This window comes from Primulina tabacum, chromosome 17 (assembly GCF_025594145.1).
Source record: "Primulina tabacum isolate GXHZ01 chromosome 17, ASM2559414v2, whole genome shotgun sequence".
NCBI classification, from domain to species: Eukaryota; Viridiplantae; Streptophyta; class Magnoliopsida; order Lamiales; family Gesneriaceae; genus Primulina; species Primulina tabacum.
The window spans coordinates 2,297,195-2,369,283 of record NC_134566.1 but is presented as its reverse complement, the minus strand read 5'-3'; the positions used below and the strand labels follow the sequence as shown (position 1 = coordinate 2,369,283).

The following is a 72,089-nucleotide window of genomic DNA, read 5'->3' as shown; positions in this document are numbered from 1 at the left end:
TGGATCTACCATGATATCATATGAAATCTTAATGGGAAGAAAACCAAACCTTTAATACTTTCATATCTTTGGATGTGTTTGCTATGCTTTAAATGATCGTGATCATCTTGCAAAATTTGATTCCAAAAATGATCAATGCATATTTCTCGGATATTCAATGAATAGTCGAACTTATCGTGTGTTTAATTTGAGAACTAGGACAACTATTGAATCAATTAATGTTATATTCGATGATTTTGCAGATCTAACAGGAAAAACTAAGGAAAAAGGTACTGAAGAACTACTGGATGCAAGTGAGGCACCGACCAGTATAGGTGTTGAGATTGGTGTTGAGTCCAGTGGGGCAACACCGAGTGAAACATCGCCTCCGAACCAAACAGAAGGAATAGAAAATGAAGATGTTGATGATGATGATGTGATAATCAATGATGGAAAAGATATTCCTAGCAAAATTCAGAAGAATCACCCATCATCACAAATTATTGGTGAAGTACATGAAGACGTGCAAATGAGGAAAAAGGAGAAGGTCAACTACCGAAAGATGATTGGGTTGGTGTGAATGAGTTCCACATTTTCCCAAGTAAGTCTCTCATGTTTTGTGTCTCTAATTGAACCCAAGAATATTAATAATGCACTAAAAGATGAATTTTGGTTCAATGCAATGCATGAAGAACTTGAACAATTTGTGCGCTATGATGTTTGGGATTTAGTTCATAGACCTTCGAATACCAATGTTATTGGAACAAAATGGATTTTCAAAAATAAAATAGATGCATCTGGTAACATTATTTGAAATAAAGCTCGGTTGGTAGCTCAAGGGTATACGCAGGTTGATGGGGTAGATTTTGTTGAAACCTTTGCTCCTGTAGCCCGAATTTAGTCTGTGCGACTGCTTGCCATAGCTTGTCATATGCACATCAAGTTGTATCAAATGGACGTAAATAGTGCTTTTTTAAATGGAATTTTGAATGAGGAAGCATATGTAAGTCAACCTAAATGATTTGAAGATCCACATCACATGGACCATGTCTACAAGCTGAAGAAGGCTCTATATGGACTGAAACAGGCTCCACGAGCATGGTATGGTAGGTTGGCTGATTACTTTATCAACTCGGGCTTTAAACGAGGTGAGGTTGATAAACCCTTTTTATTCAAAAATTGAAGCATGATATTTTGATTTGCCAAGTCTGTGTAGATGACATTATCTTCGGCGGTTCATCACAAAAGCTTGTTGATAACTTTGTTAAATGCATGTCATCACAATTTGAAATGAGCATGGTAGGAGAGTTGAATTTCTTCTTTGGATTACAAGTTAAACAACTGCATGACGGTATATTTCTGTGTCAATCCAAGTATGCTAAGAATCTGGTTAAAAAGTTCTTGAATGAAAATCCTAAGCATATGAAAACTCCCATGGGGTCAAGTGAAAAACTGTCTAAGGATGATGTTACAGACGGTGTTGACAACATCGTGTACCGCAACATCATTGATATTATTTTGTATTTAACTGCTACTCGCCCCGATATCATGTTCAGTGTGTGTTTGTGTGCTAGGTACCAAGCAAATCCAAAGACATCACACCTAAAAGCGGTGAAACGTATACTTAGATACATTGTAGGTACACTAGAGTTAGGATTGTGGTACACACAAGAGACAAACACAAACTTGGTAGGATTTCTTGATGTTGACTGGGCCGGAGACCTAGATGATAGGAAGATCACATCGGGTGGGTGTTTCTACCTAGGAAATAATCTTGTGTCTTGGTGCAGTAAAAAGCAAAATTTTGTGTCCATGTCCACAGCTAAGTCTGAGTATGTAGCAGCTGCTAGTTGCTGTTCACAACTTGTTTGGATGAATCAAATGATTGAGAATTATGGTTTTCACAGTGACATCATGTTGGTATATTGTCATAACTCCAGTGCTATAGACATTTCTAAGAATCATGTTGAACACTCTAGAACAAAACACATAGACATAAGACATCACTTTATTCGAGATTTTGTTGAAAAAAGCATAATTCAACTGGAATTTGTTAGGACTGAGAATTAACTGGCTGATATAATCACGAAACCTTTGGACTTTGAGAGATTTTCCAATCTTCGGAAGTCTCTCAGTATGTGCGTACAATAATCACACACACATGTTGTCATTGGTGTTGCCAACACCGGTGACAACACCATTTTTGCATGTCTATTTATAGGATGCTAGGCATACTGCATAATCATAATCATCCTATTTATTTGTGTAAAGTTTGAACAGTAAAGGAAATTTCTGAAAGGTACCCTCTGAGTGTTCATATTTTCAATCAAATGTTGAGGAGTCAATTATGATCAATCCAAGGCATCGAATAGTTGAGGATGATCACGAAAATCATGATCGTGTCCAATGTGAAAAAGTGACTTGGAAAATGTGAGGAGAAAGAGAAAAACAGAAAAGAGGAAAATAAAGAGTTTGTTTAGAAGAAAATGGAAAAAACTACCTAGAAGAGTCCTTTGAATACTGTTCTTCTAGTGTGAGAGCTACCACTTCTAAAGTTAAAATAGTAATGGAAAAAGCTACCTAGGGGAGTCCTTTGAAGACCGCTCTTCTAGTGTGGGAGCTACCATTTCTGAATCTATAGAAATTTTTTACTCAGTAGTGTTGCCAAGAGGTATTGCCAACACCAAGTTCAGACTCAACACAAATTCATACACTGCCTGACATCTTGTTCAAACTCTTCATACCCGAGGAATAATAAGGACATGCATTTTTTTTTGTTTCGTGAACCCGTTAAAGACAGGGAGTCATCAATATCTAAAATCTAACAGTTGATAATATCTTGATTATCCATTTGTTGAAGAATAAGTGACTTCTTATGTCTGTGGGTTACAATCGACGGGGTTTTACATTTCTTTGGAAATAATGTAACACGTTTTTGAATCCCATCTACCGTTTGAATCAAGGGAAAAACAGTGATTATATAATTGGGTAAATTCAGGATTGTTACTGTTGGGCCTAGAAGAGTCTGTTACGCGTTTGTTTATTTTTTTACCGTTACAGCAAGATTTTTTATACTCAGTTGTATGAATTATACTTGTGTTAATTACATTTCCTTCTTCTCTCTGATTCCCCGAAATTTTTTCTTGCTCTCACTCTCTCTTTCGCTTTGAATTTTTCGAATTCCCTTGTAACACTCTACTTCTTGAAAATGGTAGATAATCAATTTGATCCGCTGGATATACGGAGTGAAATGGCCGCGAGTCGCGCTGTTTCACACCAGGAGGCAACACCACCAACAACACCTCCGTCCGAGACTTCCATCGAGAATCCTTTACAGATAGTACCTGTCGCTCTAGAGCCCATCCTGCTGGAGGAAATTGCTCCAGGAGAACCAGGAAATCCTTGGGATCCCGACAATCTTCCTGATCGTGAAGCTTATCGGCGGGCCTTTCCTCCACAACCTCCAATTTTTCGAATCCGATCAAAGCGACAGGCAGAGTATAGCCCTGATTTTTCCGCTCCGAAGAAACCGCGCATTGCCACTTACTTCACGCTTGATCCAGACTTCTCATCGGGGGACGACTCCAATGATGATAACTATGAGTTGGTTGCTCGAAAGCGGGCTGCACAAACTAAGAAGACATCTGCTTCTTCATCTTCCTCTGTTGCTCCACCTGAGGAATCTACTGAGCCCCCTCCAGAGGTATGTTTCTCCTCTGAGGACGAACAATCCCTAGCTGATTTTCTTAACAGCCTATGAGAAACAAAAGCTAGACAGGAATTAGTGCTTGAAGTGGGTGAAGCCCTATCTGAATCATCCGAAATGATTTTATCGGAATCTGAGTCTTTGTTTGAAATAGAAAAGTCTGATAATAGCTTTGATCGAGCCGCTGAGTCTGAGGAAGCTGCTGAAGGTGTTGAGACCGGTGTCGAGCTGGGTGTTGACAACACCGACTATGAGGACTACAATCTAGCCTCCTCATTTTCTACTAAGTTTTACTCTGAATCTGCTGTAGGTCAATGGTTTCTCTATGCAGATAGAGATTTCACAGAGGAACGCAATATTGACTTTGAGGCATACGGGAAATACAACTTGACCACATTTCTACAGACTCGAAGGCTAAATGCGACTGTCAATTCTGTACTGCCTTATGCACGGACACCGATCCTTAAATTTTACTGCAATTTGGTCTCCGGAGTTGGTAATGGGAAATCTGCAAAGTTCGGACGAGTATTCGTAAGGGACACTAACTATGATTTCTCCCCCTACACCATCAATGAGTTCTACAACACTCCAGCTGAAGATGATGCGGATGATCTTCCGCATATTGACTACATTACTTTTGTTCTAACGGTGACTTATCACTCAATTTCCACACCGCCCCCAGCGACTTGCAGCAGCAAATTTGACATCCTTTTACTCTATTATCCACAAAACAGCCATTCGCAACTGGACTCCATCGTCAAACACAACTGTGGTTACCCGGCCACAAGTTGTCACCCTGTTTACCATTGGCACGGGTCGCAACTTTAATTTTGGACAGTTGGTGTTCACCACTGTCCTGCAATTTGCTTAATGAAGAATGAAATCAACGAAACTCCCATTTCCATCCCTGATTTTTGGAATCCTGGAATCACAGGGATTTGTCAAAGAGGCTGATGAACAGTTGATAGATATTGGGGAATCTTTGAAAATTTCCCAGGCATATTTCAAAGGGAATCGGATCTTGGATCTTCCCTGGTCTGTCACCAGTGTTGCGCAAAATGTTGGGACCTCTGCTCTCTCGCCTGATACTGGTGCAGCCCCTGATGTAGACAACTCTGCTGCTCCCTCATCTACTGCTGGTGTTGCCCCGGATGTTGGCAACACCACCCCCTCTTCTTCATCCACGCATGAAGGATTTATCTTGTTAACCACTTCCGAGATCCAGGCACAAATTGCTTTTGGATTCCGGCAGATTCAACATGCACAGGACACCATTACCTTTGCACTACAGTAGATTAGCCAGGCCAAGGTCACCATTGCTTATCATGAAAATCAGATCGCCGACTATCGACTGCTTCTTGAAGTTGGCGTGCATTCTGGCCACAAAGGAGGAGAGCCAAAAAGTGATGAAGATAAAGCTGCGGGTACTGCTGCTGCTGACACTAGTGATGAAGCTGCGGATACTGTTGCTGATGTAGATCGTTTTTATCGTTTTTTTTTTGTTTTGTATTCAGCTTCCTTCTTGGTTTTGTTTCATGTTCTCTAAATGTCTATGTTTACTGTATAAAGAGAAGTATCTCTTGTCTCCAACTTCCTTGCTATTCGTTGTTGTGAGTCACTGTTGCCAACACTGTCCACAACACTATTGAACTGACATGTCAAACTCAGTGGGAGTTGCACTTTAAAAACTCAGGGGGAGCTACAAACGGTTCAATCATCATTTTTGGAAGTTTTGTCCAGAAATGCAAAAAGGGAGAGATTGAAAGGAATCTTGGTTTCCAAATTAATTAATATTTTATTTTGTATTTCTAGACTAATTTAATGATTTATTTCCCTAGATATACTTAATCGTATTTTTGAGAATTATTCAATATAATTTGAGAAATTATCCATAAGATATAATATACCAATCTTGTGTAGAGTTTGATTCTAATTAAACTCTTGTTTCCTTGTTTATAGGTATTGAGTATCTATGAAGATCTAAGTCAAGAAGTGATATAAATATGATGATCGAATATTGAAAAAAGGTGAAAAAAAAGAATAACTACGTTGCTGCTGAATTTTGGAATTAAAGATTTCCGCATGAAGAGTTTAAGTCATCGACTCACATAATCACGTGTTGTTGTTTGGTGTTGACAACACTCGAAGAACAACACTGACGCAGAGTGTTGATCGTCGAGTGGTTCTGTTTGGTTTTAAGCATTACGTGTTTTAGTTTATGCATCTCGGTTTTAGTTGTAATTTATTTTGATGATATTTAATTCCTTGGTGTGTCAAAGAATTTAGTTTTGATATTTTCACTAGCATTGTTGAGTGTAAACAGATCACATATTTTCTAGTGAATTTTTGCCATGAGGCATCGCCCAAGTATTCGTACTTGTGCATTATATATGTCTGCTTTATGTTTATTCAATAAAATTATTCATGTGTGTTCATATTTAATTTCCGCTCCACTGTTGTGTACTGGTGTTGACAACATCTGAGCACAACGCCAAATTCTGATACATTAGTTATTAAATATTTCATATACGTTTATGAGCTACAACCGTTACAAACTTGATCCCTCTCTATCATATATTGAGTATCCGGTTTGCATTTTAGACCGTATAGGTAAAGTTCTTCGTAACAAATTTATACTTCTTGTTCGAGTTTAGTGGTCGAGACATGAGGTGGAAGAATCAACTTGGGAGACAGGGGAGGAAATGAGAAAATCTTCTCCATATTTGTTTGATTCTTAGTATTAAGTTATTGTAATTCTATCGTGTATAAGATGTATGTGTACAAACAGAAATTTCGAGTACGAAATTTTTTTAAGGGGTGGAGAAATGTAAGGCATGCTAAAATAATTATCCGGTAATTTGACATAATTAGAACAATTATTTAATTGTTTAATTTAAATAATTAATTATGCCAAATAAATTCAAGAAGTGTGTTTAAAATATTTATTTTAAATATCGGAGATTTAATATGATATAAAATACATTGTGAAGTTTTAATTACATACGAGAGCAAAATATATACAAATCGGGATAGATGGGCTTGTGTTACTATTTTTAATAACCAATTAATATTAAAATGCATATGTATATATATATACAATACACACACACTTACCATTTATAGATAAATGAAGGAGAAAAAAAGAAGAAAAGAAAACAATCCAAGCTCTTTCCATGTTCTCTTCACCATCTTGTGCAGCCATCATAGATCAGGCATAACTTCTCTGTCTGATGCCAAAATTTCAAATTTCTTGAAGAGTTTTGTTCCTCACATCCTAGGCTTCGATTCTAGCTATAAACCATAATTTTAAAGCAAATATTTAGCCAAATCGAAGCTGTTGAACTCGAGCCATGTTTTTTCTATTTTCTGGTGATGTATTGTCGTGAACTCCATTAGCTTTTTGGGTGCGTTTTCTTCATTTTCATACCTTTTTTTAGCTGTAATTGAACTCTAGTTTGTAGCTCTAACTCAAACTTGTTATTCTAGGCTGCATTCAGCTCTTTTCCCTTCGGAACAGCTCAATCAAAGCCTTTCTGGAGATTCAATTAGGTGAGTTGTTATTCATGTTGTTGCGATTTTTACAATGAGAATATGTAGTTATGATCTAAATAGAACTTTTATTGCTATGTGTTGATTTCTTTGGTCATTAGAATAATCAAATTTCAATCAGTTATAGATTTGATATGAATTTTTTACCAAAATCTGTCTAAACCATATTCTGTATTTGAGTTGGGATGAAAATATATGGTATTTCGGGAATATGAGCTGTGTGCACTAGGATTCCGGAATTTTGGCTACAATGAAAGTTATAGATCTATGAGTTATCTTTGAAATGAAAATAAAATCTTTAATTTAATTAAGAATCGAGATAATTATACATGTTTTTTCTTGAACTGCTCTGTTACATAATTATGTATGCGATTTGGGTTGTTGCAGTGTGTTATAATAAATTCTTGGCACAAATAATTGAGAGTTTGAATATATTTTCAACTAGACAAACTTAAATATCTGCGTTTTCTTTAATTTTCAATTGCCGAATATTGGTTTGTGTCAATAATGAGTTAGATATGAATTTTATGCTATTAAGTGCCGAATCTATAAACTGTGACAGAACCAACTGCACTTGGTTAAATGATCGAATATCAACTTGATATTTTATGTAGAGATATGAGAATTTGAGTTAGGATTTTAGCCATTTATGACAAAAATATTTTGGATAAGTATTTGGTTGAGTTAGATTATGATGAGTCTTTTCACCTTCTATAAATAAGACCTCCCACATTTCATTAATTGCACAAAATTCTCTTCTTCTCATTTCTCTCTAATTTAGTTCTATATGCGAATTTTTAAGCATTAGCGCTTAAAGTTCAAATTTTCAAGATATAAAATCTTGAGTTTGGATTTTCTAAGCTTATACGCTTAAATTCGAAATTTGGAATTAAATTCAAGAGTTGTCTTCTAGTTTTGAGTTTTTTAAGCATTTGCGCTTAAATCCAAGTTTTGCAATATATAAACTCTTGGAATTGGATTTTTAAGTTTAACCTTAGAATTCGAAATTACAAAGTTTGCATACCATATCGATAGTGTGGCTTTGAAATTTGTAGTGCTACTATTTTAAAGCCGTAGTTGTTGTATCTTGGGAAACAAATTGCCAACATCCATGAGCACCGGGGCGGGGCAATATCGTTTGAAGGAAAAAAGAGTCAAACTCTTGCCTCAACTATTTTTTCATAGCCATTTGGTTCACCAATTTCTATCCTGAGATTTCCCAATACAAAAAAAAATACCATATCAACAATCTTAAAACGATATTCGAACCAAAATGGCCTCAACAAGTACAACAACTCCAATTTTCCATCATGGAGAAAAACCTGAAAAGTTCCATGGTACTGATTTCAAGCAGTGGCAACAAAAAATTCTCTTCTACTTGACCACCTCAGCTTTGGCGAAATTCCTCAAAGAAGATCCGCCTATTGTTGATGAAGGAGAAAAAGATACTCAAAAGAGGACGGTCATTGATGCATGGAATCATAGCGACTTTCTATGCAAAATGACAAAAGAATTATGGGAGTCACTTATTAAAAAGTATAGATCTGAGGATGCCGTCTTGAAGAAATTCATTGTCGGACAATTCTTGGATTTTAAGATGATTGATTCCAAATCAATTATGGCCCAAGTGCAAGAGTTACAAGTAATTCTGCAAGAAATTCATTCGGAAGGAATGATCCTTAGTGATCCATTCCAAGTGGCGACTATGATAGAAAAGTTGCCTCCTATGTGGAAAGATTTTAAGAATTATCTCAAGCATAAATGCAAAGAAATGAACTTGAAGACTTGATTGTGCGCCTAAGAATTGAGGAGGAGGACAGGGCATCCGAAAGGAAGGCGGAAAGAGAAACTTTGAAGCAAGAGCAAATTTGGTGGAACAAAACACTAGCAAAAAGAGAAAGCACCAAGAAAATGGTCCAAATAAAGGAAATACCAAAAAGTTTAAAGGCAATTGTTATAATTGAGGCAAACCTAACCATTTGCACGAGATTGCCGAGAAAAGAAAGGTAATCAAAAGAAGTCAAGGACCAAGTGAACATCACCGAAGATGAGAAATTGTCAAATGACATGACGGATCTCATGCTTTCTATTGTTGTGTTTGAATACAATATAGTGGACAATCCAAAATAATGGTCCATCGACACAGGAGCAACAAGGCACGTTTGCGCCAAAAAGGAAATGTTCTCTACCTATACCCCGATTAGTGGACGACAAATCTTCATGGGTAACTCTACTACGTCAAAAATCGTAGGACTTGGAAAGGTGGTGCTCAAGATGACATCCGGCAAGGAACTAACTCTTATAGATGTGCTACATGTTCCGGACATTCGAAAGAATATTGTGTCGGGATCAGCACTTGTCAAGGCTGGATTTAGACTAGTGTTTCATTCTAGCAAATTTGTACTATCTAAGAATGATATGTTTGTAGGAAAAAGGCTACCTAGAAAAGATCATTTTCAAATTAAATGCGATGAATGTACTTCGTAACATTGAAAGCAATAAAAGTACCAATTTTATTTACTTGGTTGAGTCGTGTGATTTATGGCATGATCGTTTGGGTCATGTAAGTTATAATTCATTATGTAAGCTAGTAAATTTAAATTTATTACCTTCAATTGACGTAAACAAAAAACACAAATGTGAGATTTGTGTAGAGGCAAAATTTACAAAGGCCTCGTTTCCATCCGTGGAAAGAAATACAACTCCTCTAGAGTTAATTCACACTGATTTATGTGATTTGAAATTTGTGCAAACTAGAGGATAAAAAAGTATTTCATTACTTTCATTGATGATTGCATAAGGTTTTGTTATGTCTATTTGCTACATAGCAAAGATGAGGCTTTTGAAGTGTTTAAACACTATAAGAAAGAGGTTGAAAATCAATTGACCAAACGAATAAAAATTATTCATAGTGATAGAAGTGGAGAATATGGAGCACCATTTGACGGATTTTGTTGCGAAAATGGCATTATTCATCAAACTACTGCACTATATTCACCACAATAAAATGGTAATGCTGAAAGGAAAAATCACACTCTCAAAGAAATGATGAACACAATGTTATTGAGTTCAGGATTACCCCAAAACTTGTGGGGGAAGCAATCCTTTCAGCCAACTACATTCTTAATAAAATATCACACAAAGTCAAGGACGAAACTCCTTACGAAATATGGAAATGCCACAAGACTTCCTACAAATATTTTAAAGTGTGGGGGTGTTTGGAAAAGTTGAAGTGCCAAAACCAAAACAAGTAAAAATTGGGCCTAAGACAATAGATTGTATATTTATTGAATATGTAAATAATAGTAGTGCATATCGATTTTTGGTACATAAATCTGAAATAAGCGATGTGCACGAAGGAACGATTATTGAATCAAGGAATGCTGTTTTCTTTGAAACAACATTTCCTTATATAGGAAATAAAGAAATAAGTTCTCGAAAAAGGACTTATGAAACTACGAGCGGTAGAGTTCAAGAAGAACAACAAGAACCAAGACGTAGTAAGAGGGCTAAAGCAGCAATGACCTGCACTCGTCCAGATATTGCTCATGAAATGCACTCGAAGATCATAGACAGTCTGATGTATCTCATGAACTGCATTCGTCCAGATATTGCTTATGCTGTCAACAAACTCACCAGATTTACAAGTAATCCTGGTAATGATCATTGGAAGGCATTAATAAGGGTACTTAAATATTTAAGATACATCTTAAATTATGGATTACAATATATGAGATATCCCACGGTCCTACAAGGTTATAGCGACGCAAATTGGATATCTGATACAAATGATTGAAAATCCATAAGTGGTTATGTATTTATCATTGGTGGTGGGGCTATATCATGGAAGTCTTCTAAGAAAATTTGCATTGCTCGATCCACAATGGAATCGGAATTTTTAGCTTTAGACAAAGCTAGAGAAGAAGCCGAGTGGCTTCGAAATTTCTTAGAAGAAATCCCTTACTGGAATAAGCAGTGTCCTCAATAATAATTCATTGTCATAGTCAATCAGGAATTGGAAGGGCACAAAACACTATATATAATGGTAAGTCTCGACACATCCGTCGTAGACATAATACCATACGATAATTGATCTCTAATGGCATTATCTCCATTAATTATGTAAAATCAAAGGAGAATCTCGCGGATCCACTTACAAAAGGTATACCGAGATATCAAACGAATTGCCTATCAAGAGGAATGAGATTAAAACCCCAAAATTAAATCTTGTAGTGGATATCCAACCTAGTTGACTGGAGATCCCAATATCTAGGTTCAAAAGGGACAACTAAATTATGAGATTGGTATAAACACCTTGGAAAAATCTCATACTTATTCCTATGATAAAAGGTGTTGCCCACAAAGGGGTATGAGGCTAGGTTTTACCTTTAATGATTCCTAAGATACACTGACACATATGTTGGAGTATAGTGGGATACTCTCCTAGGAGATCACCGACGTAAGTGCGAAGTGTGGCCGCTTCAAATATGAAAAGCACTCGCGAAACCAAGCGGTGTCCATGGCCGAAATGGACCCAACAATGAGAACATAATGAAATGTTAGAAATGTTATTGTGTGAATATAATTATCTTGATTTACACAAAACGGCGAATAGTTCAAGGCATCACGTCCACTAATTGCCAAGTAAATCCGATTATATCTTACTAAGGAAGGTTCAAAACCAAAAGCTACCTATCCTGGTGCAATAATATTTCACTAGAATGATATTCGTAGAGTCAACTTAGTCACATGCATTAATTTTCATTCATGTGGGGGATTGCTAGAAAAAATGAGTTTTATACTCATTTAAAATCGATAAAATAATTCGAACGAGCTACGTAGCAAACTAAATTATTTCTCGATTACTAATTATCGCGAATAAAAAATTAATTGAGTTCGAATTTTATAAAGTGAAAAGATTGAATTAAAAATATTATGTATATATATTATAATATATATTATATTATAAAAAATAGAAATCACACGGCCAATACGTCGTGTGATTTCTCAGCCAAAAGGTCAAATCTATTTTTTTTAAAATTAAAGAGTGTCTCTTTTTTGATGAAACGGTGCACCACTTCTTTCAAGTCTTTTCAACTTCTATAAATAGGACCTCCCACATTTCATTAATTGCACCAAATTCTCTTCTTCTTCTTTCTCTCTAATTTAGTTCTATATGCGAATTTTTAAGCATTAGCGCTTAAAATTCAAATTTTCAAGATATAAAATCTTGAGTTTGGATTTTCTAAGCTTATACACTTAAATTCGAACTTTGAAATTAAATTCAAGAGTTGTCTTCTAGTTTTGAGTTTTTTAAGCATTTGCGCTTAAATCCAAGTTTTGAAAGATATAAACTCTTGGAATTGGATTTTTAAGTTTAACGCTTAGAATTCGAAATTATAAAGTTTGCATACCATATTGTTAGTGTTCTAAACATTTCAAGTTCATGTGACTTTGAAATTTGTTGTGCTACTATTTTAAAACCGTAGTCGTTGTATCTTGGGAAACGAATTGCCAACAACCGTGAGCACCGAGGCTGGGCAATATCGTTTTAAAGAAAAAGAGTCAAACTCTTGCCTTGACTATTTTCTCATAGCCATTTGGTTCACCCATTTCTATCCCGAGATTTCCTAAGACAAAACAAACGAATACCATACCTTGGCATTTAGTTTAGAGCGTGCTATTATTACATTCATGTTGAGCTCTATCATTCTTGTGACATGTTCCTCTTGTTATATTGTATTCTTGATACACATGGTTATTTCAGAATCAGCTGGTGTCTTACGAGTCGAGTTGTCTCTGATACCGAAATTATGATTGTGTGTTTATTGATGCTTTTTCTGTGTGATATGCACTTGAAATATCGACATCTAACGTTGTTCGTTATTGCATCTTGATGTTGTATTGTTATCGTATCAGTTGTATGGAGCCGAGTTGTGGGTGTTTATTAGGCACAACATGGCATACCTCACATACTTGGCAGGGCGGTTTAGCTGGATGAGGATGTAACCCATCTGTGTATTATTACTCGAGCATTACTCCTATTGTTATTGTACCGTTTATTGGCTCTTATTCTTCAATTGTTATTGAGTTATGTTCATATATTGTATATTTCATTCTATTATATGTTTATGCATGATTTTTATGTTTAGTGTTGTTATTGTTAAATTGTTTCTTACAAGAATCTTAACCTCAGTATTTTATACTGGGGGCTACTATGGTTGTTATTGGGCACTATGGTAGGTCATCCGAGTAGTTTTGCAACATCAAGCGGAGGTTCTGGCCGTGGAGCTTATGAATGAGATATGATATCACGGTGGTAAGATTTGAAGTCTCTCAGTTAGTCCATTTATATTATACGGAGACGTGTTACTTTTATGTTAGAATCTGTTGACCGGTGAGATGTCCCATGTATTTGTTTGGTGTTCTTTAGTTGTTATGGTGGATTGAGAGTTATTTTATGTTGTTGTGAGCCTTTCCGGCTATATTTGAAATGCTGCCTATGATTGTTGAATTGTGGTTGGTCGATACTTGCGTGTGATTGTTTATGAACACTGTAACATCGTCCTTAAGTTGTTTTCTCTTTGTAGATATTTTAAATTTTTGTTATGTCCTATTTACGTGGGGAGGGGAGGGATCATACTATTTTTTTTTCCAGGTCATAAAGTCCATCTTTAAATATTTTAAACCCTTTTTCTACTTAAGATTTAAAGTAAATAAATATTATTTGATCATTAATTGTAATTTTAATAACTGAGCCTCACACATTGCATATCATATATCTTTGTATAGATGCATGTTGTATTTATTATGGTTGTTCCATACCGAACATTTGTATGTGGACAATAACAAGTGAGTTGAGGTTGGGTAGTCTATCCCAGTATATATATGTATCTATATACCGAAAAATGTCTATTGGATATGAGTTGTTTGTATGTAGTTGATTTCAGTCATTTGTGGGCTTGTTTATACTGAGATGTGTTAGACGAGACTTTCTTATATGCTATTTTTAATATTATAATCACAGTCGACATATTTTAGAATCATTGTAAAGAAAAATTTTATTCGTTTTTCTCTGTAATTAATTAAATCTAATCAAATTACATTTCAATAATGATTAGGAGTTAAGGACCCTCACAACAATACTAAATATTGATATTTTTCTGCATAATCATGTGTTCAGCCATGATCAGTTATATGTGACTTTCATGAGAAGTTTCCCATCACTGTACGAAAATTTGGTAAAAAATGGAAATTTACAAAATCGATTTGATGTGTATACAATGTTGTATTGTATACAAAGATGCTCTTAAAGTTGTTGAACCACGTCGTTGCCAACGACATAGAAGATATTTTTGTCGACCGAATGGATGCTACTACAAGATATCAAAAACATGAATTGCAGTATAATGCTTGGTTTCTTATGGTATATTTCGATTGAATACTAATTATTTCACCTTCACAAATTTGATTTAAGTCAATTTATGTTATACTTAATTTAAAAACGATTTATCTAATTTGAAGCCTAAAAAAATACAGAAATTAATTGGGCTGAGGTCACTATCGGGACAAATCATTCGACTTTAGTCTATTGATTCTAAAAGCCTAAAAGAAGCATGTGTAAAGACGTCAGAAAGGCATAGAAGCAAGAATAGAAGAAAAATCATTGCATTCATAACTTAGATTAAGAATATCAATTTTTTTTCTAGAATATGATTCCCATGAATTCTTTATTTGACAAAAAAAATTGATGTTAATATTGTTACACTTGTTTTGGGGATTTTTTTTTTTTTTTTTTTTTTGAGAGTTTCTATTCAATGCATTGTATAATATGTCAATTTAGTTAAGATACAACTTTTTTTTAATCCCTTTTTAAAAATCATCATAGTTTTAGTTCTTGAATATATGTCATTATATTGAAATATTCAATGTTTTAAAAAGTGGCCGGTGGTAAGTGGGCGATTACCCACCTCCTAGAGCCTAAGCGCTTAGGCGGTCCCGTCTATGCGATTTTTTTCTTTTTACCTGAATATCTAATTCTTCTTGTTCATTTTTATATTTGTTCAATAGTTAATTTATATTATATTCAAATTCAAAATTAATGACATATTTCTAATCTTGATCTGATATAAATTGATTGAAAAATATGTTCAACAATATTTTTTTAAAAAATATAAAAAAATTATATATTACATTAGACGATCGACCGCCTAAGAGGATTTCGAGCCACTAAAACAATGATTAGACAACCGATTTATTTAACAGTGCCCAAAGAGATCACTTTTTTAAAGATCTCAAGGGTGAGATATCGACTAACGCTTAGACGTCTTTTAGAACACTAAGAGCAACTCCAACCCTGCGCTATCATAGCGTGAAGCTATGATAGCGCAGAATTTTTGCTCCAACGGAGGCTGCGCCATTTCTCCAAAATGGCGCAGCCTCCCTCCTCTGCGCCAAATTTGGCGCAGATGAGAAACCCAGCGCCATTTAAGCGCTAAGCGCTGGGTTTGGGCCTTTTTTTTTTATTTTTTTTAATTTTTTTAATGTTTTTTATTTAATATAATTATGTATTAAATATTTTTAATAATAATATTATATAATTGATGAGTAAAATTAAATCATGTTGATATAAAATATAATTCATAATAAAAATTAAACACAAAAAAATTAATTATAATTATATTAAAAAATTTATAAAAATATTTCTAGTTTTTTTATTTTATTTTTGACATTTTGAACTCTCGTAAATATATAATTGATAAAATATCAGAAAACCAACTGTAAAATTTTGAAATTAAAATTACAATACCCAATTGAAATACAAAATACAAAGATAATACATAATTGGGATACAAATTCGAAGATAATACATAATTGAAAATTACAAAGATAACAATGCGAATAAAAACATAAAAATGAGAAACAATGTAGATGATCAATAATCTCCTAAATTAGATCCCGATCCTCCAAAATCACCAAAATATTTCCCAAATGTGTCATTTTCGTGTTGTCCATGTTCTTCATTTCTTTTTTTCAAAATTTTTCGAACAATTTCGCGCATTTCAGGATCACCTATCGTGCTTAAATCCATGTACAAAACTTTATTCTCCTCTTGAAGGGTTGCTAATGCTATATGTTGTTGTCTAGTTTCAAATTTTTTTTGTTGATTTGCTAATTTGAGCTGCTCATTTTGCAATGCTAGGAGTTTCATCTCATAACTTTGTTGAAGTTCAATGGATCCTTTTTGTAATACATTTATAAGATCGCGATGCCCTTCTTTCATTGTAGATATCAATTCCAACACATTCTCGTCCCTTTTTTTCTTTAGTTTAGATTTTTTAACACCAAAAGGTCGCTGGGATGAAGTGCCGCCTGCATTTTCATCACTACTTAAATTAATTGAAAACGGAGGTAATCCAGGAGAATCTGATATTGGAGTATTTGGTGTCTGGCTATCTGACTGTGACGAGTCCAAGCTTGTGACATGCATTCTTGCTGGTGCGCTCATTGGATTGATGTCACTCGAGAATTTCATACCACACATGATCATATTTGAAGCCTTTACTAAAATCAGCATCTTGCGTGAACAAATCTTTTGCTCGATTTAACTGTACGAAAATATCCAACTATTATCTTATAAGAAATTAAACTTGTAATTTAATAAATAGTTGAACAAGAAATACTTACAATATCCTCTTCTGATGCGCCACTTGGGCGGAGAGTTTCAATTTAACGAATGCATCCCCTTAGTTTTCCAATTTCACGGAGTATATTTCTCATGCGACACTGCAATGATCTTTTGTTACGTACTTGTAGATTGTTTGGTTTGCTGATGTTGTAAGCTTCTTCGATACGAGTTCAAAACTGATCTTTGGATTGATTGATACCTATTATAGGATTTTGGGATATATCAAGATACATATGACATAAGACTCTGTCTTCTTCGACATTGTAAGAAGCAGTTTTAGAATTTGAAGCCATTGAATTGCTTGAAATAAAGATTTGATTGGAATGAAAATTAAAGCTGTGATGATCTCATGAATCGGATATGTTTTACTTATAGTAGAAAGAAGATAAGATTGTAATCTCATCCAACGGGCAAGATCAGATGTAATCTCATCCAACTGTCATAATACTGATAAGGTTGTAGATAGCACAATCTCATCCAACGGTCATATTCTAGATAAGGCAATCTCATCCAACGGTCAAGATGATGATAAGATTGTAAATCTCATCCAACGGGCAAGATTAGATGTAACCTCATCCAACGGGCATAATACTGATGAGGTTGTAGATACCACAATCTAATTCAACGGACAGATTTTAGATAAGGCAATCTCATCCAACGGTCATCTTTTTAGATAAATTATTATATAATGCGACGAAATATTCTAGATTCTCACACCACATTCTACGCTCTCACAAACTTAAAAATGAATTCTCATTTCCAATTTCACGCATCATCCTCTAGTTCATCTTCATTGTCTGATAATGAAGATGAAACACCTATTAATTGGATGGATGATTTTGAGAATTTGGATAATGCACGAAATGCAATATTGAATATTGTAGCACAAGATCAACAGTTGGTTGCTACCTACATTATCCACCAAGAGCAAGAAGTCACACATGGAGGTTCAATACCAGGTCATATAGTAATTCACTGTGATCGGAAAATTGCCGACCGTAATCTGTTCAACGATTACTTTGCCGATAACCCAAGATATAACGAAGCAATGTTCCGACGGAGATTTCGAAGTCTCGAAATCTTTTTCTTCGTATAGTTGATGAAGTAAAGAATCATGATATTTACTTCACACAAAGAAGTGATAGTGTGGGGCGTCTCGGGCTATCGACTATTCAAAAAAAAAACTGCTACTTTGCGAATTTTAGCTTATGCATTACCCGCGGATGCTACGGATGAATATATCAAAATTGGAGAGTCCACTGCAATTCAATGCATGCAACGCTTTTGTCGAGCCGTGGTGGAAGTTTTTGCTGAGCGATACTTGAGATCTCCTACTGCCAATGATGTTGCCAGGTTACTTTATATTGGTAAACAACGCGGATTCCCTGGAATGTTGGGAAGTCTTGATTGCATGCATTGGAAGTGGAAAAATTGTCCAACGGCTTGGGCGGGTCAATATGCAGGTCGTAGTGGTTCTCCAACAATAATTTTAGAAGCAGTAGCTGACTACGACCTTTGGATATGGCATGTATATTTTGGTATGCCCGGATCCAATAATGACATAAATGTTTTGGGATCGTCCAATCTATTTTCCAACATCGCACAAGGTATTGCCCCTCGACTTCATTATACAATTGGAGGAAAAGAATATGATACAGGATATTACTTGGCTGATGGTATTTATCCTAAATGGTCAACTATTGTACAATCTATCCACGATCCACACGGTCCAAAAAAGAAATATTTTGCAATGAAACAAGAGTCCTGTAGAAAAGACGTGGAGCGTGCATTTGGTGTTCTCCAATCTCGATTTGCGATTGTGGTATCTCCAGCACGTGCTTGGAAGAAACATCATTTACATGATATAATGACAGCATGTATTATAATGCACAATATGATTATCAAAGATGAACGTGGCCTTAGCGCACCCATTGAAGATATGAGAGAAGCACCAACTCAGGATGTAGAAATGGTTGTCGATGAGAATATCAGATTTCAAGAATTTCTCGCTCGATATAAAAAGATAAAAGACAAAGATGCTCACTATGCACTACGAAATACTTTAATTGATCATTTGTGGGAGGAATATAGTTGTTCAGATGTTTGAATTTGGATTCATATTAAGTTCTAAAAAAAATTATCTGTATTAAAATTATGTCAATTTTAATAATGAAGCATTTGTATTAATTCGTATTATAAATATTAGAGTTAATATATATATAATAATCAAATAGCTAAATTTAGTTATTAATAAAAATAAAATTATAATTATAATATTAATGTTAACATTAATTATAATTATTTTGTTAAATTTATAAATAAATAGTAAACAAAAAAAATATTTTAGGAATATATTTTTTAGTGTAAGATTTGAAGTAAATGGGTTGGAGATGAATGTTATATTTTGTGCAGAAACTACGTTATTTTGGTGCAGAAACTGCATCAAAATAGATTTATGGGTTGGATATCACGCATTCAATATATTAGCATCATATATTGCCAGTAATAATAAAAATCTTTACTATTTAATAAATATTAGTTGTGCAAGATTATATATATATATCCTTCGATACACTTGAGAAACTAGAACCCTGATCTATCTGACGCCACTGTCAATCTCTTCTACAACCTATGGAATTATCGGAGTTGTAGAGCTATTGATCGAATCGATCCATGGCGGAGGAGGATACGGAAGCCGAGAGGATCAATGGCGAATACCATAGCGAGTCTAGTGACAGCTCGGAGGATGAGGGGACCGAGGATTACAAGCGTGGCGGATATCACGCTGTGAGGATCGGCGACACCTTCAAGAACGGCAGATACGTTGTTCAGAGCAAGCTAGGATGGGGACACTTCTCCACTGTCTGGCTGGCCTGGGACACTAATAAATCTGTACATTTTCTCGTTATTGTTTTGTTTTTTTCAGCTCACGTTATTTTCTGCTCCTTGTGTTGGTGAATGAATCTTGCGAGTGATGTTAATTTTCCGTTACTGGAGTGTATTTCTAGGTTCTTGGCTTTATTAGTTCTTAACCCATTTGATTATCCTAGGAATAAGCGAAGACGGAATGATTGTTATTATTTCTTTCATCAATGTAAACTTCTTTGGAAAACTAGACCTTGTGAGTCATAGTTGTGTTTAGGTGGGTAACGGGTGAGATTGATTTTTTCAGCTTTGGTTATTTTAATTGGAAGGAAAAATAATGCTTGAGTTCAAAAATTGGTTTTGAGAAAAAAAACTCACTCTACTTTGCGCGCAAGGGTAGAAGGGAGAACATTTGGCTAGTTTTCTCATGATTGATTAATTGAAAGAGGAACTTATTTTTGTATGCTTTCTTTCCTTTTACGTTTCTGGTACTAGATTTATGTAGCTCTGAAAGTTCAAAAGAGCGCTGAACATTACACGGAAGCTGCTATGGATGAGGTGACGATATTAAAACAGATTGCTGAAGGTGATCCAGAAGACAATAAATGTGTTGTGAAGCTTTTGGACCACTTCAAGCATTCAGGGCCAAATGGACAGCATGTGTGTATGGTTTTTGAATACTTGGGTGACAATCTGTTGACTCTGATTAAATATGCAGACTACAGAGGTGTTCCTCTTCACATGGCTAAAGAAATCTGCTTCCACATTTTGATGGGATTGGATTATCTTCATCACCAGCTCTCAATTATACATACAGATTTGAAGCCAGAGAACATACTACTCCTGTCTATGATAGATCTAGCCAAAGATCCGAGAAAGTCAGGCGCCCCTCTTGTTCTCCCATCCAGTAAAAGCAAGATTGTGCCCAAGCTTGAGCCTTCTAATGATCATAATATTTCATATAGTAGCCTGTTTAGGAAACAAAAAAAGAAATCTCGAAGAAAAGCCAAGCGAGCGGCTCAGAAATGTTTTGGGCCAGAAGGTTCTGAGAGAGCTGAGCTTGATGATGAAGCCAGTAGTCCTGAAGATTCTCAGCGGTATGGTAACTCCAATGGAGAGACTGTTGAAGAGGAAAGGATTACTTCAGTTGCAGAAGCAGAAACTAATAATGGAGCCAATGTTGAATGTAAAGTAACTAAGGTTCGTAAGAGAGGAAGTCGATCAGAGAGGCAGAAGCTCTTGGCTGAGATTGACCTAAAGTGCAAGTTGGTCGATTTTGGAAATGCATGTTGGACATACAAACAATTCACAACTGATATTCAGACGAGGCAATATAGATGTCCAGAGGTTATTTTAGGATATAAGTACTCAACATCAGCTGACATGTGGTCACTTGCTTGTATTTGCTTTGAACTGGCCACTGGTGATGTTTTATTTGATCCACATACCGGTGAAAATTATAGTCGTGATGAGGTATGTGGACCCCCTTCTTTGTTCTAGCTAGTATGCATTTTAACGATTGTATATCACACACGACATAGCTCTTCAACTAGCTTAGTCGGCTTGTCTTTGCTTAATATGTGTTACTCCACGATTCTTTTACATAATTATTTACTCAACTAATCCGTGTAGCACCTCTTATTTTACAAAATTCGTTGCTTGTGTTGGAGTACCGTTTTCTCGCACCTAAGCGAAAGTTTAAAAATTTTAGTTTTGACATTCAAAACATTCCTTGGACATCGTATGATTTAAGATATTCATATGATGTTTAGATCTATTTACATTTGTGTATTTAATGTTGACTCCGACTATTCCAATTTTTAAATGGATGTAGCTCTTCATGTAATTCCCTACGAATAAGTCTCCCTTTTGATCGTCTAATCAGGTCCCCGATCAAAGACTAGATTCTTTGTTTAGATTGCATTAGAGATTTTAAACAATTTTGCATTGAGACTGGATCGCCTGAATTCTAGAAATCTGGCGGCGATGTGGCCGTGGAAGTGGCCGTGAATTTTTCCTGCGAAAATGGGGCGACCGAAAATGGGACTATTAACCATAGCTGTCAAAAGCGGTCGCCTCAGTCTCTTAAGCGCAAAATATGCGAGGTGCAAGGTATGTGCTTCGAGGAACTCAAAAGCGCTGCAGGTCGACGAAGCGCATGCTTCTGTGCGCTTCGCTTTATGCGAAGATCAATCGTCTGCCTAAGTCCCTTACAATTTTAAGCGTAAAAAATTTAAGCCCGACCCATCTAAACATCGTGTCTTGCTTTTGAAATCTCTCCACCCTCATCACCTCTGCCTCGCCGTCGCGTCTCTCTTAAGAGCTTGTGTTTCTGCAACTGATTGTTGGGGTGTGAGTTCTACTATTTCAGAGGTGGGTGGTTACCGAATCTCTTCGAGTTCTGTCGTTCCGTCTTTTCTATTCAATAGAATCTCCTTCTCTAAGAAGTTGACATTCCTTGAAACAAACACGTTTGTTTCATTGAGATCATGTAAATGATATCCAATGTAATTCTTTGGATAATCACAAAGTAGCACAAAAAACTTTACTATATAATTTGTTTCCCACTGTCTGCTTTACATAAGTAGGAAATCATCATATTCTTAAAAAATAATATTTGTGTAGCTTTCTCATCTATATCTCATATGAAGATGGACTTGGTTCAACAATATTGCCGCAGGTTCAATTGCAATCCCCAAAGGATGACATCAATTAAGTGAATCCCATCATAGATCGAAACATGTCTATTAATGTTTGATTACGACGTTTTGACACATTATTCAATTGGGGTGTGGCAGGGGGAGTACATTATGAGAGAATCTCATTATCCTTAAGAAAGTCTTGAAACTCAATATTTAATTTTTTCTCTACCTCGATCAGATCGAAGTGTTTTAATTATCTTTCATAATTGTTTCTATACTTCAGCTATGAATTATTTGAACTTTTCAAAGGCTTCATACTTGTATCTCATTAAATACACACCCATACCTCGAGAAGTCATTAGTAAAGGTAATGAAGTATGATTGATCATATCTTGTGCTAACACTTAGCGGACCATACACATCTGCATGGATTAAATCCAATGGATCATGTGTACGTTCCACATTCCCTAGGAAAAGCCATCTTTCCTTTCAGACATGACTCACATGTTTCAAGTGAGTTAATCTCTGACATGTCAAACATGCCCTATCCCACTAGCTTGTGCTTCATTCTTTGGGAAATATGTCTTAGCCTAGCGTGTCACAAGTGTGTTTGATTTAGACTATCTTGTTTTCTTTTGTTTGTTGTATATATCGTGTCTACTTGGACATCGTTAATTGGAATATCATTTTTTTTTAAATTATAGAGATCGTTTTGTAATTTGCTTGTTCCAATTAAAGATTCGTTCTTGTAAATATTACAAACATCTTTAGCAAATAAACAAGAAAATCCATTTTTATCAAGTATAAAAATTGAAATAATGTTTTTAACCAAAATTGGAACATATAAAACATCTCTAAAAAAACAACTTAAAATTATTGTTTAATATCAAGCAAACGCCTCCTATTACTTTGGCAGCAACTCTTGCTCTATTGCCAATCCTAAGGAAAGTCTCACCATCCCTCAGCCTTCTGCTTCTTGTCATCGCCTGCAAATCATTGCATAGATGAGATACACATCCAATATCTAATACCCAAGAAGTTGAATTAATTGTGATATTTATTTCAATAAAACATACTATTGCCAGAACTTTTCTGAGCTAGATATTCCTTGCAATTGTGCTTCTAAGGTTCAGGCTTCTTGCAGCGGAAGCAAATATTTTCTACTTTATCGGGCTTTGTGGGCCTTTTAAAAGTGTTTGAAGCTTGATTCCTTCATACTTGGTTTGTTTTTCTTGGAAGGAGCATGACATTTCTTTCTCTTTCTTTTTGGGCCTTTCTTCGTCCCAGACGAGTTCAATAAGAAAACAGGTTTTTCCTTTTTGATGGTTGTTTCATAGCTAGTAAGCATGCTGACCAGATCTTCAAGGCTGCCCTCCAGCTTGTTCATATTGAAGCTTACCATAAACCTATCAAATGACGATGGTCGTGATAGTAGTTGAATATCCGTGGACAATTCATTTGGAATAACAAGGTCAACGACCACAAGCTTCTCGATGAGCCCAATCATTCTCACACCATGCTAATGGACTGAGGCTCCTTCTCGCTGGCGTGATGTCATGAGCTCCTTGTCAGTAGCATGCCTTAATGGACGTGTTCACCATACAACTCTTATAGTTGACCATAAATGTCCGTAAATGTCAGCAACATTTACCGCTCCCTCCAGCTTGTTCATATTGAAGCTTACCGTAAACCTATCAAATGACGACGGTCGTGATAGTAGTTGAATATCCGTGGACAATTCATTTGGAATAACAAGGTCAACGACCACAAGCTTCTCGATGAGCCCAATCATTCTCACACCATGCTCATGGACCGAGGCTCTTTCTCGCTGGCGTGATGTCATGAGCTCCTTCACAGTAGCATGCCTTAATGGACGTGTTCACCATACTACTCTTACAGTTGACCATAAATATCCGTAAATGTCAGCAACATTTACAACTTCCTTAAACTGCCTCTGCAATTCGTTTGACATAATGGTCCCACCATTTCTTAAGCCTAGCCAATTCCTCAACAGGAGCATTGGCAGTAGCCGTTTTCGGAGCCGCTTTTGTGCGCACATATGCTATTTTCTCAGAATTTGAAACAAATTTTAAATTCCTTAGCCAGTCTTGGTAGTTAGGTCCGGTTAGCTTGTTTTGATTGAGTATCATAGATAGAGGATTTTGCGACATCATAAATATACTGAAATAGAAATAGAATAAACATTACTAACTATTTTAAAATATTTTATAAGACGTAAGATATGGACTTTTGTTTTACTAATTTCCTCTCACACTATTTTGACATTTTTACCGCCCTCTGATGAAAACGTGAAATACAATTTATTTAGTGATTACGCAAGACCCAATTGCTAAATTATGATCACGAAAATATCAAACAATCACAATTTCTAAAAGATAGAGCCCAATTGCAGCCCTCGCGTATTTTTGCCTCACATTTGAGAAGGATCCAATAATACGATCCATTTCTTTTAACGTGTCGAGCCCGACCCATTAATGTTGAATCTTAGTGGACGGTCACCATGAGATCCCCAAATAATATGAGCCGAAGTAATGAGAGTTCCACGTAGTTCACATCAAATATGTCAGTGTAAGTCATAGTTTTCCGGCGTTCAGGCCTTCCCAGTAATATGAGCCAGACACTGACCGCGGGTAGCGTTCATTATACAACCACCGTTGATGGAAGACAAGAAAATATTAAATTTTTTTTTTATTTTTCCTTTGATGGCTTATTTAAATTTTAAATCTTATCTAAAATGACTGATTTTTGTTTTAAAATTTGTTTCATCGTTAGTTTAAAAATCTCGTGCCATGTTTATTTATATGTTTGCTGGATTCATGTAAATCTTGTTATTATATTAATAATAACACATACTGATTATTTATAATATATCACATGCGTTATAAATAATAAAAAATGATCAATAACCCGATAGCTAATTGATCCACATGAGTCATATATAGATCCATGTCTAATACTTAGGTAAATGCAGAGATGCAAATGCAATATTACATAAGCCTCCAATATTTTACATGTCATCGATCTTCAAGACTCTTGAGTATCTGAGCACCATCTTCAAATCTTGATCGCCCACTAAATCTAAAACTTACATTAAATTTCCATAGAATATTGAGATACAAATTTAGGAGTGAGAATGAGCCATAAACCAGGCATACTTTAAATAATTATCAAATAATTAAAAACATAACATGTAAAATATCCTAACATATATATAGCAAATTGGTCTTGGATCTCGATCATTGTTTTACCATATAATCAAATATTTTATTAATCTATAATATCAAATATTATCAAAAAATCATGTATCTTGTAAATTATTAATGACCGACATAATTAGAAATAAATAAATTAATAAGTTATATAAACATCTTTATTTAACTTAAATTATTTAATTAAGAATTAAATTTCTTGTAAAACATTGTAGTGTACTGCCCGAACGGTTGAGCACTGGTGTTCGAGCAGCCCTGAGCCCTGCCCACCCGAAAATATATATTTTTTAATTTAAAGTAGCGCTGCCCGATACGGGTGGTGCCCGTCTGCGCGTGCTGCCCGGAACAGTTCCAGGCAGCCGCAAATTTTTTTTTGTTTTGAAAAAGGTTTTTCTGGGGCTGTGATTTTCTGGAATTTCAAACGCGGTTAGAAATAAAATACTCGACACGATTTAAACAATAACAAAATCATACGATTGAGAAAAAGTGGGCTCTGATACCACTGTTGGAGTACCTTTTTCTCGCACTCAAGACGCTTGAGAAGTTTAAAAATTTTAGTTTTGACATTCTAAACATTCCTTGAGCGTCGTATGATTTACAACATTCATGAGATATTTAGATTTGTTTGCTTTTGCATATTTAACGTCTGCTCTGACTATTTCGATTTTTAAGCGGATATAGCACTTCTAGTAAATTCTCTACGAACGGATCTCCCCTTTGATCATCTAATCCGGTCCACGATTGAAAACTAGATTCCTTGTTTAGATTGCACTAGAGATCTTAAAAAATTTTGCGTCGAGACTGGCTCACCTGTATTCCAGAAATCTGGCGGCGATGTGGCCGTGAATCTTTCTTGTGAAAATGGGGTGGCTGAAATTTTGTGATGAGAAAAAACTTGGTTGACAAAATTTTCTACCAAAATACGTGTGTAAAACTTGTGTTATTTCATGACTCTCATGAAATATTTATAAATTTTGATTCCTGATCACACCAGGCATCCCGCTCATATTAGGACTCGTAGTTCTAATCCCATTAAGATTCTTATTTTCATTAATTAATTAAATTTCTCATGTTATATATATCATGCAAAGTCAACTCTTGATAATGAATAATATATATATATATATATTTATACATGTATATATGTCTATATGTATGTATAGATGTATATGTTTATAATATTATATCTATACATACATATAGATGTATAAACATATATGTAAAATTAAATAACTATTATTTAAATTCTTAATTGATTGTTAATCAATTAATTGATCAATCCTACACTTACTAGAATATTCCATGAGAATCATGTATATATATTAGTCATCACTACTAAGATTATTATTTAATTAGTAGATTTTTAATTTACTAAATAAATAATTGTGAACTCTTTGTAGCCCGATCGACGATCAGACAGCACCGATGTACCGAGAGTACAACTCTTGTTAATATAATGAAAATTGAAACTTTCGAAGATCAAAATTTCCACTGATCCATTTTTGGCCGCTGTCAATTTTATGAACTCTTTCACTGAAACAGACAGTTCCACCCTCCTTGCTTAATTAACAGTTAAGCAACTCCACAAATTTCAATACATGAAATCCACTTATAAACTCGTTTATAAGCATTCTGTTCGATCTAAATCAAATTACAGTCGCTATATTCAACTTCTTGAACTTGACTATCTCAATAAGAACACAAAATTCGATACTTTTGTGACCATCAATGGTTCAGAGATGCAGCTAGCCGTGGGTTAACAACTTCATGTGATTCATAATACCATTTATTCTTATTCGGGCTTATCATAATTAGTGTCGTTCTTTTTATCAACTCCTTGATCAAGAATGTCAGAACTCAAGTCTGATTGCACCCATCGGATCATGGTAAGAACGTCTAGTAGCAGCATCACCACATGATCCCCTAGGTATCAGTGATAGTGTTTGCAAGAACCTTAAGTTATGGTTAGCGTATACCGTGGTCCATTCAACTCATGTATCCCGATTGAATCTGTAACTCTTTGGTATATCGAGAGTTGCACATGAATTTGATAACAATGTGATATATCTTTGAGTTATAATAGTGATATGATATATGTAACTGAGGAAACTTCTTTCCAAAATGTACATATCTTACTCTGCCAGAGATTCCTTGTTCTATTAACTCATCAGATCACATAGGATATCTGCACATGTAGGCAAACGGTGAATCCCGAGCTACAAAGTATCGGCTCCTACATATTTTGAAACTATACCCAACCTCGCCATCTGATGACCCTCAATGGAGTCGGTAAATGGATCGAAGTACATGCTTGTACGCTTCCATGCTGTCCCGGGTTGAAGGACTAATAGTGTACAATCATAACTGTGGACTATTCTACTCGATAGTGATAACCACTTGGACAGTCCGAGGGAGCGATGTTCAGTGCATCATCAAATGATCACTCATATGTATGAATGAACATTTCCATCTCCTTACCAGTGAAACATGACGTTTACATCACAGATGCTAGTCTCAAGCTCAAGCGACATGTGTACTTATTTTAGGCGGCTGAGTCGACTAGGAACCTGTTTAGAATATATGGTATACTTCTTGATGAGTTTCATGATATTACGTTTAGAGACAGACCTCATGATACTTATAGTATATACAAGAACTTTACTATGCAGCTTGCAATGATATACATATAAAGTAAATGACATAATAATTGAATAAAACCGTAAAATATTATTAAAATAGAGATTGTTTTTACACAAGAGTCAATAAAGTCCAAATCACAAGTTGTGTTGTTGGGCACCTACTCTAACAGCTTGTACTTCCAAAAATGTGGTGGTTTACCTGAATAGGTTGCTTCTTCATTTTTCAAGTGAATTTTTCTCAACTTTAGATTCATTTACCAAAGGAAACGACATCGTGTTGCATGTGTTGGTGGGGGTGGGGGTGGGGGTGGGGTGTAATTTGTAAGTGTTCATTTTATATAAATAGCCAGTTAATGTTATATACCTAATACTTTTTATTGACTCTGAAGGATCATTTGGCCTTGATGATGGAGCTCCTTGGAATAATGCCGCGCAAGGTGAGCGGTTTCTGTCTGCTTATTTTATAGCAATCCATCCCATCAACCTTGAAATAGAATCTTTTTTGAAATTGTATGTGGCTTGCACTGTGCAGCTTGCTGCCCTTGGTATATACTTTCTGAAATCCCGTGTTGTTTGATAAACATAATCTGCAGGTAGCCTTAGGCGGGCGTTACTCACGTGAATTTTTTAACAGATTTGGAGAACTGAGACATATTAGAAGGTTAAAATTTTGGCCTCTTGAGAAGGTGCTCATGGAAAAATACGAGTTCTGTGAACAGGACGCGAATGAGACGGCAGATTTTCTTGTTCAGATGTTAGAATTCGTGCCTGAGAAGAGACCAACTGCAGCACAATGTCTTAATCATCCATGGATTAGAGGACGGTCTCGACAGCTTACGCCCTCTCTGCCTCAAAAGGTGATTGACAATGGTCGTTCCGACAAGAAATGTGAGAACGATGGAAGGGAAGCAATGGAGGTCAGAGTCGGAAGCATTGCTATTGATGTAATTTCGACTGAGAAAGACTGTGATTCCAAGTTTAAAGCACGCCCTTCAAAACAGTCATAAATTGGGATTTGATCATGTCTTCGATCCGTCTTGAATCTCCAGTGAGGTGCCATTTTTGTAAAACCTCTGCTTATGTTGAGGTTGGTTCTTTGGATTTTTCTTTTGTGGCTATTATCCTACTTGAGCCAGGAGAATGGTGAAAGGCTAAATTTGAGTGCTTGTATTTCGCCATGACAATGGTTTTTCACTTATAGGGGAAGCGTACCAATGCACCCTACAAGGCATCTTTGTTGTAATTTCTGGACCCATTAGTATACATCTATACCTTTGTGCTCTGCTCTATGTGAATATTTTCAAATACATTGATATTATAGTGGCTCCACACATGCTACAAATCACATATAACGTTTGCATGTTGCATGCTCTTATTCTATGTTAAGTGCACGTTTGAGTGCAAACAAACAGAATTGCATAGTGGCTACGATTAGGCATTTTAATTCAGGACTTGTGAGCTGAAATTGAAATCAGCACCCCTAAAACCGAAATCGTCCATGGTTATGGTTCTAGAACCATGAACTAAACCGAGGATTTGCGATTGGGTTTTGATATTTAAAAACAAATTGAAGATTGTAAGCGTATAGAACTATAACAAAAGTCGTTAATTAATATTGAACTTTAAGATATTTTAGTATGCATAAATAACTTGGTTTATTCACGAAACTGTATATTTGTATAAATCAAATCTGATCTTTTAAGAAATAAAATAATATACTTGTAGCATTTGTGATTGTTAAATAATTGATTTTTCACTACACAAATCGTCTTCCTTTTGAAATCCAAGGAAACAATTTTCAATTATTGGTTCAAGCAGTCCAATTCCGAACTACAAGAGTTGATTGATTACGGTACTAAAACCAAATCCACATGAATTCTGGCCCATTTGAACTGGAATTCCAATTTAGGCTCAATGCACAATTTGGAATTGTTGGAAACACGCATGCATATGCTGCTTCAATCCAGAGAAGTTGTAATTGGTTCCTACCTGGGTACCCTCGAGTAGAAGGAACATGCCCAAAATGCGAGAAAATGAGAACCTGTGCAAAAGGCACTGCAAGTGCGTTGGGACGAATTAACAAGATGAACGATACTCGTATCCGCGAGATGAGGCTAGGGTCTCAGACCAAAATTTCACGAACTTTCTTTTATATTCAAGGATACGCGAGCCCGGCAGTACAAAACAACTAAACAAATCTCATTCGGGTCTGGTTCAGCCAATTTCCGTTGCCTTTTCTTTCTCAATTTATTTACTTCCCATAATTTGATAGTTCGATCATGTGAAACAGTAACAATACATTGTCCATCTGCATAAGATGATACAAGAAATTGTTAGATAATTGGTGAGTAGTAAACAAAAGGAAGTGAAAGTTATCCCACATTGAAAAATAAGCAAGAACAGTCTTGAATCCGAGTTCTCCATTCATTGCTTTAGATAAGCTAGGTAAGAAACCGAATGGTTGATAAGTTTCTTAGAAGATATTCCTTGTTGGAATAAGTTAGTATCTTCTATTATTATGCATTGTGATAGTTAATCGGCGATAGTAAGAGCACAAAGCAGTATATACAATGGCAAGTATCGACACATTTGCCTGAGACATAATACCATAAGACAATTGATCTCGAACGGGGTTATTTATATTGAATATGTGAAATCAAAGGAAAACCTAATAGATTCATTTACTACAAAGAGATAAAATGTACAAATTGTTAAGAGGAATGAGCTTAAATCCCACAAAATAAAATATTTTTAACGGTAAACCAACCTTGTGAATTGGAGATCCAAAGACCTTTGTTCAATGGGAAAATATTAGTTTGAATACTTGGAATCAGTGAAGGCTCTCCTATAAAAATCCAAGTAGAAAAGACCTGCAACATGTAAGTTCTCTTTTAATGATTCTTATATCTAGGAGGTAGGATATGACATGATACTCTAGATAGTAGATTACTTATATAAGTGAGAAGTAATGGCCACTTCAATGAAAAACATTTATGAGTCTAAGAAATGGTATAGGGTCGAAATGGACACAACATGAGAACAATAATATGTTAGAATCATTGTTGTGTAAGTATTGTTGACTTTGTTTACATAAACAATTGGCTAGTTCAAGACATCACGTCACTACACAAGTGGTAAATCTAAGGAAGATTTAAAGTAAAAAAACTACCTATCCTGATTCAATAATAATTCAAAAGAGCTTTCAAGTGAATCTGCATATATGCATTAATTTTATTCATGTTGGGGATTGTTAGAAAAGTTGTAAGTAGTAAATGAAAGGAAGTGGAAGTTGTCTCACATTGGACAATAAACCAAGTATATTCTTCCTTATAAGCTCCAAGTTTGAGCTAAGGGTTTGGGCCCCAAAAGGCACCAAAAGTTTTTGGAAGGGGGAAGACGCTGATAGGTTGGGTCTCGGTGAAACACATGCACTCGCGCGCTCGACGCGGTGCGTGCAGTGAGGTGATATCTCTTGACTGTATTAATATTTTTTGACAAAATTTATTTGGAAAATAATTTTTATTTTCGAAACAAAGATTGCACCCTCCAGTCCGATCCAATGCATCCAAAAGTTTGCACCCTCCAGTCCAAACCGGTGCGTCTCGTGTGATCGTCCTTTGGCGCAGAACCGTGTGTCCCTTGGCTTGTGCGCGTCCCATGGCTTATCATATAAGGGTGCAACCTTTATGTGGTACTGGTTACTCAATTATATCTTCCTTTCCTCTGCATACATTCATACTTTTAATTCTTCGCATACATTTTCGAAACTTGAAAGTTCATAAATATACATTGTTCGCGGACATCCAGAACTTGAGATGCTGGAATTCTGGATCGAAGTTGTTGTATCTTGGGGACGATTGTCATTCCTTATTGCACTTATATATAGACAAATTTGTCTTGCGGAAAAAATATTTTCCTTGTGATGAGACCATGGTAGCGTTGCAGGGACTTATGATCAATCAAGGAGGGCTCACGGGCAAGGAGCAAAGTGCCGAAAGGTTCGTGATGCATGGGAGTGAGTTCGGAAGCCAAAGGATTATCATTCAAGCATTGTTAGATCAGACCGAGGCTACACGGACGTGTACACGGACCTGCACACGGGGTCCGTGTCCTATACACTTGAGGAAGAGAAATCCCGAGCCTACACGGACCCTGATCCGGACCCATACACGGGGTCCGTGTCTTTTGTTTGCTGGAGAATATTTTGGCCGAGTGTACACGGACCCTCATCCGGAGGCCTACACGGGGTCCGTGTCCTTTAGTTTTAGGCGAGAATATTTGTTCCTAAATTAGAGTTTAAATTATTTTGGTAACTAGATTTGATATCTTTGAGATTTGTGAACAATATATACTCGAAAATCTATCAATGTAAACTTTTGAGTCATTAATTGAGTTTTATATAAAACTTTCTTTGAGAATTCTCTCAAAAACAAGCTTAAGTTTCGTTATAACTTTTGCGTCGTATCAAATCAAACTTATCAAAAGATTTATTTGTTGTGGCGTTTGTCAATCGAATATCACGAGGGTTGCCAAGGACGGGTTCTTTGGAGGTTCTCTTGAACGAGATTGTTTCTATCGTCGATTAATTGTTGCTAGACCGCGTGATCTAGAGGCGATTATCACACCTATCAATTACTTGTTTCAAAGATCGGGACAAATCAAAGATCTCGTGGGCGGGATCGCGTCAGGTGGTATCAGAGCTTTTGGTTTTTGATTCAAGTAAGCGTATCCGTTCAATTCTTCGTAGGATTTTCAATACCGATTTTCGTGTAGCGATTTCTACGGATTTGTTGAATCTACAAAAAAAAATCGCGATTTACTGTTCATGGCCGGAATTACTGTTCACCGGGGTTACTGTTCTTGCGGAGTTACTGTTGATGTCGGACTTACTGTACTAATCGGAAGTACTGTTCATATCCGAAATTACTGTTCAACGCCAGATTTACTGTTCACGGCACTATTCATCCGCCAAGATATTGTTCATCGTCGCCGAAATTACTATTAGTTGCCGGATTTACTGTTCACGGTACTATTCATCTGCCGAGATACTGTTCATTGTTGCCGAAATTACTGTTCATCTGGCAGAGTTACTGTTCATCCGCCGAAATTATTCACGAAACTGTTCATGCCGGAATTACTGTTTATCCGCCGGAGTTACTGTTCACTCGAAAAAAACTTCCGAAAAAAAAATTTTTGAATCGGGTGTTTGTTGGAATTTTAGCGCTTATATTTCAGCGTTAAGTTTGTCCCTGTCATTTAGTCGCATTCTAGTCAATTTCCAAAGTTGCTTATCCTTGTGTGGTCTAAGTGAGTCGAGTTTCAAGCGTCACAGGATTGATCTCATAAGTTTGATACGTGGAAGCCACGAGACTTAAGCGCCCCCTTGAGGATTCTCACTTGAGTGAAAATATTTGAGTAGAGTGAATTTTCATTGGAGTGATTTGTGAGGTTTTGTGGTGAGGAAAAAAGACGAGTGCGAGTGAATTTTCATTGGAGTGACTAGTGAGAATTTGTGGTGAGGAAACTTTATTCTTTTATTGTTTTATACTAACCTTTTCTTGCAGGTATAATGGTTGACGATCTTCAATTTCAAACAATGTTAAAGGGGATTGATAGAATAAGGGAGAAGGAGCTTAAGCCTTTACATTAAAGGTTGGATAGGCTTGAGGGTAGTGCTAATGAGAAGAGACGAGGTAGTAGATTTGGTGGGGATAAAGCATTGCATTTGGATCGTGATGATAGGAGGTGTAAATCGAGTGGTAGGCATGGGAGTGACTCGTGGAAGGAGTTTTTGACATCCGCACGAAGGTCGAGTGAAGAGAAGAAGGTCATGACTAGACCGAAGATGCTTTTGAAGCATGGGTATCAAGGTACATCTAAAATTTCAAATGTTAGTACTTATGATATTCAATGTATTTGGTGTCTAGAGTTTGGACATGATATTAGCCAATTTACAAAGGAGGAGATGAATGTACTGGAGTCTAGAGTTGAATGTGAATCTAAGAATGCAGTCGAGTGTGGAGTTGACGTGAGCATTGTTGTTGAACCTAAAGTGGAGGTTGAGAGAATTGAGGAGGTTGGTACTCCACTGATTTCTGACTTGAGCATAGAGTGTTGTGCTGTGGAGGGTGAATTCTTAGATGGTGGATTTGCTTCTAATGTGTGTGCTATGGAGGAGAAAGAAGAAAGTAGTAATAATTTGATGCACGCATGTTATGATTCATCATGTACCTTTCTTGATCAACCTATTTCAATTGTAAATACTGATGATCAACTGCAATTTAATTGTGAGAGTGAAAGAAAATTTAAATTGGCCGAAAGAATGAGTGATCAAAAGAGTGAGATGGCCATAGAAAGAAAAGAAAAAGAAAAAGAGGCCAAAGAAAAAGAAAAAGAAAAGAAAAATAATTTTAAGGCCCAAAAGAGTGAAAAGAGTGAGGATGAGAGTTGTTTACTTTTGTATAAACCCCTTAAAGTACCTTTGTACAAAGTGGTTTATTATTCTTGTGATGATATAGCCGGTTCAATCCCGAGCATTGTTATTTCTCATTTGCAGGGTTATGATGAAGTTGTGATGAGGAGACGAGCAAATGTGGAAGGAGTAAAAATGCAATGGGATGATCCATTTGGCGTTGAGAGCAATCACCGTGAGGTAAGCATAGTTGCCAACGCAACAAGCATGAGGTATGATTTTAGTCCTTATCTTAGTTCATTGTTGTGTTGTGCTCAAGAATTTGGGGTGAGTGTTGAAAGTGTGATGTCCAAATGGTCTAACGATGAGATGACGATTTTGTCAGGGAGTCACAGCGTTGAGGATGGTGATATAATGCATGAATTAAATTCAAATGTTAGTTATTTTGAGTGTTCAAAGATTGTCAAATTGATGAGCTTTTGGCATGTCAATGACTTGAGGGCATTAGAATTAAATTCTTGTGTTGTGTTAAATGATTACATGGATAGTACATCTGATGTGTTCTATGTGCATGATTCATATTTGTTTGATGATGGCGTTGAAAAGAGCATGAATGAATATCAGAATTTTTATGTGCATAATGAGTACAATTTTAAGGAGAATAAATTCTTCATTCTATATTCATTGCATGAGTTACGTACTAGTGATGCATATAGTGGTGTTTTTATCTTTGATAACATGCATGATTATATGTGTTGGTTGCATATGAAGAGATATGTTGAGTGGAATTGTGAAACATGCATTGCATATAAGAGATTGACATTTTGGCTAGATTCTTATATCGTGCATGAACTATGTCTTATTCCTAGTGAGCTAAGGTCGTACACGTGTACGGATATCATTTGTGTGTTAACTAGGCCTAAGAAGGGGAGGAATTTAATTTTTATAATGCTTAATGATATATTCTCCTTATCAATTCATGTCACTTATTATTTGATGATTGGTGTAATTAATGATTACATGGAGAGGGCAGCCATGGAGCTGGGATTCCAAACAGTGATGGGGCACGCAATGGATGGCACCTACAAACTTGAGTTTAAAGGTAAGCATATTAGTCATACAATTCTTGTTATTACTAACTTGCTTCGTTTTTGTGTAGGTATCAAAGATTTGAGGACAAATCCTTTTCAAGAAGGGGAGGATGATGCGATCATGGTAGCGTTGCAGGGACTTATGATCAATCAAGGAGGGCTCACGGGCAAGGAGCAAAGTGCCGAAAGGTTCGTGATGCATGAGAGTGAGTTCGGAAGCCAAAGGATTATCATTCAAGCATTGTTAGATCAGACCGAGGCTACACGGACCTGCACACGGGGTCCGTGTCCTATACACTTGAGGAAGAGAAATCCCGAGCCTACACGGACCCTGATCCGGACCCATACACGGGGTCCGTGTCTTTTGTTTGCTGGAGAATATTTTGGCCGAGTGTACACGGACCCTCATCCGGAGGCCTACACGGGGTCCGTGTCCTTTAGTTTTAGGCGAGAATATTTGTTCCTAAATTAGAGTTTAAATTATTTTGGTAACTAGATTTGATATCTTTGAGATTTGTGAACAATATATACTCGAAAATCTATCATTGTAAACTTTTGAGTCATTAATTGAGTTTTATATAAAACTTTCTTTGAGAATTCTCTCAAAAACAAGCTTAAGTTTCGTTATAACTTTTGCGTCGTATCAAATCAAACTTATCAAAAGATTTATCTTTTGTGGCGTTTGTCAATCGAATATCACGAGGGTTGCCAAGGACGGGTTCTTTGGAGGTTCTCTTGAACGAGATTGTTTCTATCTTCGATTAATTGTTGCTAGACCGCGTGATCTAAAGGCGATTATAACACCTATCAATTACTTGTTTCAAAGATCAGGACAAATCAAAGATCTCGTGGGCGGGATCGCGTCACCTTGCCTCAACTCATACTACTCGCTGTGCACCAAAGATCAAGAAAAAAGACCAGTAACAGAAATTTAGATGATTAACCATATAATTCCTGAAGCATTTATTAAAACCAATAAAATTAAAAAGCATCCGCTTCCACAAATCAAATGCAAGCCAAACAAAAGTGACATAATGCATAAAATTCCAACTTAAAAGAAAAATAGTTTTTATTACATTTTCTAAAAAATTGGCCGACACAAAAAAACCCAAAAGATCATAACAATATGCAACTGCAGACAAAATAATAATAAGCCACTGATGTTCAGAGGGATTGACCTCCCACAATATCAAGCGAGGTAACTTTTGATTCATGACCAGACAAAGTCTTTACGAGGTTGAAATCTCTCGAGGACCGACCAGACCTAAAATGAAATGCTATGATAAGTTTCACGGATACAAACAAAAGAGGGGGGAAAGCCTAGCTGATGTATTATAAAACCTTTCCAGAAGTCATAGTTTATAATATGTATATGCCTTAGCAGTTATGTCATATGAAGCAGTAACTAAAAAGTATCCCTCATGAGGTTCAAATTTGATTTGAGAAATAAGGTTAGAATGAGCAGGTATATTGTACGAAGATTTCCTTTTCCTCAGATCCCATATTCGGCATGTGTTATCTTCCCCACCGGTTGCTAAATGATAACCGTTGGGGTAAAAACTGACACCAAGCACTTGAAACCAAGAATGAAAAAATGATTTATCATAAAAAACTAAGCCAAAGGAGCAAAAGAGAGGCAAAGAACAAATAATCTCAAAAAACCCACGAGCCTTACTGGCTTGACGTGGCCTTCCAGAGCAGAGCAAGAATACTCCTGTAACGATCATAGACCATTAGGCTGAACCAACATGAGCCTTAGCCTAGGTCGTTAGGATGGTCCAGCATGGGCCTCGGCCCATGCCTATACACCGTCAATCATAGAATATCCCACCCCTGAAAGTGATTTTTTCGCCTTCCCCAACACTTGAATTCAGGACCTCCAGACTTAAGTACCTAAATTCCTAAAGTGTTGGTATCAACACTTTAGGAAATCCCGTCAAAAGCAGGGATCATTGTCGAAAAAATTAATTAAATGAGCGAGGGATAGGTGAACCAAGATTCCAAACAAATTCATTTATCATTGAATCCTTAGTTAATCATTTTAGTTTATCAACTTCATCATTTAATCTTTGAATTATTTGGTAATTTTTTATTTCATCATTCTAGTAGTAAGTAATCAATCAAATCATCATTGCTAAAAGTTTAATAAGTGGAAATAGTAATCGTGAAATACGGTCTCTGGAGAAACGATACTCGTGCTCTTGTATACTATATTATTACTTGACATCGTGCACTTGTGATTATATCGAGCTTTAATTTTATTGATGTTTTACCGATTATTATATAGTGTAAGTTTTGCTCGATCATTTCAACCTCTTTGGGATGGTTACTGCCGTGACTTGCCTTAATAGATTTGATCATTTGACTAAAAAATCTAACTTCTAACTATTCAAACGGTGTGAATTCTAAATTCGATCGTTAATTACAATATCTTAGACTAATATGCACCAAAATAATGGAATATGACGTAAATGACGATAAAATTTAAGAAATAAACTTTTAACATGATTTTCTCTCTACAAGAATATGTAGGAATTCGAAAACATAAAATATAAAAACGTTGATGACAATAAATGATGAAAACTGTAACGAGAAGCCTAGAAAATAAGAAAACTTGAAATATGAAAATATGCCGATTTGCTGGTGGATCAATTTGTTGAGTGATGAGTTTAGTTGTTTTTCTCTAGACTATCGGACGAATCTCATGCTCCCTTGTTAGAGCACCCACAACACCCACCAACTCATCAAAAAGCCTGGGGTCCACTGTCACATACTCATTATAACAACATATCTCTTTTACCCACATTTCTATTAACATTATAACTCATTATTCATGGGTCTCACAGTCCACTCATTCATCTTTAAATTTTTTCATATTAAAGAAATATGTTTTAAATATTTTACATTATTTAAATCATTAATTTAATTTTTAAAATAATCTAACTTCGTAATAAAATAATTTTATTAATTTTAAAAAATAATATTAATGTTTTTTAAAATATATTTATTAAACAATGTTTTGCTAATATTCGGCTGGAAGCGTTGATATGGACCTCGAGGCGCACAATTCGAATGATTCATAGAATTTCCAAAACCTTAGAAATTTTGAAGATTTTGGGAAGGAAACACCATATTTGGAAATGGATGTGGGTATTGATAATTTGGTGGAATTTGTGGATTTTGGGAAGATGGATATTCTTGCGAGTTGTTTGTAGAATTAAAGAAATTTGTAAAAAATGCCTTATTATTTTCATTTTTCGGATAGAAAATAAGATTTTTGGAACTTAAAAAAAAATAGATGGGAGAATATTAGAGAGTATAATTGGATATTGTAGTGAGTTGGAATGAAAATTTTTGTACAAATTTGTGGGTATTTATAGAAAACATTTAAAACTAGCCGTTAACTAACCGTTACAAATAATTGAAAAAAAAATTAAAAACAAAAAAATCCTACCGTTAAGAAAAAAAAAATTTTTTTTAAAAATTATTTTAAATACGTGTGGGATCCGCGTGGAAAATAAAAAATTATTTCAAAACAAGAGATGTCCGCGTGGCAGCGACGGTTTTTCAAAAAACCATCGCAAATTTACAACGGATTTTTCAAAAACCGTCGCTAACTGTCCAATTTAAAAAAAAAAATAAACTGACAGAGGGACGTTCACACTAACGCTCACTCACAATGGAGAGGAAAAACCGTCGCAAATTTACAACGGATTTTTCAAAAACCGTCGCTAACTGTCCAATTTAAAAAAAAAATAAACTGACAGAGGGGCGTTCACATTAACGCCCACTCACAATGGAGAGGAGGTGTTAAATGAGTGTTATAACACTCATTTTAACACCCTATTGTAGGTGCCCTTATTCCATCATCTCTCACTATCTTTCCACTAATTGCACGTTGTTGATTTATTCAAATATTTTTGAATTCCTTGTCAGCTCTTAATCTCATTTGTCCGTTCAATTATATTTTCTTGGGCTTGACTTATTTTGGGTTTGTCCAAATTGAACCCAAACAATAGTCTTTACATTTTTTTTATAGTTTAAAGAAATGGAATGGGTTCGAGTCGCTGGTTGAATTCTTCTGTTGGTTTGTATGAGGATAAAAATTTTGTGACACGAACGAAACAAATAAGGGCCGTATAACCGAATGAAAACTGAGATTGAGCAGAAAGGAAAAGTTGAGAGAAGACTTCAATGGCGGTAACCCCTCTCTCTCCCCCTCTCACAGCTTCATCATCTTGTTGTGCTGTATTTACCCGCCATTTGCCGCTGCCTTTGCCGAGAAAGACCGCATTTTTATCATCGCCATCTTCTTCGTTAGTATTGGGTGGTTCAAGATTAGCTGGCTTGATATTCAAGAAAAGAACTTTGAGCGGTGATGTGGGGTTTGGAGGGGTTAAATGTATGACTTCTGCTGCACCTTCGGTTCTTCCAAAGGCCTTATTGTTCGATTGTGATGGTGTTTTAGTTGACACTGAAAAAGATGGCCATCGCCTTTCTTTCAATGAGACTTTCGCTGAGGTAAATAAATTTTCTTTTTTTTGTTTTCTTTTAATTCTCTTGGTTTTTCTATCTTTTTCTTTTCTTTATGGAAACAATTCATGTTGCCATAGGGTGAATTGGATGATCATTAGAGCGTTGTCTTGTGTTTTGAGTAAATTGCGTCATTTTTCTTTGTTCTGATTTTATGGGTTTGAGACATAATCTTCAGTGGTTTGATTGAGCAGAAGCAATTGGGAGTGACTTGGGATGTTGATTTGTATGGTGAATTGCTCAAAATCGGTGGCGGCAAGGAAAGGTACATTCAGTATTTTATGATATTACTTGATACTGTTTGAGATTTTCTTTTTTTTTTTTTTAATTGTCATCTAAACTTACTTAATCTAACCATTAGTTTCAAGATGCATGTCTGCAGAAAGTGGCATAATTCTTGGCGATGAAGACTAAGAGTGTATTTTGATGGAGAAGTTGTTTCAAAAAATTAGTATGGTCGGACTTTTCTTTCAAAAATGTGTGAAAACTAAAAGCTAGAAAACGTGGCTTGCAAAACTTCAATTTCAGCTTCTTGTACAAAATATTACTTCCTCTTTTTGCACTACTAAATTCTATCAATCGTTATTATTCTTTGGACTTCAGGATGACAGCTTACTTTAACAAGGTAGGCTGGCCAGACAACGCACCAAAGATTGAAGAAGAAAGAAAGCAATTTCTTGCATCGCTTCACAAACGGAAGACGGAACTATTCATGGCGCTTATTGAGAAAAAGTTGCTGCCTCTTAGGCCTGGTGTAGCGAAGTAAGTTGCTGTTTTATCCTTTTGCGTCAGTTTGTAGTGAGGACAATGAAACATTAGAGTGAACATTTTCTTCAAGTGCACGTAATGTTGTAATGTTCTGCAAAAAAATAAAGCATTTTACTCTGCAACCTCAAACTTACCTTTCTTTGTGTGTTTTGACCAATCTTGCGTCTTAGTAGTTAGTGCTTTTCTTCCTCTAGAATACTAATTTAAGGATCATATTCATCTGTAAGAGTTTTTTTGTGACTTCAATGCCTTGAATTCAAATAAGGATTGTTTGAATGTAAGTGGTCTAGTTTTTGGATATCCATTCCGCATTTAACAAACTCAGTTATTGTCTTCCATGACGTAATTTTCTTCTCTGGACTTCCCAATCTTCATGACTGATATTCTTATGTTTATTTCTTATCACTTGTCTGTTCTGATGGTTTTTGTTAGATTCATTATGCAGTTCTTCTTCTGCATATATTCTTCAAATTCCAAACAATTCACAATCAAAATATCTTTTGAAGATCACTGAACTAAATTTGGCAGGTTGCTGGATCAGGCTTTGGGGAATGGAGTCAAAGTTGCTGTATGCAGCACTTCAAATGAGAAGGCGGTATGCACCATCAGGTTCTCAAGTTTTCTGCTGTATTCATGCCATCATTCTCATGGCTTATCCCCTATCGCATTGTTCTTTCATGAACCGTGATACACTTTGAAACAACGTATCATAACCATGAAAAGCTTTGAACCAACAATCACAGTTGACCATCTCTTGATTGGCACATAAAATCATTAAAGGTTTTGTTCCGTCCCCCCATCATATAGTCTGTTTTCAATCTCCTCCCTGTTTAAACAGTTATATGTTGGGGTGAATTTCAGGTATCTGCTGTAGTTTCATTCTTGTTAGGACCTGAGCGAGCCGAAAAAATCCAGATATTTGCTGGAGATGTGGTTCCTCGAAAAAAACCTGATCCAGTAAGCTTCCTAATACTAGTCTTCATATAGGTTGAGGTTGCTGAAAATATTGACTGACAATCTTGTTAATGTTGTTTTTCAATTAATTCCAAGCAACATAATTTTAATGTTATCATGCAAGTTATCAACAATTTTAACTTTGTTGCCATAATCCGTTGAAGTTTCACTGAAACGCTTCATGGGCAGGCAATTTATCTGCTAGCGGCAGAAACACTGGGCATCGAGCCCTCAAGGTAGCACCCTTACATAAAGAGAATAACTTTTTGTTATTGGAATTACTAGAGGCTAGAGCACTTGTAAATATTTGCTATGGCTGTACTAAGCAATAAATTTTTGGCATTTTATTGATGAATTTTAAACTGTTCCGAATGGCATTCATTTCCTTGTTTGTTCCAGTTGCGTTGTTGTGGAAGACAGTGCCATTGGCCTTGCGGCTGCCAAAGCTGCAGGAATGAAGTGTATCGTAACAAAGAGTGGGTATGTTATATCTTTTATTACATCTCTTGAAAAAAATTCGCTTTCAAAGGCGTACTAAATGTGCTTCAAAGTTGATAAAACTTGATAATTCAAAGTTTACTCATAATATCTTCAAGAAATACGAGTTTGGCCCTTAACACATAGATTTTCGATCTTTGTGGACGACAGGTACACAGGCGATGAGGATTTCTCGAATGCGGATGCAGTTTTTGACTGCATCGGGGATTCTCCGGAAGAAGGATTCGACTTGGCATTTTGTGGAGGCCTCCTTCAGAAATAGTATGTCAACTGACCACCAGGTCTATCATGTATATTTTCTTTATGCAGTTGTATCATTCAAATCCTTCATTTGCTTGTTGTTTTGGGAAGAAAAACTCTTTCCCATTAATTAAAGCAAATAAAACCTTTACTCTTCTAAATAATATTTTATAATCATTTTTTTCTACTAAAAATTAAAAATAAAGGTAGGAAAAAAGATATATAGCACATCCTCCGGCCTTACCCAATGGTTCAGTAATTGCATTCATGTTTCGACTAGTATACTTATTTATTACTATATATTAAACTGGATGCACACGTGTTAACCGATTTTATTCCTGATTGTGACACAAACGTGAAATTACATATGCATAATTCTTTGTCAAAAAATGCATAATTCTTTAATCCTTATTTGGTCAAGTTTTAAAAAAATTCATTATCTTGTTAGATTTTTGTAATCATCAAATTCGTAACTCTTATGATTTAGTTTTTGTCGAGAGTTTTTTAAATATATTTTTTCTTAATTTGAGAGCGTATATCCAAATTTTATTATTTAATTGCAATATTATATAAATATGTATTCAAATAATTTTATATTAGAAGGATAATATCGAATTTTAAAAAAAGAGATCATATTTGATCATAAGACAATTAGCATACTTCAAAAACCTAAAATATTTTCTTTGCACGTTGAACATACTAATATATTATGCATGTCTGTCGAAAGAAAAAATTTTAAAATTTTTCTTTCCAGAATGTTTGGCGCTCGGGCAGTAAAATCTCACGCCCGAGCGTCGCCCTGCGCGAACATTTTTGAAAACCAACACAATTTGAGCAGTCACACGATAATGATCATAACTTACTCGTTTCTTGTCCAAAAATTACGAATTTACTGTCAAATCAAAGGTATCTAAGAATACTACGTTTTATATGTTGAAAGTTTTTCAACAAAATAAACCGAAATTCACAGTAATCAAAATGTCAGCAAACTCGGTTTTTGAGATCTAAAAATCGTTTTAAACATCACAGTTTGAGCAGTCACACGAAAATGATCATAACTCACTCATTTTTTGTCCAAAAATTACGAATTTACTGTAAAATCGAAGGTATCAAAAAGTACTACGTTTTATACGTTGAAAGTGTTTTCAAAAAGTCAACCGAAAATTCACAGTACTCGAAATGACAGCAACATCCGGTTTTGAGATCTAAAAATCGTTTCAAATTCAACCCAACCAATTTTGCTCAAACTCTTGCACATCATACATGAATTTTTACAATCGATGCAAAAATGAAAGAATATACATGCATTTGATATTTAAAACTCTTGAAACGACGATACCGAAGCAGGAAGGATGCGAGGGTTGATCCGGGATGACTTGTGGCACGTTTTCTTGAAGAAAAATGGGCGAGAGATTGCTGGAAAATTGTAGGGGAAGAGAAAGGGTTGTGGCTGCTGAAAGAACATCTTGAACCCTAGCTATCACCTTAAACAAATGAAGGCAATGTGTGTGTGAATTGTGTGTGCTGATGGTGTGTGTAAAAACATGTAAGTGTTTGTAACGTGTGTGATTAATTAGGGGTAATTAGGGGCTAATTAGCTTAATTAAATAAATAATAAGCAATTAAATGATAATAAAAATACCAATTCTCCACTAAATTACTAGCATCCCTAAATTTGAAATAAAATGCTCATGTGTTAAACTTTAAAAGTTTAAAAATCTTAAAATCACCTAATAAATTAAATTAGGTTTTAAAAATACTAAAAACTTAATAAATCAATTAAAATGACATCTTCTTGACTTGAAATAAAACACCACATTTTACAAATCGCCCAAGTCATCGTCGGTCTCTTTTCCTCGATTCCGCATCGAATAATCGCCTGAAACATGAAATTCAAGAAAACATTTTAACGTGCATCACATAAACATAAATAATTTAAAATAATGCAATTTCATAAATCATGTATCGCTAAAATCATTTTAAAATTAAATAAATAATTTAACCATTTAAATAAATACATGAGTTTTACGTGTACTGATTTTGGGCTCTACAATTCCTCTCCCACTTAAATAAATTTCGTCCTCGAAATTAAGTCTTACCAAACAGTTCCGGGTAGCGATTCCTCATGTCTTCTTCGGCCTCCCAAGTGACCTCCTCCACTGATTGATTCAGCCACCGGACTTTGACCAACTTGGTCACTTTGTTCCGGAGTCTCCGCTCCTGTCTGCCTCGGATTTGGACAGGTCTTTCCACATACGACAGATCTGGAGCCAACTGCAACGGCTCAAAACTCAAGACATGCGAAGGATTTGCGATATACTCCTCAGCATCGAGACATTGAATACGTTGTGTACTCCGGCCTGATTCGGCGGTAGAGCTACACGATAAGCAAGTGTCCCAACCCTGTCAACAATTTTGAATGGCCCAATAAATCTCGGACTCAATTTGCCTCTCTTCCCAAATCTCATAACACACTTCATAGGTGCTATATTCACGAATACGTGATATACGGCAAACTCAAGATCCCTTTTTCTCTTGTCTGCATAACTCTTTTGACGACTCTGAGCGGTCTTCATCCTGTCTAGGATCTTGACCACCACATTTACAGTCTGCTGAACGATCTCTGGACCAAGTTCTGATCTCTCACCGACTTCATCCCAATGAATCGGCGATTTGCACTTCCTCCCATACAATGCCTCGTAGGGAGCCATACCTATAGATGATTGAAAACTGTTGTTGTAGGTAAACTCCACTAGAGGTAGCTTCGATTCCCAATTCACATGGAAAACAATCACACAAGCTCGCAGCAAATCTTCCAATATATGAATCACTCTATCAGACTGGCCATCTGTCTGAGGGTGAAATGCCGTACTGAATAGCAACTTCGTTCTCATGGCTGCATGTAAACTCTTCCAGAAGGACGATGTGAATCTCGGGTCCCTGTCGGAAACGATAGAAAAACTTGGATCCCGTGCAGTCGGACTATCTCCCTGATAAAGTCTTCTTCACCGATAAGAAGTGTGATGACTTAGTAAGTCGATCCACTATGATCCAAATGGCATTAGATCCTCTGACTGACCTCGGCAAACCAACAACAAAATCACTGGTGATATTCTCTCGTTTCCACTCAGGGATATGGAGCGGCTTAAGCATACCTGCAGGCCTCTGATGCTCTGCTTTCACTTGTTGACAAGTGAGACATTCAGATACAAATCGACGGATGTATCGCTTCATACTTGGCCACCAATACAGCATCTGCAAATCCTTGTACATCTTGGTACCCCCTGGATGAACGGAATACGGAGATGCATGTGCCTTTGTCAGAATATCCTCTCTGATCAAATCAACACTAAGCACACACATCCTTCCTCTGTACTTCACAATACCATCGGATACCGTGTAGAGTACACTGCCCTTGGCCTCATCCTTTAGTCTCCATTTCTGTAATTGCTCATCCGAAGGCTGACCTCTACGGTTTCGGTCTAGCCAAGAAGACTGGACTGTTAGATTAGACAGCTTAGGAGCTCTGCTCTAAGGATAAACTTCCAGGCCAACCTCTGAATCTCTGACTTAAGAGATCTCTGCGCTGGCAGCTATGCTACGATTGAAATATTTCTGCTCAAAGCATCTGCCACAACATTAGCTTTCCCAGGATGGTAGCTAATTTCACAATCGTAGTCTTTTACTAACTCCAACCACCGTCTTTGTCTCATGTTAAGTTCTTTCTGTGTGAAGAAATACTTGAGACTTTTGTGGTCAGTGAATATATGGCATTTCTCGTCGTACAAATAATGTCTCCAAATCTTTAACGCAAATACAACGTCAGCTAACTTGAGATCATGAGTCGGGTAGTTATTCTCATGCACTTTCATCTGACCGTGCTGCATCAATACTGCGCCTAAAACGAGCTTAGAAGCGTCAGTGTATAACACAAAATTATCTTGCCCTGATGGCATGGCTAAAACTGGCGTTGTGATAAGAGCTTGCTTCAAAGTATCGAAGCTCCTCTGACACTCTTCACTCCGTACAAATTTAGTATTCTTCTTAGTCAATGAAGTGAGTGACACTGCAATCGAGGAAAACCCCTTAATATATTTCCTGTAGTACCTTGCCAAGCCTAGGAAGCTACGGATCTCTGATGCGTTCTTCGGCTCAACCCAATCTTGAATTGCTGCCACTTTAGTTGGATCCACCTCAATGCCACTGCTAGATATTATATGACCCAAAAATGCTACTTTCTCCAACCAGAATTCACACTTACTGAATTTTGCAAACAACTTGTAACTATGAAAGACCTGCAAAGCTGTACCCAAATGCTGATTGTGCTCCTCTAGCCCTTCGAGTAGATAAGAATGTCGTCAATGAACACTATGACGAACTGATCTAGGTAGGGCTGAAATACTTGATTCATCAAGTTCATAAAAATCGCTGGAATATTCGTCAGTACAAACTGCATCACTAAGAACTCGTAATGCCCGTATCTGGTTCTGAAGGATGTCTTATGAACATCTGCATCCTTTACCTTCAGCTGATGATACCCTGATCGTAGATTTATCTTAGAGAACACTGTAGCTCACTGCAACTGATCGAACAAGTCCTCGATCCTTGGTAGTTGGTATTTATTCTTGATCGTTACCTTGTTCAGTTCTCGGTAATCGATACACAATCTCATGCTCCATTCTTTCTTCTTTAAAAAGAGCACTGGTGCGCCCCATGGTGAAAAACTAGGGCGGATGAATTCTTTATCTAGTAGCTCTTGAATTTGCTGTTTGAGCTCTAACATCTCAGCTTGAGCTAAACGGTACGGTGTCTTCGAGATTGCCATGGTGCCTGGCACAAGTTCGATGGCAAACTCCACCTCTCTCTCTGGTGGATGGCATGTGACGTCAAAGGTCAGGAAAATCTCTGACTATTGGTACATCAGATATCGACGGATTGGGAACGTCAGGTGTTGAAATAATGCTGGCCGAGAAAGCCTGACACCCCTTATAAATAAGTCTCCGAGCCTGCATGCAAGAGATCATGCGAGGAAAGTTCCTCCATCTATCCGGCTCAAAGAGAAATTGCTCCATGCCCTGCAGTCTTACCAGCAATAACCTTTTCTGAAAGTCAATCATAACTCTGTTCTTCGTCAGCCAGTCCATTCCCAAGATAATATCAAATTCTAGCATCGACAACACAATCAGATCGGCATACACTAGGTGGCCCTGCAGTTCAAGATCAATGTCTCTGACCATGCTAGAAGCTGCTAACTCTTCCCCTGACGGGATGTCACTGAGTAGCTCACGTCGAGTCCAATAGACTTGATGTTCAGATGATTATCAAATGTCTCCGAAATAAAAGAGTGTGTGGCCCCGGAATCTATCAAGGCCTTTGTGGTGACTCTCTTTATGAAGATATTTCCAGTCAACAGGGTCGTGTCTGGGTTCGGCTCCTCTGCCTGCATGGCGAACACTCTCCCCTGGGTCGGCTGCCTCCACTGCGGGCAGTCCTTCAGCATATGATCGGTGGCTCCACACTTGAAGCATTTGTCTCATCCCCATAAACATTGTCCCTCATGCTGGCGGTGGCATGAGGGCACACCAGTTACTCACCAGGCCTTTGAGGAGCCTTCTGCTGAGGAATAGGAGCCTTGCCTTTCGGCGGTCCCTGAAATGCCCTCTTCCCCTGCTGTCCTTAGAAAGGCCTCTTAAACTGAGGCTCAGCTGCTGAGGTGCCTGATAGGGCCTCTTTCCCTGCCTGTCATTCTCAATGTCCCTCTGGTCCTGCTCTCCAGCCAGGGCTCTCGACACGGCAACAACAAAAGTAGTAGGACCAGCAACTCTCACATCACGACAGAAGATCAGCCGTAACCCATCAATAAAATGCCTCAACTTCTCCCGGATATCATTCGCAATCAGGGGTACAAAGTGACAACCCCTCTCAAACTTCATGATAAACTCTGCCATGCTACTGTCCCCCTGTCGCAACGTCATGAACTCCCTGGTCAGGTGGGACCGTACTTCCTCAGTGAAGTACTTGGAGTAGAAGACATCCTTAAAATCATCCCAAGTCAGTGTTTGCAAGTTAACTGACACTGATGCGCTCTCCCACCACAGTCTGGCGTCTCCTGTCAGCAGAAAAGTGGCACACCTGACCCTGTCTGCATCCTGCAGCTCCATGAACGCAAAGATTACCTCGATGGACTTAATCCATCCCTCCGCTATCATTGGGTCAGTAGTCCCCGAGAACTCCTTCGGATTCATTCTCCTCAACCTCTCATAAACGGCCTCTGGTCTGGGCCTCGTCCCTGTATCCAGTGCAGAATTTTTCCCCACAAACTGTGCGAAGAACTGAGTCATCCGTGCAAGCATCTGAGCCAACATATCTGGGGTGGACGAGGAGGAGTGACCCTCTCCCCATCCTGAGCCTCTCTTTCGCATCCCTTGTTCCACGGGCAACCATACATCTAGGAGGCATACTGTTCCAATACTTACCCAACACCTAAACCCATAATGCATAAACATAATATCTATATCGTAAGATGCACGTAATTCGAGCTTAAAACATGTACATGCTGAAATCATGACTTGATGCTTACTACATGAAAGAATTTAAAACTTCAAAACTTACAGACTTGAGGTGTGACTTCGTGAGCTTCTTGCAATTGGCAGTAGGCATAACCCTTTACAAGAACACCGCTCTGATACCAACTGTAACGTACCGTATTTTGAACATACTTAAAATTTGCAGAAAAATAAAATTTTCTTAAATAAATAATAATCTTTCAAATTGTGATAAAAATAATATGCTCGTCTAAAATATTTGAAATAAAAAAACTACAAACAAAGTTTGCAAAAGCATTTGTTTAAACATTGTAAAGTAATCCCGTTAAAATCAGAGTATTTGATACGTGCATAAGATTTATTAAAACATAAACGGTCCTCGGGTTTAGCCTCCACGCAGTCCGAGCCAACTCACTAATCCCCACCTCTCGTCTCCTCGTACTCGTCCTCACCTGCATTGATCAAGTCTAGTGAGTCTAAAGACACAACATGTATAAACTGATAATAACAAGTAATACATAATAAAACCACATGCATTTTAAAGTAGACCATACATACTTAAACTTGAACGTACATACATAAACATAGACGTGCCATCGTTTCATAAAACTTTTCATAAACGTACTTGCATCATACATACTTGAGCATACATAAACATCATCATTTTGCGTAGAGATATGTTGCGACTTTGATTGTTGCACTCCCAAGAGCAGGTTGTCCACAAGTAGTATAATTCGGTGAGTCCGAATATCGTATCCACATGGAAGCTAAGGTAATTACAAGTCCACTACAATGTCTTTTTATTTATTTTTTCTTTTAGTTGTTTGAATCTTTAATTGGTAACTTTTAATTGTTCAAATTTTAATTTAAGTAGTTGAGATTAAAGGATCCACTCTTGGTATTTTAATAAAGTTAACATTAACGAACATTATTGAAATCCACTTAATAAAATGGTTCCAATATATTAAATAATCATATTTATATTATGTTATATAGTATTATCTTATAAGTATATAATATATACCAAAACTTATAAATGTTGTCAAGTATTTATTGTGCTATATATATATTTGTAAACACTAAATCAAGTTTCCCACTTTAAATGGTTGGTAAAACCAAACTAACATTTAAATGGTATCAAGAAATTAATATTATGATATATTTATATATAGTAAATCAAGGTTCCCACTTTAAATGGTTGGTAAAACCAGACAAACATTTAAATGGTTCCAATAATTTAATATTATAATATATTCATATATAATAAATCAAGGCATCCACTTTAAATGGTTGGTAATACAAAACTAACATTTAAATGGTTACAAGAATTTAGTGTAACATATAGGAACAATAAATCAAAACTCCCACTTATAAGTAGGGTATAAAAATGCTTAAAGAAATAACTATAACATAAACAATAAATAATGATTAAATAATATCAAACATAGATTCTTACCTTTTAGTGACCTTATTATCATGTCAAGAGTTTCACCTTTTCATCTCAACTTTAGGAAGTTAGCTATTCATTATTCAAAGTGTAAAACTTTGAATATGAAATTAACATGCTAATTATATTTAAATGAAGAAATAAAGGAAAAATATAGAGAGAAATATTATGAACTCAAAGGTTTGTTCATAGAATGAGGGATATCCCAATACATTACAATGCACCCCTATTTATAGCCAAATTTGGGGAGACAACCACAAATAAAATATTATTTTTTTACACATAAGTCTTCATTGGTGTTCCAAGATATTATATTATATTACACATCACTTTTGAAAATCTTCTTCTACAAATTTGCTTCTTCACATAAAAAAAACATGTGGATAATTGAGTTGTCTAGTTGTGGTATTTTTTTCAAACCATTTGACCAAGTAATTTGAGAGATATGGTCAAAATATTAGAGCATGGTAAAACTGTCACTCCTTTGGTAACTTTATTTGTTGCTTAATTTGATCCCAATTGTGAGAGGATTTTTATCTCATGCTTGCCACCAATATTGTAGATATTAACATCAACTTTCTACAGGTCCAAGAATCATCTTAATTCCATTTGCAACGCCATGTTTATTCTTGTTTTATCGAACCTGTAAAAAATAATGTAAACTTATAATTACACAACAACTTATATTTTATACAATTTATTATAAAACATATAATATTTAAACATTTAATAAAACAAAAACTATATATTTATATTATAAAACATTTAATTAATGTACAATTTTTATGTTTATCACACCTCCCAACCAGCTTATTGCTAGTCCCTAGCAATTTAAGCGTTAATAGCAATACAAAACATATTGATTAATTTAAATAGAAATATAATCAAAACTATCTAAGTGTTTAAATTAAATTTGAAAACTGTCAAAGTTATATCAAGATCATCATAATTATAATTTATGAAATAATTTGAGATGAACAATTCAAAGCTTATTTCAGGTAGTTAAATGTACACGGCCTTCAGAAATTCTTAGTAAGAGTCTCAACTTCATATCCTCACAGGTTAATAAATGTTTCAATTTATGGCAACGATTTCTCTCATGGAGTTGGAATACAGATAAATGCTCAGAAAAATGGTTTACAGAATGCAGACAGACAAACGAGCCAAACTAATCAAAAGATAGAAAATCCAAGATAGAAAATCCATTGATTCAAAATCTACTTGTTCTTATTATATATTTTTTCCTGATATATATATATATATATATATATATTTTTCATAACATCATGGAATCAGACTAAGTTTATGCTGCTTGACCACATATTTATTTAATTTGTACAATAAATTTCTCTTTTTTTTTGTGAGAGATATATGGGTCGTAGCATATAACTTAAAAATTACATAGATCTTCAATATCTTTCTTTTTGTATTTTTCTCTTTTTTTTTTCAGGAAATATCAATTTTTTTTTTCAAAATAAGAACTCAAGATCTAAACAATAGATAGTCTCTCATGATCAATAAAGGCTCGAAGGCTGTTTTCTCAGTCCTCTCCACTCACTCACAAAATATGTGTGAGTTTAAAATTTTAGGCACTTTTATAAGGTATATCTTGGGCCATATACTTTAATACCTGATTTTATCACAATGGTTAATCACTCAAAAAGATTTCATAAATTATATTTTTATATTGATCAGAATATTAAAATTTACTTTTTTTTTAAATAAAAATTTAAACATTCTTAAATAGATTAATGCATGTTCTAATTTAAATCTTCAAACATGCAATGTATGACATTTTTGTAAAAATTACTAAGATACAAACAATAAACATGATTTTATTTTAAAATAATATATATTTTTTATTTTTTTTAAATTTTTTTTAATTTTTTTTATAAGTTTGTTCTCCCCCCAATCAGAATATGACATTGTCCCTAATGTTAAAATAACTATTAATAAAGAGTACATAATGAAAGAGATATCACCTGAAATTTTATTGAAGATAACAAACTGAAACAAACGCAAACCAATCCACGACTTTTGAATCAATGATCCAACTTCCTTTTCTTACTGCTTGATTGCGACCAATTGATCTTTGTTATCATCGGATCAGGCTTATGAACAAAAGCTTCCAAATCATCAATTAATTGGTCGGCAGTCGAAGCACAGATGAGCATCCGTCGTGAATTTTCTTAAATGAAATTAATTTTCCTCTGGTTTTACGTCCAGAAACGACTTCAACGCCTTCTATGAGTCGAGGATATGCTTCCCATCCAATTTTCTTATAAATTGGCAAACAAGGTCTTTTTTAGTCGGATTCCCAAGACTATGACGGTCATCTTGGAATTGTTTCCATAAACGGAGAAGTTCAATATGCACATGTCCACTAGAATGCGTCTCAAGAGTCAATAAGATGTTATCTAAAGACTCCTTACTCAGCCCATTCTTAATGAAACCAATTTTATCTTCTCTGTTATTGGAAACACATCCCAAAGATCTGCATCGTTTGTCACAAGTCCATCTTGCACACTTATGACAAACCCCTAAACTTTTGGCCCTTCGTTTTTTCGCATAAGTGCTTTTTCCTAACCCAGGCAAATACTGAATGAGCAATGATTGTGGAACTTCTCCTCCTAATCGGACCTTAGCTTCTATTACAAGACGAATATCTTCTGGAATTCCTTTTTGCATTAGCAATCTCACTCTTTCACACCTTCCTGCATAAATTTTTCTTAGAACATTTTCAGAAACAGAGGGAAAATATTTACAAATTTTTGAGAGAATTTCATCCATTTTGAAAAGAAAAGAAATGATTTTTTTTATTTTTGTATCAACAATTGTGGGAAACTGATTTAACCGACTCCCGGGAAAATAAAAAGATTAAGAAAACCTGAAATAAAAACAAACAAAATTAAATGCAACACCAAAAAAATAAAAAAATCAAGGATCAGAAAGGGAAATAAACTCTTCTTGAAAAATTTCATTTTCTAAAAATGGTTTAAGCCTTTGTCCATTTACTTTAAAAATATCACCATTTTTAGGATTTTCAATATCCACAGCTCCATAAGTATACACATGCTTTACAACATATGAGCATGTCCATCTTGATCGTAATTTTCTTGGGAATATGTGAAGTCGAGAATTATAAAGCAAAACTTTTTTACCAATCTCAAAAGATTTTCTAAGAATTGTTTTATCATGAAATGATTTGATTTTTGCTTTATAAATCATTGAATTCTCATACGCGTCATTTCTGAGTTCATCAAGTTCATTAAGTTGCAATTTACGCAATTTGTTGGCATCATCCGTGCTTGAATTTAAAGTTTGGATCACCCAATAAGCTTTATGTTCCAATTCCACAGGCAAATGACAATGTTTTCCATAAACCAACCTATAGGGAGACATATTCAATAATGTTTTAAAAGCTGTTCGATATGCCCAAAGTGCATCATTAAGTCGCAGAGACCAATCTTTTCTATTTGAATTAACAGTTTTTTTCCAAAATTTGCTTTATCTCCCTATTAGCTAATTTAATTTATCCATTTGTTTGAGGATGATAAGGAGTAGTTACTTTATGAGTATTACCATTTTTTTCATTAATGAAGCAAATGATTTATTAACAAAGTGAGTTCCCCCATCACTTATCATGGCTCGAGGAATTCCAAATCTACTAAAAATATTTTCTTTTAAAAATTTGATGACGATTTTATGATCATTTGTTCGACATGGAATTGCCTCTATCCATTTGGAAACATAATCAACTGCAACTAAAATATATAAGTATCCAAACGACGGTGGAAAAGGTCCCATAAAATCAATTCCCCAACAGTCAAAGATTTCAATTTCAATGATAGGATTCAAAGGCATCATGTTTCTTTTTGAAATCGCAACCAATTTTTGACAATTTTCACAGATCTTGCAGATTTCGTGGGTGTCTTTAAACAAAGTGGGCCAATAAAACCCACACTGCAAGATTTTTGCAGCTGTTTTCTTTGAAGAAAAATGTCCTCCGCATGCTTCTGAATGACAAAATTTAATGACACTACTTACCTCATTGTCGGGTATGCAACGTCGAAAAATTTGATCCGAACAATACTTGAACAGATACGGATCATCCCAATAAAAGTTTTTTACCTCATTCAAAAATTTTCTTTTATCTTGAGAACTCCATTGCGGTGGCATTTTTCCTGTCACAAGAAAATTTACTATGTTAGCAAACCAAGGTGTAGTAGTAACTGAAAATAAATTTTCATCAGGAAAATTATCGTTAATTGGTGTCATTTCACAAGATGATCCTGTTACTAGTCTCGATAAATGATCGGCTACGACATTCTCGGTTCCTTTTTTATCTTTGATCACAATGTCAAATTCTTGGAGCAACAAAATCCATCGTATCAGTCGTGGCTTTGCATCCTGTTTGGTCAACAAATATCTAATAGCAGAATGATCAGTAAACACAATAGTCGTTGATCCAATCAAATAAAAACGAAATTTATCTAATGCAAATATTACAGCAAGTAGTTATTTTTCAGTTGTGGAGTAATTCATTTGAGCATTGTTTAAAGTTCTACTTGCATAATATATCACATAAGGCTTACCGTTTCTTCTTTGACCCAATACTGCACCGACTGCATAATCACTCGCATCGCACATGATTTCAAATGGTAAAGACCAATCAGGAGGTTGCATGATAGGAGCTGATGTTAAATGTCGAATGATTTTATCAAAAGCATTTTGACATTCTTGAGTCCAGTCAAATGCAGTGTCTTTTGTTAAGAGGTTACAAATGGGTTTAGAGATTAAACTAAAGTCCTTTATAAACCTCCTATAAAATCCAGCATGTCCCAAAAATGAGCGAATTTCTTTAATGGTTTTTGGAGGGGGTAAATTGGCAATGACATCAACTTTTGCTTTATCAACTTCAATTCCATGAGATGACACGACATGCCCCAAAAAAATTCCAGAAGTAATCATGTAATGACATTTTTTCCAATTTAAAATAAGACATTTTTCCTCGCATCTTTTTAAAACTTTTTCCAAATTTTCAAGACAATTATCAAATGTATTCCCAAAGACAGTTAAATCATCCATGAAAATTTCCAAACAATTTTCAACCATGTCGCAAAAAATGCTTAGCATACATCTTTGAAATGTTGCTGGAGCATTGCATAATCCAAATGGCATCCTTCTAAATGCAAATGTTCCAAAAAGACATGTGAATGTAGTTTTATCTTGATCTTCGAGTGCAATGGGAATTTGAAAATAACCTGAATATCCATCAAGAAAACAGTAGTATGGATGACCTGCTACTCTTTCTAAAATTTGATCCAAAAATGGTAATAAAAAATGATCTTTTCTAGTGGCGTCATTTAATTTTCTATAATCACCACATCCGCCAATTAGATGGGACTCGACTTGTTAACAATTCACCTTTTTCATTTTTTATCACTGTGATGCCAAATTTTTTTGGAACTACTTGTGTTGGGCTTACCCACTTACTATCAGAAATAGGGTAGATAATCCCAACATCAAGTAGTTTGAGAACTTCAGTTTTCACAACATCTTTCATGTGTAGATTTAATCTCCTTTGTGGTTGTTGAGATGTTTTAGCATTTTCTTCTAAATGAATTTTGTGTGTGCAAATTAGTGGATTAATGCCCTTGAGATCTTTTAGTGTCCAACCAATTGCATTTTTATGTCTTTTAAGCATATCAACTAATTTACCTTCTTGATCACTTTCTAGTTTGGAAGAAATTACCACCGGATATGTTTCATCTTCTCCAAGAAATGCATACTTCAATTCTTCTGGCAAGGGTTTTAACTCCAATACGGGTGGTTCGTCTTTGTTTTCATATTTTGCATCAAATTCTTTCTCTGATCCTGGTAACGAGTGATACCTGATAAAATCATCAAGATCAATTTCAATATTTTCTTTAACACTTTCAATTGAACAAATATCTAATTGATCACGAGTACTCCCTTCTTGAATGTTTTCTTCCACAAGAGTTTCAATAAGATTTTCATCTTCAATTTCATCTCCTTTGTCATGTGGTTGCTTACAAAGATTAAAAACATTGAGCTCCAAGGTCATGTTACCAAATGACAACTTCATTATTCCATTCCTGCAATTTATTAGAGCATTAGAAGTTGCTAAAAATAGACGACCCATAATTACAGGAATTGCATTACAAGCTTCGATAGGTTGTGTATCTAAAACTATGAAATCGACAGGATATACAAAGTTATCAACTTGGACCAATACGTCTTCTACCATACCTCTTGGCACTTTAACAGATCTATCGGCAAGTAAAAGTGTTACCGATGTAGGTTTTAACTTGCCTAGATTGAGTTCTTGATAAACTGAATATGGAAGTAAATTCACACTAACTCCAAGATCAAGCAAGACTTTTTTAATCTTTCGTTCTCCAATAATACATGAAATAGTAGGACAACCAGGGTCTTTGTATTTCAAAGTATTATTATTTTGAATGATTGCACTTACTTGTTCGGCTAAAAATGCTTTTTTTTTTACATTCAATTTTCTTTTCACAGTGCACAAGTCTTTCAAAAATTTGGCATATGATGGTACCTGTTTTATTGCATCTAATAAAGGAATATTAACTCATACTTGTTGAAAAATATCATATATATCAGTATTCAAATTTGATTTTTTTGTATTTTTCAATGCATGAGGGAATGGTGGTGACACTGTCTGTTGAACCTCATCTTGCAAGTTATGGGTTCCACTTCCTTACCCTTTGGAGTTGATTTATCATCATCTTCACAAGGTTCAAGAATGGATTTTTCCACAACCTTACCACTTCGAAGGGTAATAACAGATTTTACCTGATCCATCGGTTGAGTTCCAGAAGTTCCAGTTTGTGAATGATGATCCTTGGGATTAGGCAGAAGTTGTGAAGGAAATTTACCTTTTTCATGAACATTAAGTGCATATGCAAATTTAGCAAGAGTATCTTTTAAATCTGTCATGGTTTGAGCAGTTTGAGTATTGATAGACTCTTGCTTTGCAATGAAAGAATTCAATGTATCTTCCAAATTTCTTTTAGGTGGAAGAATATAAGGTGCATAATTTTGAAAATTTGGTTGTAAAAATTGTGCAGCATTATCATTCCTCCAACTAAAATTTGGATGATTTCGCCAACCTGGATTGTAATTTTGAGAAAAGGGTTCAAAATTTGGCCTTTTGAAATTGTTCAAAACATTGACTTGTTCATGGAGACATTCTTTAAAAGAGGGCAAAGTGGGACAATCTTTTGTAAAATGATCACTTGTATCACAGATGTGACACAATTTCTTGAACAGATTTTAATTGACCATTCCTTTTCAATTCAAGTGCCTCAACTTTTCTTGCCAAAGAGGTAAATCTAGCTTGAAGATCATGTTCATCTTTGAGGGTGTACATACCTCCAGCAGATGTAGGAGATTGAATCTTGTTTGATAGTTCGATTGTACCTATAGTGTCCCAATTTTGAGCATTTTCAGCTAATGAATCGAGATACTCAATTGCCTCGTTTGGATCTTTATCTTCAAATGTTCCATTACACATAAATTCAACCATTTGCCTATCTTTAGGTGTTAAGCCTTCATAAAATTGAGAAACAACTCTCCAAATTTCAAAACCATGATGTGGACAAAGATTAAGCAATTCTTTGTATCTATCCCAACACTGATAAAAAGTTTCTCCTTGTTTTTGAGTGAAAGTGATGATTTGCCTTTTGAAAGAATTTGTTCTATGAGATGGAAAAACTTTTTCAAAAATTGTTGTTGCAATTCATCCCAAGTTCGAATGGATCCCGATCTAAGATTTTGTAGCCAAGTTTTAGCTTTATCTTTTAAAGAAAAAGGAAAAAGCTTAAGTCGAATGGTGTTCATGCTACAATTTAGATCATTATATGTGTTGCACACTTCTTCAAACTCTCGTAAATGCATGTATGGATTTTCAGAATCTAAGCCATGAAAATTGGGTAAAAGTTAGATAATACCAGGCTTAAAATTGAAATGAGATGCATCAGGGGGAAAAGCTAGACATGAAGGTGCACTAGTACGTGTAGGATTCATGTGATCTCTAAGTGTTCTTTGTCTATCATGATCATGTTGAGATTGAATTTTATCTTCATTTTCTTGGATGGGTTCTTTCGCCATGTTTTGTAAAAATAAAGGCTTATTTCGAATGAGTCGACCACTAAGTGTACGTGACCAAATGCTCATGCAAATGCAAATGCAAAAGAATAAAAACACACAAAAGCAATAAAAATTCAAATAAAGAAAAATAAACTATAAACAAAATTAAATGAACTTGAAATTAAATTATACTTCCCCGGCAACGGCGCCAAAAACTTGTTGCGACTTTGATTGTTGCACTCCCAAGAGCAGGTTGTCCACAAGTAGTATAATTCGGTGAGTCCAAATATCGTATCCACAGGAAAGCTAAGGTAATTACAAGTCCACTACAATGTCTTTTTATTTATTCTTTCTTTTAGTTGTTTGAATCTTTAATTGGTAACTTTTAATTGTTCAAATTTTAATTTAAGTAGTTGATATTAAAGGATCCACTCTTGGTATTTTAATAAAGTTAACATTAACGAACATTATTGAAATCCACTTAATAAAATGGTTCCAATATATTAAATAATCATATTTATATTATGTTATATAGTATTATCTTATAAGTATATAATATATATCAAAACTTATAAATGTTGTCAAGTATTTATTGTGCTATATATATATTTGTAAACACTAAATCAAGGTTCCCACTTTAAATTGTTGGTAAAACCAAACTAACATTTAAATGGTACCAAGAAATTAATATTATGATATATTTATATATAGTAAATCAAGGTTCTCACTTTAAATGGTTGGTAAACCAAACAAATATTTAAATGGTTCTAAGAATTTAATATTATAATATATTCATATATAATAAATCAAGGCATCCACTTTAAATGGTTGGTAATACCAAACTAACATTTAAATGGTTCCAACAATTTAGTGTAACATATAGCAACAATAAATCAAAACTCCCACTTATAAGTAGGGTATAAAAATGCTTAAAGAAATAAATATAACATAAACAATAAATAATGATTAAATAATATAAAACATAGATTCTTTCCTTTTAGTAACCTTATTATCATGCCAAGAGTTTCACCTTTTCATCTCAACTTTAGGAAGTTAGCTATTCATTATTCAAAGTGTAAAACTTTGAATATGAAATTAATATGCTAATTATATTTAAATGAAGAAATAAAGGAAAAATATAGAGAGAAATATTATGAACTCAAAGGTTTGTTCATAGAATGAGGGATATCCCAATACATTACAATGCACCCCTATTTATAGCCAAATTTGGGGAGACAACCACAAATAAAATATTATTTTTTTACACATAAGTCTTCATTGGTGTTCCAAGATATTATATTATATTACACATCACTTTTGAAAATCTTCTTCTCCAAATTTGCTTCTTCACATAAAAAGAAACATGTGGATAATTGAGTTGTCTAGTTGTGGTATTTTTTTCAAACCATTTGACCAAGTAATTTGAGAGATATGGTCAAAATACTAGAGCATGGTAAAACTGTCACTCCTTTGGTAACTTTATTTGTTGCTTAATTTGATCCCAATTGTGAGAGGATTTTTATCTCATACTTGCCACCAATATTGTAGATATTAACATCAACTTTCTACAGGTCCAAGAATCATCTTAATCCCATTTGCAACGCCAAATTTATTCTTGTTTTATCGAACCTGTAAAAAATAGTAAAACTTATAATTACACAACAACTTATATTTTATACAATTTATTATAAAACATATAATATTTAAACATTTAATAAAACAAACTATATATTTATATTATAAAACATTTAATTAATGTACAATTTTTATGTTTATCAAGATATGTTTCAAAGCAATTTACCCGTAACATAAATGCGCCTGATCAGACTAAACCACATTACTGGGCTGGCAGGGATGTCCACTATTACATACATGAGATCCCCGGTTATGCTTTGAGTGGATTGGTCTCTGGTCATGCTTTACCGCTTTTCAATCCTGATCTAAACCTGGTCATGCTTTATCGGGGTGGAGAGGTCTCCGGCCACGTTCACCGGCTTCCAAACCCGTTCATATTTGGTCACAAGACAATTAACATACCTCAAAAACATAAAATATTTTCTTTGCACGTCGAACATACTAATACATTATGCATGTCTGCCCAAGAAAAAAAATTTAAAAATTGTTTTTTTCCAGAATGCTTGGCGCTCGGGCGGTAAAATCTCGCGTCAGAGCGCCGCCTTGCGCGAACATTTTTGAGAACCAACACAGTTTGAGCAGTCACACGATAATGATCATAACTCACTCGTTTTTTGTCCAAAAATTATGAATTTACTGTCAAATCAAAGGTATCTAAGAGTACTACGTTTTATACGTTAAACGTTTTTCAAGAAAAGCAACCGAAAATTCACAGTAATCAAAATGACAGCAAACTCGGTTTTTGAGATCTAAAAATCGTTTTAAACATCATAGTTTGAGCAGTCACACGAAAATGATCATAACTCACTCATTACTTGTTCAAAAATTACGAATTTACTGTCAAATCGAAGGTATCGAAAAGTACTATGTTTTTTAAGTTGAAAGTGTTTCCAAAAAGTCGACCGAAAATTCACAGTACTCGAAATGACAGCAACATCTGGTTTTGAGATTTAAAAATCGTTTCAAATTCATCCCAACCAATTTTGCTCAAACTCTTGCACATCATACATGAATTTTTACACATAATAAACATCAAAACATATACTATGACGAGATCGATGCAAAAACGAAAGAATATACATGTCTTTGATATTTAAAACTCTTGAAACGACGATACCGAAGCGGGAAAGATGCGAGGGTTGATCCGAGATGACTTGTGGCACGTTTTCTTGAAGAAAAATGGGTGAGGGATTGCTGAAAAATTGTAGGGGAATGGAAAGGGTTGTGGCTGCTGAAAGAACACCTTGAACCCTGGCTATCACCTTATAAAAATGAAGGCAAGGTGTGTGTGAATTGTGTGTGCTGATGGCGTGTGTAAAAACATGTAAGTGTCTGTGAGTGTGTGTAATGTGTGTGTGATTAATTAGGGGTAATTAGGGGCTAATTAGCTTAATTAAATAAATAATAAGCAATTACATGATAGTTAAAATACCAATTCTCCACTAAATTACTAGCATTCCTAAATTTGAAATAAAATGCACATGTATTAAACTTTAAAAGTTTAAAAATCTTAAAATCACCTAATATCCTATTAAATTAAATTAGATTTTAAAAATGCTAAAAACTTAATAAATCATTTAAAATAACACCTTCTTGACTTGACATAAAATACCATATTTCACAAATCGCCCAAGTCATCGCCGGTCTCTTTTCCTCGATCTCGCATCAAACAATCACCTGAAACATGAAACTCAAGAAAACATTTTAACGTGCATCACATAAACATAAATAATTTAAAATAATGCAATTTCATAAATCATGCATCGCTAAAATCATTTTAAAATTAAATAAATAATTTAACCATTTAAATAAATGCATGGGTTTTACGTGTAATGATTTTGGGCTCTACAATAACTGTCAGTCGACCTGATATTTTGTTTGTAGTATGTATTTGTGATCGTTTTTAATTTAATCCTAAGCAATTACATTTCTTAGTCGCTAAATGCATTTTGAAATACTTGAAGAGAACTCAGAGTATAGGACTCTGTTACCCTAAGGAGTCATCTTTCAATTTAGTTAGTTAGTCAGATGCAAACTATGCAGGAAGAAAATTGGACCGGAAGAGTACGAGTGGAACTTTTCAGTTTCTCGGTAGTTTATCGGAGAGCGACTGATACCTTGGTTTAGCAAGAAACAAACATAAATTTCCACTTCAACTGCTGAAGATGAATACCTAGCTGTTGTGGACTCAACAACTACTTAATGAGTATGGAATTGATGCAGCAAAGTTAACAATATTTTGCGACAACACTAGTGCAATTGAAATCACATCCAATCTAGTTTCGCACTCTCGGACCAAGAATGTCGATATTCGAAACCATTTTATTCGAGATCATGTGTTGAAAAAGAACATTAGATTGGAAGATGTCTCTACTGGACAACAAGCAATTGACATTTTCACCAACCCCTCGTATAGTATAAGTTTTCTTCTTTTAGAAACATTTTAGGCCTTATTAATTTGTGCAAGGTCCAAAATTAAGATGACATAATCCAACTACATGCAAATTTAGGAAATATGAAAAATGGCTAATTAAATTATTTTAATTTCTTAATTGATTATGTGACATGTTTACATGATGTTTTATTAGTTTTCTACTTACATGCATTAGAAATGTATTTTTAAGGATTATTTGAGTTGCGATCGAGGAACGGAGACCGATGGCTGAAGAATGTAAAATGTTTTTATTAAATAATTTTTTTAATTATTTAAAATATGAGTGTTTTTTAAGGATCGTTTGCTTAACATATTTAGGATGCTTCAAACAAAATATTCTCAAATGAGCTGCAATAGCTCGTGTTCTAAGAATATTAACACCGATGAATTGAATCGAGTTTGGTTAAAAACCAAGCGGAAGAAACTCGAAGTAATCCTTCGTGAAGAAGACTGTTATATTATAAAACATTTTATCTTATGTAAACTGAATAACCGAAAAAAGGTAGATTAGTTTTTGAATTCATCAGTTCAGTTATGGAGACAACTGAACTGACGGATACTCTAACTGATCCAAACAGTTTGAAAACAATAGTTAAACATTTAAATACACAAGATATGTTTATGGATGTTCGGAGACTTCAACTGCTACGTCACCCCTTCTACTGTCTCGGGTAGGATCCACTGGAAAACTTTGATTTATACAACACCTTGTACAAACCCACTCAGCTAGAACTTACACCACTGCCTTAACTAAACTCCTAGACTAGACTGAAGGTAGCACCTTCCAGTCAACACTTCTTTAATGTCTATGTGAGAAAGACTACATACACAAGTTTAACGTCTTTGTGCAAGACTGTATTTGAGTGAATGAGAGTGTTTGTGTGTGATAACTGAACAAGGATGTTCTCACACACTGAGGAAAATAAGCTTCTAATCTAAGCTGATGTAACTATGAAGAGTTCCCTCTGGGCTTATTGCTTCTGAAAGCTGATGTGCAATGAACGTGCCTTTTTTTTTTCTCTCGTATATGCTTAAAAACTCCTTTTTGTTCACTCTTTTTCTTGTTGTTGCTCTTCTTGTTGTTGAGTCTTCACTGATCTTCTCTATATATAGGCGAGAGAACTGAACGTACAGTGAGACTCATTTGTTGTATTTGTTGATCTTAAATTCGTTTCTTGGACTATGTGTCTCGACTTTTCGACTGCCCTTCTAAAATGTTTTGTCTTTAATGCTCTGATACAACGTCCATTATTGTCCTTTGACTGGACAATGACTTTGTACCTTCACGTACAGCTGGATTCCACTGAAAGAGTTTGTCTTCATCCATAACTGAAAGATTCTGACTGATGCTTCGAACTGGTCAGTTCAACTGATCTTCAGTTGGGCTGGTGAAATCAGTTGACTCGACAGTGGAACTGATTTTACTCTTGTTCAGTTGGACTGATCAGCTGGGTTTCTTCATCTGTTGAACACTCCTTCGGCTGGCCAGGCTTCTGAGGTTCTCCTGCTGAACCACCTATCAACTGGACAATCAGCTGGACTGCTCAATTGACGTAATCAGTTAGACTGATTCATTTTGTGCGATCAATTGGGTCTTCAGTTTGCGATGTAAACATCTCGTGAGTGATCCTAGATGCTGTACACTAAGGTAGATTATTAGTAACACAATTAAAAAGTTTTGTTATCATCAAAATCAAGATTGCGAACTTGAAAAGTTCCAACAATCTCCCCCTTTTTGATGATTACAAAACCTGAGCAGTTAAGCGCAATATATTCAGTTCAAGGGTTAGTATATTCAAACAAAAAAAAAACTCCCCCTTTATAACTGAATTTAAGGAAATTTTGAAAACAAACAAAAACTCCCTCTTCAAAACTGAATTTAAAAAATATCTTAAGAGAGATGGACAAAATTAAGAAACTACTTTTCAGTTAATGAAAAGGAAAGAATTTTTCTCAACAAATGAATTTTAAAAATGATTGACAATACTTTTAGTTTGAGAGAAAAACGAAAAGATCCCCCTCAAAAACTGAATAAAACCCGTATCTGAAAGATATTTATATAGTCATTCATTCAGAGATTATAATCATTCAAGCAATGTAGACAAGAAATTTGGAAATATCCATTCAGTCACAATAAAACACAGCTGAACAAATATGACGTTTATTTAAATAAATTTCCTTGTATTTACATCTGAGTACATACATTAGTTGAACAAGAAAAATTACTACAACAGTAGCATATTTAAACAACATCAGATATCAGTTGGTTTATGCGACAGAACTGGATATACCATCAACTGGTTGCATGACTGCTTGAACAGATGCATCGGTTGTTAGTTCATTTGTCTAGAGAAACGAGTTAAACTTCTTGAACTTGACTTCTTCGCAGACTAACTGGTCGAGCAAACTCTGACTAGGCTCAACTGGAATGCAGTTGGTGATTTAATCAACCAACGTCCCAGAATGGATGAGTTTCATCTGAAGAACAGCTGACCTGATAGGCTTGCAACTGAAAACTTGTTCAACAATCAATTTAGCTGTGCATCTTTGCAGATGATTCTCAGTCCCCTGCAGGCTGATTAAAACCCCTAAGTAAAGAGTCTAAAGAAGTGGCTACAATATTAGTCGCAGAGCCAATCCTCTCAACTCTTTACCAAAGAACGACATATAAATATTTTCAAATAGTTTTGAAAAGAGTATGAAATACTTTTAAATAACTTTTAACACAATTTTTAAAGTAAAATTTTAAAACTCAGTTTTCTTCAAATGTTCTTCTGAGAACAACCTGCTCTGATACCAATTGAAAGATCGTTTGCTTAGCATCTTTAGAATGCTTCAAACAAAATATTCTCCAATGAGCTGCAATAGCTCGTGTTCTAAGAATATTAACACCGATGAATTAAATCGAATTTGGTTAAAAACCAAGCGGAAGAAACTCGAAGTAATCCTTCGTGAAGAAGACTATTATATTATAAAATATTTTATCTTATGTAAACTGAATAACCAAAAAATGGTAGATTAGTTTTTGCATTTATCAGTTCAGTTATGGAGACAACTGAATTGACGGATACTCTAACTGATCCAAACAGTTTGAAAACAATAGTTAAACAGTTAAATACACAAGATGTGTTTATGAATGTTTGGAGACTTCAACTGCTCCTACGTCACCCCTTCTACCGCCTCGGGTAGGATCCACTGGAAGACTTTGATTTATACAACACCTTGTACAAACCCACTCAGCTAGGACTTACACCACTACCTTAACTGAACTCCTAGACTAGATTGAAGGCAGCACCTTCCAGTCAACACTTCTTTAATGTCTATGTGAGAAAGACTACATACACAAGTTTAAAGTCTTTATGCAAGACTGTATTTGAGTGAATGAGAGTGTTTGTGTGTGAGAACTGAACAATGATGTTTCACACACCGAGGGAAATAAGCTTCTAATCTAAGCTGATGTAACTATGAAGAGTTCCCTCTAGGCTTATTGCTTCTGAAAGCTGATGTGCAATGAGCGTGCCCTTTCTTTTCTCTCGTATATGCTTAAAAGCTCATTTTTGTTCACTCTTTTTCTTGTTGTTGCTCTTGTTGTTGTTGAGTCTTCACTGATCTTCTCTATATATAGGCGGGAGAACTAAACGTACAGTGAGACTCATTTGTTGTATCTGTTTCATCTTGAATTCGTTTCTTGGACTTTGTGTCTCGACTTTTCGACTGTCCTTCTGAAACGTTTTGTCTTTAATGCTCTGATACAACATCCATTATTGTCCTTTGACTGGACAACGACTTTGTACCTTCACGTACAGCTGGATTCCACTGAAAGAGCTAGTCTTCATCCATAACTGAAAGATTCTGACTGATGCTTCGAACTGGTCAGTTGAACTGATCTTCAGTTGGGCTGGTGAAATCAGTTGACTCGACAGTTGAACTGATTTCACTCTTGTTCAGTTGGACTGATCAGCTGGGTTTCTTCATCAATTGAACACTCCTTCGGCTGGCCAGGCTTCTGAGGTTCTCCTGCTGAACCGTCCAGTGCTCAATTGACGTAATCAGTTAGACTGATTCATTTTGTGCGGTCAGTTGGGTCTTCAGTTTGCGATGTAAACATCTCGTGAGTGATCCTAGATGCTGCACACTAAGGTAGATTATTAGTAACACAATTAACAAGTTTTTTTATTATCAAAATCAAGATTGCGAACTTGAAAAGTTCCAACAGTTTTTTTTCATATTTTTGAAATTAAGGGGTTTTGACGTGATTTTATTCGCCGGGACGTAAATTTTATCGGTGTTGATATTTCAAAAAAAATAAAATGTTTTGTTAACTCGACTAATAAATTCACAAACTTTATTAAACAAAATTATTTTTAATATTTTAGTTAAACACTAATGGCCCTAAATTACCTATTTATGGGCCTAAGCCTTATTAGTGGTTTAGTTAAATATTTATAAGTTAAAACCCTACCCTAAACCCCACAAACTCACGCCTTTTTTCAGAATTTCTCGCCAAACCCTCCACTAGCATATACACGACATACACACATTTTAGTTTGAAGAGAAAAAGTCGAAGCTTTCAAGGGAACACAAGCCCAGGCCCTCCTCGTCGTCGTTCTTTGTCGTCAACGTAAAATCGTGCGTTTAAAACGCAAAAGCACGCCATACATCTCCTTTTTCTGATCGATCACATCATAATACTGTTTTGATTAAAGTTTACATGAAAACATGGTCCCTTTTGAATTATTTTCGTTTTACTACATGCTATGACCATAACTTGTGTTGTTATGTCCAAAACGTAATTTATACCGTGCACGAAGCTGACTGCCATGGGATATGGTGTTAAGGGTCAAGTTTACACAAGATTTAGGGTCCTGCAACATGCATACAAATGCTGCACATCAGAAACGATCAAGCTGAATTCATATTCTGTCATGTGGTCTTGAGGGTTTGGTTTTGGGGTAAATGTTGACATGGCTTGGGTCGGCTAGGAACAGGGCTTGCCAAGGTCATGTCTAAGTTGGGGAGGGAGTCCTAGCCACGCTAGGACTCAAGTCAGGGGGCTGGGGAGGAGTCATAGCAAGCTAGGACTCCACCCGAGGGCCAACAAAGGCATCGCGCAGGTGCAGCTTGAACGTGGGTTGAGGGGCTCGGCCAGGGGTCTCGGGCTGGGCTAGGGTGAGTCCTTAGGGTCCTAGGTGAGTGAACATGGGTCTGGTTCAAGAGCTGGGTCGATGGCTAGGGTTCTAGGCACACAAACGTGGAGTCCTTGCACTATGGGAGTCTCGGAAGTGAGTTCTTCGGGTTGTAGGGCTTCGGGTTCGAGCTAGGGGTCAGGTCCTTGGGTGATTAGGGTCCAGTAGGGTCCAGGGGGAGGCTAGCTCGGGGTCAGCTCATGATGGCTCGAGCTTGGATCGATGATTTATCGAGATGGCTTGAGGGTGAAGGGATCGAGGGGTTAGGGTTTTTCTTTGTGAAAAATAATTGAAACATGGCTCACAGGGGGTCGAGTCATGGTTCACGAGGGCCAAATAATTATTAAAATTCTAAGTTTTAAAATTAGGAATTTTATTTTAAAGTTTGAAGTTATTCGGGATTATAACGCATTAAAAACGAATAATCACGAATTAATTAAAAAGTCTAGTATTTAAGCTAAATAAAATTACGAGAAATTTAATTTAAGCTTAAATAATTATTTGGGACATATTATAGTCAATGAAATTAAGAAAAAGTCAAAAACGTGAAATTTTACTTACATGGGTAAAACGGTAATTTTACACCTAAAGATTAGTAAACGTCATGACAGTTCTCTGAATGTTGTTTTATATGCTAATATGATTATTTCTAATGTTTATGAATTTTTACATGTTAAAATTTGATTTTAAATGTTTATGGACTTTTATGGTTTAAATTTGGACAATTAAAAGTTATGTTGCATGCTTGTTTTTAAAAGAAAATGATATTAAATGCATGATTTTTGTAAAGTGATGAAAATGTGAAATATTGGAGGAGGTGAAGTAATTGTGACTATAGAGGATAAGATTGGGGATAACGTGAGGGAAAAGGCTCCAGAGAGAGCCCATTTATGGGAGAAGACCCTAGAGAGAGCCCGATGATCGTATTTTCATTCGATGAGGATAGGCCGAGGCTCAGTCAACGGGTGTGAGTGTCGCTGATGTCCCCGTCGCCCAGTACTGTGGTTACATGTAGATGGATCCATCGACTTTTTGAGGATGAAGAAAGTCACAATTAACAATCTGAATTCAATAAAAAGAGGAAAATGTATATGTTCATGATGAAAGGATTTATGCTATGAAATAATGAAAAGGAAAACGTTGATGTTTAAGTTATGAATGTCATGAAAACGTTATTTTTACGTAAAAGTATTTTCACTGTTGCATGTGATTTTATATGTATTACTTGTTATAAATATTATGGTGTGTTGAGTCTTTAGACTCACTAGGTGTGATGGATGCAGGTGATTATGATGTTAATGTTACTGAGGATCTTGATGGTTGACCCGACTGGACTGACGGTGCACATAACCCGATGACCAGCGCTTCTACTTTTCCGCACTTATGACTTATGTTTATGATTTACGTTAAAGATTTTTAAGACTTTTTATTTATGCTTTTGAGTGGTTTTTGAGAGGATGATACTTTTCACATTTATTGCTTTTTAGGTTTGGTAAAATGTTAGACGATTTGACTATTCCCTTGATTTTCAAATACTAGTTGGATGTTTTATTTTTAAAATGGTGCATAATATTTTATATATATGTATATGTATCGGCCAAATAGTATAGGTTAAAAAAAATTTATAGTACTTTGTAAGCAAAATGATTAGCAGGCGTTTCAACTTGTCTTAGAATGCATGTGTTTAAGGGGAACTCATTCGAAAAGCCTTACTGATGAGACAAACTGTCAGTTAGACTTGGAGTCTTACTAATCCATCAGTACTCCTAGCCTAACTGATCTCATCAAGTAGTAATAGCTAAGTTAGTTCATTTATTCTGTATTAAATTTTGTAAGGTAAACTATTTAATTTCTTTTAATTGCATTTATTAAGTTTGAAATTTTAAAAAACAGCTTTTATCGTTTTTTTCAATTAAATATGTGATTGATTCCTACAACGTACGGATTTTTAAAATTTCGATAGTTTTAAAGTGACAATGTGACATGTGTCCCAACTGTCAGACTCGGTTTCACATACAAATATCAGTTACCCTTCCGCATCTCATCTCACCTTATTTTTTCAAATTCTCTGAAAACTTTCACGTTCTTTGTTTCCAAATTTCTTTTGCAGATTCAACACTTAGTTTTTCTTCGAGTTCTTTCTTTACAAAAAGGATTACTCCTTCCTACATTGCAAATGATTACGTAATGTATTTTGAATCCATCTGGAAGAAAGATCTACTGTGGATACTCTCAAGCTTATCGAATCATGTGGACTTCAAGTATTTCTCGGTTCTTCATGGAAAATCTACGTACCAGAGTTAAAGAACTTGTATGCCAAGGGAACCATCTCTCCTGATGGGAAGATTCTTTTTCCACTTGGAGAGCAAACCCTGTTGATTGACGAAGCTTTCTTCTCTGCATTGTTTCAGTTGCCTACTGAGGAGCTAACTGACATTGGTTATGTGCCCAAATTTGTCTTGGAGGAGATGAAGAGTAGGTTCTCTGCTTCTGGAGAGCCTATCAATTCTTTTGGCAAGAAGAAAGAGATGAAGATGGAATTTCAACTCCTAGTTGATGTTTTGGCAAGGTCAATCTCAGCTAAGGCAAGGTGGTTTGATTCATATACCTACGAGAAGTTCCTGGTATTGGCTGTTATTGATTCAGGAATGAAAGTGAACTAGTCAAGAGTTATATTTTAGATTTTGAAGGTGATGATCTTTTATGAGAGGCAGGCTTAAGGATTTTTCTATCCTTTCACTCGTCTATTTAAAGATGCGAGTGTCCCTCTCGGTGAGCGAGTAACTCTCCACAAGTTGAGACTCTCAATGCCCATAATTTTGTTGCTATGAGGCCCAAGGGACAAGCACTAAACATATCTCCAGTAGTCCCATTGAAAGTGAAAAAAGAGAATGGGGAATAAATTTGTAAGGACCGTGTATCGTATTATCATAAATAACACTTTGATTATCGATAATTCATGAAATTGTCATGTGATAACATATATGATGGATATCATGACAATGAAAATGAGAAAAAAAGTTGTGATAATGAAAGACTGTATTAGAAATTGATTTGTGTTTGAAAGTATGCTGAACCGCGACAGAAAAGTGACACATGTTATGATTTTTAGCATAATTAACTGAGTATTAGTCCAAATGACATGAAACCAATTTCATTGAAAAGCTAATACATAGTACTAAAACTTTCATGTTTTGAGTTTTGTCCAAATCCACTTGAAAATAGGGGCAAAATCATCCCGAAGTGTATCATGTGCATTGCCGTTCCTGCACTGACATATTGTGGAGAATGAGCATAACTCTCGCATCCGATATCCAAATTGAGTGAAGTTAGTAGTAAATGAAAGCTAAGACATAGATCTACAACTTTCATGTTGACCACCCTTGCTAATTCGGAACCTAAAATAGCGTTTCGGACAGAACAAGACGCGCACGTGCGGGTAGAACTTATCACGCATGTGCGTGAGTTCTGGCGCGCGTATGCGCGCGCCGCTTCAGCTGTATGGTATTTAAGATTGCTATGGACGGTTTTGGTGATAATTATCTTCATTTCTCTTCTCCCTCTTTGAAGAAACATAAGAAAACAAAGTTCTATCGTACGAATCTACCTCAAAACATTATCCAAACGTGAAACAAATTATAAATTTGGAATCCTCGCGTCAAGAGCTTCTTTTTGAGGTAAGGTAAGTTTCTTATAGTTTCAGCACCTTTAATTATTGAAGTCTTGGAATATCATGTATTTGAAGTCGAGATTCATATATGTGATAGAATAACCGACAAGAAACTAAGTTTTGAAGTCGGAATTGAATTATGCTATGATTTTGATTTGATACGAATTTTTGAATTTTCAAAAGATATTTAAAACTTGTATTGTTGAATTTGAATGAAATTATTGATTGAAATGAATGTA

At 35.5% G+C, this 72,089-nt stretch overlaps 3 protein-coding genes across 3 annotated transcripts; 2 read left to right on the top strand and 1 right to left on the bottom strand.

The window, feature by feature from the left end:
* Window positions 1-16,169: 16,169 nt before the first annotated feature.
* Window positions 16,170-16,811, bottom strand: LOC142531774 (uncharacterized). Its single transcript, XM_075638028.1, has one exon. It carries the CDS (start codon window positions 16,809-16,811, stop codon window positions 16,170-16,172), a length of 642 nt encoding a protein of 213 aa, XP_075494143.1.
* A 2,677-nt stretch (window positions 16,812-19,488) lies between these two features.
* Window positions 19,489-29,587, top strand: LOC142530380 (uncharacterized). The gene is made up of 4 exons (XM_075636193.1): window positions 19,489-19,814; window positions 20,283-21,260; window positions 28,688-28,735; window positions 28,892-29,587. The coding sequence occupies exons 1-4, from the start codon at window positions 19,596-19,598 to the stop codon at window positions 29,303-29,305; spliced, it is 1,659 nt and encodes a 552-aa protein (XP_075492308.1). The 5' UTR covers window positions 19,489-19,595; the 3' UTR covers window positions 29,306-29,587.
* Window positions 29,588-39,887: 10,300 nt separating this feature from the next.
* LOC142531737 (CBBY-like protein) lies at window positions 39,888-42,971 on the top strand. The gene is made up of 8 exons (XM_075637960.1): window positions 39,888-40,322; window positions 40,529-40,599; window positions 40,938-41,096; window positions 41,631-41,697; window positions 41,964-42,059; window positions 42,246-42,292; window positions 42,456-42,536; window positions 42,705-42,971. The coding sequence occupies exons 1-8, from the start codon at window positions 39,996-39,998 to the stop codon at window positions 42,814-42,816; spliced, it is 960 nt and encodes a 319-aa protein (XP_075494075.1). The 5' UTR covers window positions 39,888-39,995; the 3' UTR covers window positions 42,817-42,971.
* Window positions 42,972-72,089: the final 29,118 nt, after the last annotated feature.

Excerpts from the sequence above, each read along its gene's own strand:
- LOC142531774 (XM_075638028.1), bottom strand. The coding sequence starts at position 16,811 with ATGCTGATTTTAGTAAAGGCTTCAAATATGATCATGTGTGGTATGAAA.
- LOC142530380 (XM_075636193.1), top strand. The coding sequence starts at position 19,596 with ATGGCGGAGGAGGATACGGAAGCCGAGAGGATCAATGGCGAATACCAT. Across the intron at positions 19,815-20,282 it reads CCTGGGACACTAATAAATCT|ATTTATGTAGCTCTGAAAGT; the intron begins GTACATTTTCTC and ends TTCTGGTACTAG. Across the intron at positions 21,261-28,687 it reads AAAATTATAGTCGTGATGAG|GATCATTTGGCCTTGATGAT; the intron begins GTATGTGGACCC and ends TTGACTCTGAAG.
- LOC142531737 (XM_075637960.1), top strand. The coding sequence starts at position 39,996 with ATGGCGGTAACCCCTCTCTCTCCCCCTCTCACAGCTTCATCATCTTGT. Across the intron at positions 40,323-40,528 it reads TCAATGAGACTTTCGCTGAG|AAGCAATTGGGAGTGACTTG; the intron begins GTAAATAAATTT and ends TTGATTGAGCAG. Across the intron at positions 40,600-40,937 it reads ATCGGTGGCGGCAAGGAAAG|GATGACAGCTTACTTTAACA; the intron begins GTACATTCAGTA and ends TTTGGACTTCAG.